This window comes from Peromyscus maniculatus, chromosome 8 (genome assembly GCF_049852395.1).
Source record: "Peromyscus maniculatus bairdii isolate BWxNUB_F1_BW_parent chromosome 8, HU_Pman_BW_mat_3.1, whole genome shotgun sequence".
NCBI classification, from domain to species: Eukaryota; Metazoa; Chordata; class Mammalia; order Rodentia; family Cricetidae; genus Peromyscus; species Peromyscus maniculatus.
The window spans coordinates 91260368-91330671 of record NC_134859.1 but is presented as its reverse complement, the minus strand read 5'-3'; the positions used below and the strand labels follow the sequence as shown (position 1 = coordinate 91330671).

The 70304-nt window shown below is 52.6% G+C and overlaps 2 protein-coding genes across 2 annotated transcripts; both read right to left on the bottom strand.

The window, feature by feature from the left end:
• Nucleotides 1-4915: 4915 nt before the first annotated feature.
• Nucleotides 4916-7157, bottom strand: Sppl2c (signal peptide peptidase like 2C). Its single transcript, XM_006970546.3, has one exon. The coding sequence runs from the start codon at nucleotides 7091-7093 to the stop codon at nucleotides 5018-5020; it is 2076 nt and encodes a 691-aa protein (XP_006970608.1). The 5' UTR covers nucleotides 7094-7157; the 3' UTR covers nucleotides 4916-5017.
• A 10281-nt stretch (nucleotides 7158-17438) lies between these two features.
• On the bottom strand, nucleotides 17439-65118 carry Crhr1 (corticotropin releasing hormone receptor 1). Its single transcript, XM_006970547.3, has 13 exons — nucleotides 64893-65118; nucleotides 44753-44840; nucleotides 36985-37104; nucleotides 32630-32715; nucleotides 24145-24251; nucleotides 23321-23441; nucleotides 22991-23144; nucleotides 22711-22771; nucleotides 20051-20123; nucleotides 19637-19722; nucleotides 19299-19434; nucleotides 19079-19120; nucleotides 17439-18601 (listed from the first exon to the last, which is right to left on the bottom strand). The coding sequence occupies exons 1-13, from the start codon at nucleotides 64923-64925 to the stop codon at nucleotides 18461-18463; spliced, it is 1248 nt and encodes a 415-aa protein (XP_006970609.1). The 5' UTR covers nucleotides 64926-65118; the 3' UTR covers nucleotides 17439-18460.
• Nucleotides 65119-70304: the final 5186 nt, after the last annotated feature.

Below are 70304 nucleotides of genomic sequence, written 5' to 3'. Positions count from 1 at the left end.
GGCTATGTCTTGAACACACAGACTCTGCCTGCCATGTGATTGGACTAAAGGTGTGCGCCACCACCACCTGGCTTCTGCTATGGCTTGCTATTAGCTCTGACCCCCAGGCAACTTTATTTATTAACATACAAATAAAATCACATTTCAGCACAAATAAAATCACATTTCAGCACAAATGAAATATCACCATAGGAAGTTGAGGACAGGAGTTGATTCCACATGTTGGACTGGGAGGCATGAGCCTGGAGCTGAGCCCTTTTTCTGCTGTGACTATGGGTAAGCACTGACTCTTTCTGCTGTGACTATGGGTAAGCACTGACTCTTTCTGCTGTGACTATGGGTAAGCACTGACTCTTTCTGCTGTGACTATGGGTAGGCACTGGCTCTTTCTGCTGTGACTATGGGTAGGCACTGACTCTGCTGTGACTATGGGTAGGCACTGGCTCTTTCTGCTGTGACTATGGGTAGGCACTGACTCTGCTGTGACTATGGGTAGGCACTGGCTCTTTCTGCTGTGACTATGGGTAGGCACTGACTCTGCTGTGACTATGGGTAGGCACTGGCTCTTTCTGCTGTGACTATGGGTAGGCACTGGCTCTTTCTGCTGTGACTATGGGTAGGCACTGGCTCTTTCTGCTGTGACTATGGGTAAGCACTGGCTCTTTCTGCTGTGACTATGGGTAAGCACTGACTCTTTCTGAGCTTTCCTTTCCTCATGTGAACCAGATCTTTCCATAGGTCCTTGCTTGCTCTCTGCTGGGGAATCCAGGAATCTATCACCAAACTCATTAAGAGGCTCAAGTCCACGACCTATGGAGTGCTGACTGGGATTAAATGAGGCCCCAGGGAGAAGCAGGTGCAGCCTCCATACAGAAATGGGCCACCTGGAGTCTTAGTCTTGCCCTGGACCCTCCAGTTCTCCAGGCTGGACTCTCAAGGAAGCAGAGGTCAAGTGGGGCTGGGGCCCACATCCAAGCAAGTGGGAGGGGCTTCATCTGGGGAGTCCATCACCTAGGCCTGCCCCCAAGCCGAGCAAGCGTCTGAGTCAAGGCCACTGTTGGAGGCCACGGAAAGTACAAGTGGCTAAGCCCCTGTGCCACTCTTGCCTGGCCGTCAGCTTGATTGCCATGTGCCAGGGATTGGTGTCTCCTATGTGCTCAGACAAACATCTTCAGAGTCTCCAACTGTGCGTGAGCTGGGAAAAGCCTGGTGGGGAAGGATTGACTCTGAGGGGAACAGGTTAGAGCCTATGTGTGTGGTAAAGTGTACACTAGGGAATGTGTGCTTGCTACAGGTGTGTGTGTGTGTGTGTGTGTGTGTGTGTGTGTGTGTGTGTGTGTGTATTTATGTCTCTGTGTATGTGTGTATCTGTACAAGTACCTATAATGTAGCATGAATGGATGCTGTGTATCTGTACAAGCCCATAGTGTAGTACACATGTGCTCCTGTGTGGGTGCACATGTGCAGCATCCTGTGTCTTTGTCTTTCCAGGTGGACTCGGTCAGCTCTCGGCTGCTCTGGAAGGGTATGGCTTGGTCCAGCTACTGAGGACAAGCCCTAGAAAGTAGACTTGCAAAGTGAGGTGGGGCAGGCACATAGGAGGCCGCCTCTGGGTAGGAGGAACAGCCACTCAAGAGTGGTAACCGCAACACTGAGATTTCTGACTGTGCCAAGCACAGGGGTTCCGATCACTCCCAGATGGTAATGCTGAACGCAAATGCCAGGCCAGGTAGTGTTACTTTGTCCTGTCAGTGGGTTAAAATATTTTATGTCCCCATAGTCCCAGCTAGCCAAGGGGAGCATTCCTCTACCCCACAACTGATTTGACAACTGCTTTCTTGAGCACCTGTGATGTATCAGGCCCAATACATGATGAACAGATAAAATTAGCCTTTGCCTTGATTTCAGAATGTTCTAGAGTATAGGGCATGGAGAAAGCTGTTTGGTGGGTTGGTGAATCTGACTCAATTCCTCCTGCCCAAGGACTGGCCAGTAAAGCCGAATGGAGCCTGAGCCTCTGGGGATGGACTTCTGTGTCTAGGGCCCTGGCAGGGGCATGAATCTATGAGGAGCTGGCTGGAAATATATGCCAAGGCTGGTTGGGGGGCTGCCCTGGGTTCTGTACCTTGAGCTTTTGTCTATGTCCTCCCACCTGCTAGCCCAGATGCACAGAGGGACCAGGGCCCAACTCCGAAGAAGCTCAGCCTTAGGCAGAGGTGGAACCCTTCAAATCCATAGATACCTGGTTCCACTCAAGTACACTTGGTCAGAATCTGGGGCCCAGGAACTCTTCAAATGTGTCCCCAACTGAGTACCTGATATGCAGCTGAGCTTATGTGTCTGTGTTTAAACACCCCAGGCTGCATCATCTACTTGGAACTGTTGCCCAGACCTGGTTACAGTAGGCAGAACTGCTGTGGTATATTCTTGAGGGGGGGGGGAGGCCCTGGACCTCTCCTGCCCCTTCCTAGCCCTCTGGGACACAGCATCTCAGCAGATGCAGGCTGGGAATCTAGATCATTCTGCAGGTCACATTCAGGCTGTGGTTCCTTTGCCTTAGCTTGGAATCCCAGGAATGGGGCTCAGGAGAGTCCTAGGAGGAGAGGCCTGGCCTTTGGGGAGACACCTGGGAGTGAGGGCAGGGAGCAGTGTTGGGGGTGGGGGGAGAGCCAGTCCATAGTGAGTTCTGGAGCTTGGGTTATTCACACAAACGCTTCCCCAAGGCATCCTGGGGGTGGGGTGGGGAGAGAGGTCTGCGCCCAGGGGAGCTGGGTTTTCCTAGACAGGAATGATTTTCCAGTGAGGAGCTGAGATCTGGCTGCACTGGGGTGTCCGGGATACTGGGTCAACTCCAGCACAGGCCTGTTCTCTGAATCTCTGTGGCTGTTTCAATGTCCCAACAGCACATACTAAGCAAATTCGGATCTATGAACTGTTCCTGCTCACCTGGACTCTGGTGAACAAGGGCGGTTAGTTGCCCTGTCCTGACCCACCCCGAGGCTCTGCTCCTTGAAGGCCTGTGTCTGCCTCATCACTGTCACACCTGTTGTGGCTGGCATCCTCAGAGCTTCCCGCTGCACATGCCCGGGAGAGGAAACTTCCTGCCTGCCTCCCACTCAGGACTGAGGGGGCTGAGGTCTGAACTCTGTCCAGCCCTTCCCTTCAGGCCTGGCAGGGGTGCAGCCTGCCCCATGGGTCCAGTGACGCAGGCCAGCAGTGGGGAGGCTGCCCGGGCTGGGGATGAGCCAGGACCTATGGCGGCCCCTCTGGCCAGGCCAGATGGCCACTGGCCGCAGTGGGAGGGTCTGCCAATGCCTCAGGTCAGAGTCCTGGCTTGAGGGTTTCACCCGATCCTTCCAGCTGGGTCTGAAGCCACTGTTTGCTGTGAAGTATTTGTTCCCTGAAAGTGGGCTCTGAGATGCCTGTCCACTCTGACCAAGCTCCAAGAAAGAGGCCTAGACAATGGGGTCTTTCTTCAGAAACACTCTGTTCTCTACAGTTTAAATGAGATCAATGCCTAATCCTTCCTTCTTCCCTCCTTCCTCCCTCCCTCCCCCCCCTCCCTCCCTCCCTCCCCCCTCCCTTCCCTCATCTAGCAAACAGAAACTAAATACCTACGACATGTCAGGCTCTGTCCTTGGCTCAGAAATATACCTATGAACCAAGAGGACAAAAGTCCTCGCCCTCACAAAGCTGAACTCTACTCCAAAGGACAAGAAAACCAGAGTGATGGGTACACTTGGTATGAACAAGGTCAGAGCACTTCATGAAAGGAGGATGGAAGGAAGCCTGCAGCTCTTCCTCCCGGCGGGGTGCTGGCCACCAGACGGACACCGTTTCAAACCTATTGACAGTCCCGCAGTAGAGTGGATTGCTCATCCTGTGCTACAGATAAGCAAGCTGAGCATGGAGAGGGTCAGTCTCCCCTAAGTGACACACTCTAAGTCAGTGTGGAGCTGAGATCTCCAGCTCTGCCACTAACAGCCTTGCAGCACTGCCCCTTGGGACGTGACCACCTCCCCCCACCCCCCCACAGGGCCTCTTTCAGAAGGCCTTCTCTCACTCGACGGTCTAGCTGCGCTGATCAAGCAGCTTTTAAATGCACCACATGGTCTAAAACCTGGTGGAGTCCTAAGGAGATCATCTTGTCAATGCCCCTGCTTCAGAGGATACAGTCCCATAAGCCACATTTTGCAGACGGGACCTCTGAGTTCTGCAGGACCCTGTCATTACTCAGAGCCAGTGGCAACTGGCCCGTGGTCTGTAAAGCTTCTCATCTCAGGCCCAGCTCCCTGCACTCCTGGCTTTAAGTTGTTACCCGCCCTATCCTCCCGTTCTTCTTCTGGATATCAGGGTCCTCCTCCTATGCCCACTACCTCAGGAGACACACAGCAGGGGCATAGTCAATGTCTCAGGGATGGGGCTGAGTGTTGGTGTCTGGGCCTTGAGCTGAGGGGTTCAGCAAGCCCATGTGAGCTGAGTTTGGAAGGAAGCCTTACGATTTCCTAGGGTTGGGGTCTTTCTGTGACAGGAAAGGCATCCAGTTAGTGGGAACAGCAAGTGCAAATAGAGATGAAGAGAATGTGAAGGGATCAAGAAGCCATAATAGGGTGCTGACATTAGAGGTGGAGGAAATGGGATGGGTAGCTATGTGCCAGATGAAGGGGTTGGGGGTTTTGGTTCAAGGAGCCAGGCAGGCAAAGAAAGGGCAAGGAGCTGCCCAGGGAACTCTGGGGGTGGGGGTGGGGCAAATCTTGAGTGGACCTGTGCAAGTCACATGACCTCCCTGATCCCCAGTTTCCCCCTCTGCACAATTTGGAGGTGCCACCAGCCCACAGGGACCTTCCCAACTTTGCATAGACTTATTCTGTGTTACTGTTATCTTATGGTCCTAACAAGCAAAGAGACTCCAGAGGAAGATAGGGAGTTTCTCTAATGCCCGATCTCTTATCCTGTCTGGCTTTGCTGTTCAGTGTTCTGGAAGTCCTTTGAGAGGTCCAGGTCCCGGGAGCTCTGTTCATAGGGGAGCTTGGGTTGACGGGCACTTCTTCACTTTCAAGCCCTTTCTCCTATGCAGACCCATCCAGGGCAGGCTGGCATCGTGGACCTGAGCCTGGGTGTGGATGCGACCCAGCTCTGAGGGGGGTGGCATTGGTGGGATCAGTGGTATCAACATGGCCAGAGGCATCAGCTCCTCCAGGGCCATGGGGGAACCAGGGGATAGTTCACCAGGATCCAAGTTGGCATCACTCCAGCCTTCGGAGCTCTCACTGTGGCCCTCTGGACTTGTGGCTTCGTCCTCAGAGAGGGTGACCATCTCTGACATGTCATCCCCAAGGTTGCTGTCTAAGTCCCTTGCCTCTTGGTCGGCGGCCTCCTCAAACCCGTTGGTTCTATGGGAATCTGTCGCACCCTCCAGCTTCCGCTTGGAGCTTACCGCAGAAGCCATGGAGGGCTCTGCCACGGGCCCAGCAGGGATCTTGGCTCTGCCCTGGCCAGTCCAGAAAAGGGTAAGCTCTTGGCGGCAGGCGGCCACGGCAAGACTGGTAAGCAGGGTGCTAGACACTAAGTACAGCAGAGCAGGCTGGCCCATCTCCATGATGACCATGGCAACGAAGGTGACCAGCAGGCCTATGGCATAGGCCATTGTACAGGCCACATAGTATACCTGGCGAGAGCGGATTTGCACATCAAAGCGATGACAGTAGGCCACCAGGAAGCCGGGGACGACGATGTCACCAAAGCCAAGGATGGAGAAAGGCTGGTCACACAACGTCAAGGCTGAGAAGCTCAGTCGGGGCACTTTGAGCACCATGGGCAGCCTCTCATGGCTCAAAGAGTCTGCTGGGCCTGAGGCCACTTCCACCATGATGCTCTCGCCAGTCTTGGTGAAGAGGGGTGTGACGAAGACAAAGAAGACATCGAAGGCCAGCAGGGCCAGCAGGAAGGAGGTGCAGTTCTTGAGCGTGGGCAGCCGCACCCGCCTCAGCACAAAAAGGCAGTAGGCAACCCCCAAGGTGTCCTGCAGGAGCCATGCCCAACGGTCCTCGTTGCGGTAGATGACCCAGAGAAGAGTCACCGTGGCACACAGGCCTGCCAGCAGTAGTAATGGCAACTTCATGTAAGCCCGGCGGTCAGGCAGTGCCCATTGGTTTTGCCACGGGGGCAGGTGGTGCACTATGGGTGCCAGGCAGCTGTAGAGGCCAGTACTGGCACCCAGACCAAAGATCCCGATCATGACGTAGACAAAGCAGTCGTAGAAGAAGTAGAGCAGAATCATGATGGAGCAGGACATGGTGACCACAGCGCCCGTCATGGCTGGTGTAAAATCCACAGACGTATCATCATCATCTTCGTCTTCCTGGGCCCTCTGGAACCTCTCAGCTCCCCCCGCTTGTGGCTGATGGCGACCACCAAACCCCCCTCCTCTTCGGGCCTGGTGCCTCTGCAGCTGGTCCGACTCCATCAGGCCAGCCCAGTAGCCACCTGCAGCAACAGTGCCCACAGCCAGTATGAAGATAACTGCCATGTTATAGTCGATGATGGGCTCCAGGGGGGCGTACAAGGCTACGCGGATATTGGTGTCACCGTGAGTGTGTCTGAGGATGTCCAACAGGTCGGTATAGCGGAGCACAGCCACCGGGATGGTGAGGGCAGGCCGGGGTTTGCTGGGGTCCTGGGACTTGGAGATGGTGTCTGAACACTGTTGATCGCTGGCCCGGCTCACAATGAGCAGCCCGTGGGCACCTTGGCCCTGAGCCAGCCAGCCCTTGGTGTAGAAGCTGCAGTTACCACGCATCACCATGGTAGTAGTCTGGTGGAGGGGTCGCTGTCTAGGGGAGCCATCGTGGGCCTGGTGGAAGGAGTCCTCATCCGGACACCATGGTGTCTTGGTGCCGTCATGCAGAGGCAGGAATGGGGCATGGTGCAGGTCCCGGGGTAGAGTGACGTAGTCGGAGCTGTACAAGACACAATAGTCCTTGCTCCAATTCTTTGACACAATGCGGACCACGCCGTATTCCCCCCGGGCCTCAGGGCTGAGGAGGAGGAGGAGGAGTGAGCCCACGGGGAGGAGGGAACCCAGGCACAACATCCTCCTCAGCCACCTACTGTGTCCTCCCAAGGAGACAGCTGCCCACAGCTCTATTCCCCTCCCAGGGGAAGGGTGTGGCTCTTTGTCACAGAGTAGCTTGGCCACTTGTCTTGGAAACCAGAGCCACACCTACCTTGTCATAAAGTGATGAAGGGCACTGCTATGGGACACAGGCTCCTCTCAGGGCCATGTTCCCAACCCTGGATCCAATAGGGAGGTCATCTGAGATCTCCTCCCTGCCCAGGCGCCCGGTAGGACTAAACCATGTAAGATGAAGTAAGTGTCGGGTGTCGGGGCTGGAGATCCCAGGCAGGATTCTGGAAACAGTTTCTTATCTTTCCTCCTGGATAACCTAGTCCAGGCCAGCTCTCCTCTTTGGACTGGTTTCTCTCTCTCTCTCTCTCTCTCTCTCTCTCTCTCTCTCTCTCTCTCTCTCTCTCTCTCTCTCTCTCTCTCGGCTTGTTTTTGTTGTTGTTTTGTCAGCTTAAAACAAGCTAGAGTTATCTGGAAAGAAGAACCTATGTTGAGAAAAGACCTCCAATATATTGTCTTGTAGGTAAGTCTGTAGGGACATTTTCTCTCTTTTTCCTCTTTTTATTTATTTTGTTTTGAGACAGGGTTTCTCTGTGTAACAGCTCTGGCTGTTCTGGAACTCACTCTGTAGACCAGGCTGACCTTGAACTCACAGAGATCCACCTGCCTCTGCTGCCGAGTGCTGGGATTAAAGGTGTGCGCCACCACCCCCTGGCTCAGTCATGGTGTTTTATTACAGCAGTATAAAGTAAACCAGGACAGTGTGTATAGTGTATATTATGTGTGTACGGGTGTGCGTGTAGGTCCTTATACCTATGCACACCCAGAGGCCAGAGGAGAACTCTGGGTGCCGATTCCTCATCATCCCATCACTCTTCCTCATAGTCCCTTAAGATGGGTTTCCTCCCCGAACTTGGAGCTAAGCTGGCAGCTAGCAAGCCCCAGTGATTCTATTTCTCTGTCCCACAGGGCTGAGGTGACAGGTATGCATGGCCACATCCCAGTTTTTAAAAATCTGGGCATTGGAAATACAAACTCAGGTCCTCATGATTTCTCAGCTAGCGCTCTTCCTCACTGAGTCCTCTCTCCAGTCCCTGGACTCATTTCATTGACTGTGAAGTAATGAGGACGTTACACCAGGTTCTAGGTTCCAGTGCACGGCGCTCCATGGCGAGCACATGTTAAGGGCAAGGTGTTTTTATGTATCCATTGCACATATACAATACCCCCGCTAGCTGGAGGCTGTACACTGTCCTTCTAAATTAATCCCTCTGTCCAGAGCTCATCACCAGCCTCCCTCACAGAACCTAGGAGGAAATAGAGTGGAGCTTTTTGCTCACTCTTTTACTTTTTTGCAACTCAGGACAAGGACAGGACTGTGATGAGGACAATGCCTGAAGGAAGGGGGGCAAAGCGAAGAGAGTGGGGGTCCCTGGGCAACGGCACGGAACAGTTATCTGGGGTGCTCACTGCTGCTAGGGAGATAGGTGATCTTCCACAATAAGCTATCTGCTTGTTGTGGGCGTCTTTGTTATAGTAACTTAGCCTTACCCGATACTCGCATATCATAGAGTAGAATAGGCTCAGAGTAGTCCAAGTGGACCAGTCTACAAGGTTCTTGTACTAGTTAAATCTTTGGACTTTGATGTCGCATAAACCTTTTGAGGTGAATTCTAGGCTGGTCTCCCTGCTTATCTTCTGAGGCTGAGCTGGGAGCTGAGTTTGGAATCAAGAACCCACCCTTGGTGCTAGCAAGTTTCTACCCCGGCTCTGATGTCCTCTCATACTCGCCCACATTATCCTGTCCAGTCTCCCTCAAGCCACCCACAAGTGGGGTACCCAGGGGCTCCTGAGACCAAAAGCGAGGATATGGGGAGTGGCCATCCTCCTATGTTTCCATGATTTTTCCGCTGGCCTGTAGCCATCCTCTGCTCCTTATTGTCAGGCACTCAAACCTTTTTGCCTGTGACACTGTGACACTTCACTGTTGGAGATGAGGCCTGCCATCAGTCACCAGCATAGCCTCTTGGTACAGGAGCAGAGACTCCGTTTCAGGATGAGGTCCTCACGGTGGGGACTGGTCCAGGTCTCCAGGGCTTGTGGAGGTGGTGCAGGTACAGCAGGGAATCTCAGTATGGGTTTATGCCCTAACTCTGAGCTCTCTCTGGGTCAACCCTGAGCACAGCCCACCTGCTCCAACTGGAAGCCCCTTAGCTCTGCTAACTAGTTTATCCAACCCCCTTCTTTCTTTGTGCTGGGGATTGAACCTAGGACCATGTGCATACTAGGCCAGCTCTCTGTCACTGAGCCGTATATCCTCAGCCCCACCGACCTGCCCTCTGCCCTGAGTCTCCTGGCAGTATGAGCTATGGCACTTGCTGCTTGACCATGGCATCTTGGCCTTGGCTCCAATATCATCTCTATCACCATCCCCAGGAAAACAAAAACAAAAACAACAACCCAGCCCCCTTCTCAGGATGCCACCATCCCAATGCAGGTTTTAGCTACTACATTGCACTTAATGCATATGCACCTGTCTGGTATGTTCTAGCTCCTGCTGAAGACACACGAGGTCTGTGAAGGCAGAGACCATCTACCCTGCTTAGTATTCTAAGATCCATGAACAGAAAGCAATGCTCAGGAAATGTGTGCGGGGTGGGCGAGTGAGTGACTGGATTCACAGCCACAGGATTGATGTTCAGGGCAGTCAGGGAACCTTTCCAAGGTCCTACTTGAGTTTAGGAACCAGATTTAGGCTGCTAAGTGGTAGAGTCCCTGGTTGACCCATTATCACCGCATAGAGCATCTGTAATCACTGCACATAGCATGTCACCATTGCATCTAGCATTTGCTCGGGGACTGTGGAGACGGTGATGCTGAGGACTGGGTGGGAGACAGATTCATTGACAAAGTCAATTGAAGTGGGAAGTCCTTAAAAAACATCCTGTACCCTAGGACTGGGGAGGTGGCTGAGTGGATAAGAGTGCTTGCTCTGTAAGCTCGAGGACCTGAGTTTGGATCCCAGCACCCACATAAAGAACCAGGTGTGGCTGCATGTGCCCGTAACCGCAGCATTAGAGGTGGAGATAAGCCAGAAGCTCCCTAGGCAGCTTCAGGTCCAGTGAGAGACTCTCTCAAGAGACCTGGTTAGGGTGTGATAGAGACAAATAACTGCTGTGTCCTGCTCTGGTCTCCACGTGTGCCTCCATGGGCACACATCTCCACCATTGCTATAGTGGTGGTTTGGGTGAGAATGGTCCCTCATAGGCTCATTTATTTGAACATTTGGTCCCCAGTTGGTGGAACTGTTTGGGAAGGATTAGGAGGTGTGGACTTGTTGGAAAATGTGTGTCACTGTGGGCAGGATTTGAGGTTTCAAAAGACTAGTGCCATGCCCAGTGTGCCCACTGCCCAGTGGTTGTGGACCAACTTGTGACTCAGCTGTTCCTTCTCCCTGCTGTCAGGGACTCTCTCCCTGACACCACAGACCAAATGAAATTCTTCCTTCTGTAAGTATCTTTGGTCATGGTGTTTGGTCACAGGAATAGAAAAGTAAGACAACTACATACATACATCCATACAACACACACACACACACACACACACACACACACACACAGGAGGGACAGTGTTCCCTATTGCCCCTATTCATTGCATTAATTGCTTAGACTTCCCTAAATAATGATATGAACCGTGTGACTTAAAATAACAGAAATGGGGCCAGCGAGTTGGCTCAGCAGGTAAGAGTGCTCACTGCCAAGCCTGACTACCTGAATTCAATCCAGAACCCACATAGTGTCAGGAAAAGAACCAGCTCTTGAAAGTTGTCCTCTGACCTCCACACACACACACGCCATGGCGCATGTACACCCTTCCACTTAGTAAATAAATAAAGTGTAATTTAAAAAAGAAAATGCTGGAAATGGAGCCAGGTGTAGTGAGGCATACCTAATCGCAGTACTAGGGAAGCAGCAGCAGGAAGATGGTGAGTTTGAGGCCAGTTTGGGCTACAAAGATCCCGCCTCAATCATAACCTCACCCATCTCCCCGTCTCTCTTTCTCCCTCTCTCCCTGCCCCCGCCCCTGCCCCATGCGCATGTGCTCATGTGTGCTACAACAACAGCAACAACCAGAAATGCGTTCCCTCCTAATTCTGGAAGGTGTAAGTAGGCTATAGATTGAAGGTTTGTGTCCCCCCTTCATCTGCACACTGAGGCCTAGCCCACAGTGTGAGGGAAGGTGGTTAGATCGTAGGATAGGAGCCTTCCCATCAGGTTCTTAGAAGCTATTGAAGAGACGCCAGAGAGATAATCTCTGTGTTGGCCTTGTGAAGACACAATGAGAGAGGGGCCCTTCCACATAGGTGGAGAGCCATCTTCAGGCCCTGAATCAGTGGGCGCCTTGGTTTTGGATGCTGCATTCTCCAGAACCACAAGGAATCAATGCCTGTTGCTTGAACATCTTGTCTGCTGTACTTACTGTAGCAGCCTGGGCCGCGGAGAGTCTAGGTAGCATTTTTGCTTACCTCTTCCTAGGCGGTGGCCAGTGAGCCTTGGGGCCATCCTGGCTTAGAGTGAGTCATTCCACTCTGTAACTATTGTCACACAGCACTGTCCCTGTCTGCGTCTGTGTCACCATGACTTACAGCCCACACATTCTTAATTCAATTATACTGCAAAGGCCTAGTTTACTCCACGTCAATAAGAGGGGATGAAAGATATTCCCAGAACCCAGCTCGGATTCTCTGACGTGGAGGCCATTTTTTAAGGAGCACTGTAAAGTGGTCAGCAGGCCACATTTAGATTCTGACTTTTTCTTGCCCCTGATTATTTACATTGGTCTTGCCAACACCTAATTGGACAGCTTAGTTTTTGGTGACTCATTTGTAACTGTGTCTTTCAGAGCAGCCAAATGAATTGTCATCAAAACTGTGTTCCCTTGTTTGTGCGCTTCTGATCTATCCATTAACATAACATTTAATTACATTGCCAACAGTAATTACGACGCCAAGCAAGTTGTCAGAAGCACATTAGGGAGTCAGCACAACGGACTGGCGACCTGCCACCCACTGGGGCAGTGTGCAGGGCCCAGGGAGGGGCTGCCATGGGCTCCTCTGGTCCCTTCTCCAGAATCTTTATTTCCGAGGGGCCCAGATGCATTGCTAAGGGGCCTGGGTCTGGGCGGAGGCTCAGCATGTACAACTGTTGTCAGGGCACGTGGTAATGTCACTTCTTTTTTTGTTTTCTGTTTTTCGAGACAGGGTTTCGTTGTGTAGCCCTGGCTGTCCTGGAACTCACTCTGTAGACCAGGCTGGCCTCGAACTCACAGAGATCCTCCTACCTCTGCCTCCTGAGTGCTGGGATTAAAGGCATGCACCACCACTGCCCGGCAGCAATGTCTCTTCTGAGTGCATCCCTCTACATCAGTGGCTCTCAACCTTCCTAATGCTGTGACCCTTTAATACAGTTCCTCATGATGTGGTGACCCCTAACAATACAATTATTTTCATTGTTACTTCACAACTGTAATTTTGCTACTGTTATGAATTGTAATGGAAATATCTGTATTTTCCGATCATCTTAGGCAACCCCCTGTGAAAGGGTCATTCGGATCATAATCCATAGGTTGAGAATCACTGCTCTAGATCCAAGCACTCAGATGCTGGCCAGACAGGCAGCCTTCACCAAAGGCTACGATCCTTACTAAAGCCCTGCTCCCAATAGGGAGTCTTAGAAATCAAGACCAACACATCCATGGAGCCAGCTATTATTAAAAAACCAACAGCTGAGGATGTAGCTCAGTTGGTAGAGTGCCTGCCTAGTGTGTGTGAAGCCCTGCATTCAATCCCCAGCGCTGCATGCTCCCAAGTGTGGTGCTGCATGCCCGTAATCCCAGCACTCAGGAGGTGGAGGCAGGCGGTTCAGAAGTTCAAAGTTATCCTTGACTTCATTGCAAGCTTGAGGCCAACTGGACTACATGAGACCTTGTCTCAGAACCAACCAACCAATCAACTCAGCCACAAGGGAAGATACAGACAAGCTAGAGCCTTCTGCGCAGCTGCTGAGAACGCAGAGTGGCATGGCCATATGGGAAGCAGGCTGGCAGATTCCTCTTCAGTTATACCGAGAGTTGTAGAAGCTGGCATCCTAGGGAGATCCACCCACAAGAACTGAAATCAGATTCACCGTGGCCAGGGCTGGAGGGGGAGGGATGGGGTTCCCATTCAGGATGATGAAACATTCTGGAAATAGTGTTGTGGTGTATTTTATTGACATATAATAACTAAACACATTTGTAGGCTACGATGATATTAACACCTCAGAATTGTATGCTTTCACATGTTGGAATCTGAGTTTTTATGTTCATGTGTACTTTACCATAAAAAAACTAAAACCAAGAAACCAAGACTTCACTTTGGTCCACTGCAGTAGCACTGTCCCCAGAACTGGTTCATCAGGACTCTGGCGGCCGGTGGGTGCCCTAATGAAGTTGAGACTATGTGAGCACACCGTATTGCTGGTTCTACCATCCCCCATGCAAGATCCTCAGGCTGGGGGTGCCCTAGGTTCACAGAATCCTCTGAACCCTTCACTCCATGTGCCTTTTGTGTCTGGTTCACTGGGGGTTTGGGGAGACCTAGTCAGTCCCCGGTGGCCCAGAACCCCCAGTCCACCAGTTCTGGAACTGTCCTCCTGTCTGTGTGGCTACTCGGTGCCTTTGTTAGTGCCTTCACAGGAGCAGCTGGGACTCTTGCCACCTCCGCTACTCTCCAGGCTCTATTTCTGCAGAATCCTCTAAAGACCTCCAGTTACAACCTTCTGGGTGAGTTCCTGCATTGGCAATGTTGCCTGAAAACCCCACTGCCACCCTCACCTAGGATCTGGGATCTCAGGGGCTCCCCAGGTAGTTTGGGACAAAGTGTCTGCCTTCCAGGGGGACCCAGGTCTAGGTGGCAGCTGGAATATTTATCTTCATCCAATCAAGGCAGCAAGGACTGCAGATGGGGGCAGCGGGTCTTAGCCTAGGGCAGGGACTCTAGGAGGTGGGGAAGGGACCGGGTGCCATAGACCCTCTCCTGGCCTGGCTCAATGGCCCACACCTTTCCAGCTGGAGCAGATCTGGGCCTGGACACTATTTGTGTCCTCCCCATCACCCTGGGAATGAAGGCTAAAGAAGGGACACTTCCATGTTGTCCACCCTAGCTGGGTGTCTGTGGTATTCCTCAGCCTCTCTGGGTCTCTAAAAGGCCCTGCCCCTGCCCTGTGCCTTTGTCCAATGGGTAATGAGGTTGGGCTTCGGGGGTCTGTCTAGAACCCCACAGAGAGACAGGAGGAGTGGCTAGTGGTCTGGAACTCATCTCACGACTGTTCCCTGAATGCGAAGAGCTTTGCAAAACTCACGCAGTCCAGGTCTTCCTCCACCCTGAGCTCCAGGGTCTACAGGGTTGGTGTGTTAGCAGGAGACTGGGAGGCCATGCTGGAATGTGCAGCCAGGGCAGACTGGGACACTGGGAGGTGGGCAGTCTGAGGCTTGTATTTTGCAGGCTCTTTCCACTAGCTCATCTCTGAGTACTACTCGTCAACTGACTGGGAAGCCGAAGAATGTCCCCAAAGGGAGGAGATAGAGAGCCACCTTGCAATGGGGTCTTGCGGGTAAGTGGTGGAATACTGGAACACCTGAGGCTGCCTGGGTTCTCATCCAGCCATGTCACTGCTGAGTACCCTCAGGAAGGCCTCTTATCCTCTCTGGGCTCCATTTTTCTCACCCATTAAATGGGAGAGCAGCAGCTGCTTTATAGGGTTGAATGACGAGCAGTGAGTGTGACCCCCAACTGAGGCCTGGTGTCCACTGACAGGGCTGGGATCAGGGTGGCTGCAGAGGCTCCCTCCTCGTGTTGGGCCCAGCGTGGTCAAATCGGTGAGTTTGAAATCATGGGTGGACCTGGAGGAGATGGATTTGAGGCTAGTGGAATCCTCTGCAGGGGCTGAGTGGATCCTGGATGGGGAACACAAGGCTGACAGTGGCTTCTGGTGACCTGGGCTGTACGGTTTGACATGAAGCATCACTTGAAGGAGGGGATGAGTGGAGTGGAGAAGAGGAGAGACCCTGAGCACACAGCCTCAATTTCTTCTTCCCCAGCTGACCTGGCACTGATGGTACCACTGATGACGCCAATGTGACACACTGTTGGGGTCAGCCTGAGACCCTATGTCAACCTCACTGTCCCTTGGCTCCAGTGCTGCTGTGTGGGTCTTGGCTTTCCAAGCCAAGGCTGGAGCACTCCAGAAAGGGAAGATCCCCGATGTGCAGCCAAGCCTTCCATCCCCAGTCTTGGTTTCCTCTGCTGCAGAATGGGCTGATTCCCCACTGAGTTAAGGATTGGAGAACATGTTAGAATAGATTTGGTAGATGATAAAGCAACCTACAGCGGACCCGGTTAAGGTAAGGTTGACTATCTGAATCCTAAACCCTTTCCCCTCCCTCTTCAGAAGGCAGTTTACCTTGATCTGGCTGTTCCTATCTTAGTCCTAAGGCAAATGCCTCTTCAGCACAGAGGCTTGGGGAACCAGAATCCCTGAGTGGGGACTGTTTTGCCCTCAGGAAGAGAGCGCTTCTCCCCCTGCTGCTCTGTGTCCACCAAGAGAACCGCAGGAGAAGTGAGATCTTTTGCAAGAGGGTGGCTCTCAGGAGACTGTGTTCCCTGGGTGTGATATGGAAAAGCGTTCTTTCGGACATGAGGGACAGATCCATCCTGGGGCCGAAGAGGGCCCTGTGACTCCAGTTGGCAACTGTTCGGCCCTTCCACATAGTGGCGTGGGTCAATCCACTCACAGCCAGAGGAAGATCCCCCCCCCCAACCTCGGAGCAGAATGGCCCCTGATGTCCACTGAGGGGCCTGCCCAGACACTGCCTGAAGCTACTCACTGCTTAGTGTTCCTACTTATCCCCAGGCAGCCTCCTCTTACAGCCTCTGGACAGGAGGCCCGTCCCTCATCTCAACCCGCCCCTGCTCGCTCAGGCACACCAGCTTCTCCGAGACAGCAGGCCCCGGTTTCCTTAGGACACAGGCCCATGCTGCCACATTGAATGACACCTTGCTCTCTCCCTCTTCTGCTCAGGTTGAAAGACAAGAGTGGAGAACCATCTCAGTGTGACTATTTGACTTTCAGCCACTTTAGGTCCCTGCGGTCATCTGGCAGGGCTGTCCTTTGCCCTCCCTAGGCCACCCCATACTCCCAAATTGATGTAGAAGCCTTCAGCTCATGGCTGTCTGGGTGTTCTCTGGGCCTCCCATGCCCACCTCCACTTGAGGGCACACTTCTGTTTGGGTAATCGGCAGGGAGGGCACTCACTCCATGTGTCCTTGAAGAATACACCCCCTCCTCTATCAATCCCCTTGGCACAGCAGGAGGTATGGATCTCTCCAGCCACAGCCATCTCAGTCTGCTCCTGGCATTTCATGCCACGTACCCTCGAATGCAATTGTGTGCATGTGTGTGCATGCATAGGTGACCTTCCTCCCTGGCCAGAGACACAGAGGCATGTCCCAGGTGGCACTGGGACCCTCATGGGAATTCCACCAGTCTCTGTGCTTACAAGGTACAACATGCTGGCTTCTAGAGGCCTGCAGCGTGCTGCCCCGGACAACTCTGCGATCACATGGAGGTAGCCAGTGCAGGGAAACGCATGTCCCTTGGGAGCAGCTCAAATCAGTGAACAATGAGTGGCAGGAGTTGGTGGATAAATATCCCAACTCAGCTCCCTTGCCTCGTGCTCCAGGCTCCTCAGCAAGCCAAAGCTCCAGCCACCTGCCACGGTGCATGTATGCCGCCCGACCTTTCCCTTTCTCTCCGTGCTTGGCCTTCCCCACCTCCGGTCCTGCCTTGGGATTGCCCTGGCAACCACATCTCCATGTCTGCTTTTGGGAAGCCTCCTCACCAAGAACTGTTTTGTTTTGTTTTCCGAGACAAGGTTTCTCTGTGTAGTTTTGGTGCCTGTCCTGGATCTTGCTCTGTAGACCAGGCTGGCCTCGAGCTCACAGAGATCCACCTGGCTCTGCCTCCCGAGTGCTGGGATTAAAGGTGTGCGCCACCACCACCCGGCAAGAGCTGTTTCTTACTAGGTAAGCATTCTTGATCACACCCATATCTTCATGTCTGGAGTCCATACCCTGCCTCCAGCCCTCGGGCTCATCCTGGATGGTGTGAGTGGGATCAGGCTTCATGCTACGCAGTAGTCCCTGATGTCTACTTCTCAGAGGACCCCTATGGCTCACTCCCAGCCCCAGCAGAGTGCAAACCTTCACAAAGGTAGTTGAAAAGATAAATATTATTTATATCACAACCCCCCACCTCGGTCCTGCTGCAGCGCCTCAGCCCTGTGACACAGTGACAGCTGGGCCATTCCATGCCTGGGAGTAAGGGGTCTGCCAGTTAGTTGTCCCAGGAGCCACCTGTCCTGGCTCAGGGCACTTGAGCACAGGGCCCTTCTTGCTTCACTCAGCCTGTGAGCGTGTTCCAGAGGCCAGCCAACAAAACTAGTGGCCTGGGCACCCAGGGGACACTACTGCCTTAAAGGCTGGGGCCACTTGATTGTCCCTCACGGGCAACTCAGTCCCCTTCCCAACCCCCACCTTCTCACAAATCAGAAGACACCCAGAGGCAAGAGGTGGTAGGATTTCAGGGCGAGGGGACTGTTGTTGTCAGTGGGTAAGTGGCAGAAAGCTGGATTGGCCCACAGAATAGTAAACGTCTAAGGGTGCAAGGCAGCAAAGCAGGGCTTTCCGGTGGCAGTGCCATGGTGCTGATGACATTCTGGTGGCTCAGGAGTGGCTTCTAGGGTAGTGGAGTGCTATCTGATGACGCCGCCAGATTTCTACCGCTATCTCCAGGTCCCCTGACTGGACCGTGTGACATTGGTTCTCGGTAGCATCCAAAGGCATCGCCAAGATTCAGAGGCTTCACAATCACAGGAGAGAGTTTCCCATGATGCCCTGGGGTAGCAAGTGGCCTCCCCACAGCTGCTGAAGACTAAAGATCTTCGGTGAGCTGCTTTGGGGAAAGACAGCTTTCACAGGGCCCATTAACCTGCTTCAGGGTTTCTAGCCCCCGGTCTGGTCTCCATTTCCGCTCTCCGAGAAGAATGGGCAGCAGGGAGCCAGATGCTGTGGGCCCAGCCCAATGCTATGAGCCATCGTCTACAGCTGGGCAGGCGTTCAGGTCTGCAGCCCAGGGGTAGGAGTGGGAAGGCCGGCTGCCTCTGCAGACAGGCTCGCCAGGGAGCTTGCATTATTCCCCCAGCCTCAGGACTGGGGGCTGCTCTGTGGCCTGCGGCTCACACTGCTGTGGACTGCTTGATGCTGTGGAAGCTGACTCTGGTGGGGGAGGTGGGGATGGACATGGCGCGGGCCACTCGGGCTCTGATCGAGTGCCTGTCCTGCCACCGATGCCACCTCTTCCGGATAGCAGAGCGGACCTGTGGGCACAGGATGACAGGTGACATCAGAGCTCAGGCTCAGGACACCCCCGCCCCCAGCCCAGCATCCTCTCGGTTGCTACAAGCAGCTACCAGGTGTCACGACAGGATCTGTATAATTCACGTAATTACTACTGTTAGTTTGCTGTTTGTCGAGTCAGTTTTCTCAAGTGAGGAAGGGACACCTTTTTCTAGTCTAACAAAGGTGCCATCTGGCCTTGCCAATACAGAACCCCTACCCTTCCCAACTCCTCCAAAGACAGAGACCCTATCTTCTAGCCACCTCCCATGCCATGCCTAAAGTCAGAAGGGGGGCTGTCCTCACAGATGCAGATCAACAGGGACAGGGACTTCTCAAAGTTCCCTGCAGCAACCCATGGGACCTGGGAAGAGGGAGGGAAGGGAGCCCAGGGCAGAAGAGACATGAGGGGACAGTTTCCGGTCTTGGTAGTCTCAGCCCTGGCCTTAGGTTCTTACCTCACTGTTCAGAAAACAGTAAAACACAGACACGAAGAAGCCCTGAGGGGAAGAGGGGAGTCAGAGGTGAGTGGGGTCTGACCAGCCCAGGTTGCTCCAGCCCCCCGATCCTCCAGGCCTCTGCCAGAAGAATCCTCACTCTTATAGGTGCAAATAGGTTCTCCCAGAGCCAGAGGAGAGAGCTCAGGGAGCTCAGGGAGCTCAGGGAGAATGCAGGTACCTGAAAGGACTCCAGAAAAGAGTTGAAGTAGATGAAGACGACCCTGGAGACCTCATCCTCCCCAGGGTTGACAAAGAACAACATGTAGGTGATGCCCAGGAGGGGCAGCAGCACCAGAGTGGCCTTCACTGCTTTCCTAGGGTGGAACAGAGGCAAGAGTCACAGGCTACCCAGGAGGGGTGAGCCCGCTAGCTCTGGGGAGAGTGATGGGTTTGGGAGATGGTCTCTGGGGTGTCTAAGAAGGTGGAGCTGCAGTTTCTGGGTTGACTGACTGGCTTGGAAGAGAGCTGGTTCAGAGGAGGCTGGTACCTCGGAAGTACCCCTGGGGAGCCAGGTACCTGTACTGAATAGTCTCAGACGTGGTGGATGCCCGGAGTTTGGTCATGAGGATGCGGACAATGTTGAAGAGAAAGATAAAGTTGATCTGTAATTGGAGCATACCAGCAGGAGTGAGGATGGGTGGCAGGGATGGGGACATGTGGCAGGGACACATGCAGGAAATGGAGGTGGGTGGGGGTCGGCGGGCCAGGCCCTCAGTCCTCTCAGCTCTGCTCTTGGTGTTTCTCTGCAGTCACTCACCCTGCCCCTCTTCTCGCTCCCTCTCCCACTTCCTCTTCTTCGGTCCTTCTCTCCCTAACACTTAAAATTCCTGGCCCAGGTTCCCCTCGGTGGCCACCTAGTAGAGGGTCCTTTCTATCCAGATTGTCCCTCCCCATGGTGGCTTGTCTCCTGCTACCTCCCCAGGCTCTTACCAGCAGGACCAGGATCATGGGGCCCTGGTAGATGTAATCAGTGTACACTCCAGGACGTTTGCCAAACCAGCACCTAGAAGACCACAGAAGGAAAGGGAAGGGAGGGGTCAGCAGGGCCCTTCCAGTGGCATAGTGCTTGGGCAGTGCCACAGGGCAGTGCTTGACCAGAGCAGGATCAATGCCACTAGCCAGGAAAGGGCACCCCAATTTCTAAGAAATCCAAGCCAGCGGACTCTGCTTCAGTGCCTCAGTGATCCTATCTGCAAAGTGGATGATACCCTCTGCTGTGGGATGTGATCTTATCTGCAAAGTGGATGGTACCCTCTGCTGTGGGATGTGGTCCTATCTGTAAAGTGGATGGTACCCTCTGCTGTGGGATGTGGTCCTATCTATCTGCAAAGTGGATGGTACCCTCTGCTGTGGGATGTGAAGTTGGAACAAGCTCTGTGGAGGGAGGGCCTGTGAAAAAGGCCCCTGAACAGCCATCACCCTCATCCATGTCGTTGTGACTATTCGTAAAGGACCCTCAAGATGGGACCAACTGTTGCCATTCCCTCATAGGGAGGGGAAGTAGGGAGGGAGGGTCAATGGACCCTTGCCTGAGATTCCAGCCATTTCTTCCTGTACGTTTAGGCCCATTGTCGATAATTTTTGCCCTAACTGCATATAGCCTTATGTCTTAGGAGGTGCTAGAGTTTATAGAGTTAACTGGAGGTGAGACTCCATTTATGTGGCTATAGGAAGTCATTACCCATGCTGTGGGGAAACTTTTTAGTGGCGTGGCTACTTTGAGGTCACCAATGCTCTTAAAAATAACCCTTCACCTATGCCCTGTAAGTGATCCCAGTAAATTCACTGGTTTTCCCAGCTGGACTTCTGTGAATTGCATTTGAGTTTGTCGTTGGACCCCTACAGGGAAGGGGTAGCTGTTTGTATTTCTCAGGGAAAGAACTCTCAAAACATCAAGCCAGAAACAGCCTGGAGCTTGGCCTTAGCCCTGCCATCTCCGGCGCCCACCGAGGGACTCTGGGAGTGGGTGTGGCTAACATGCTCACTGCCCTTCCACCCAAGTGGTTACTAACAGCTAGAAATTTCTGTCGGACTCCATTGGAGAGCAGCCTGTGCAGGAGAGATGCCACAGCCAACATCTATGGCAAGAGGCAGGGCTGCTTTGTAGTCTCCTGAGCTGCCCGTTAGCAAGCTGGGGGAGTAGGTGGGGACGGCAAATCGGAAGTCCTGTGTCCTTATGGATGCAATGGATGCTTCTGCAAACTAGAATGTGAAGTTTGTATATGCGACCCTCTGGCTGTAACAAGTTTGTTTAACACTACTCAGGTCATACACCACTGTTTGTGGGCTCCAAACTGAGGCCTCTGCTCAACCTCCCCCTGCTCCCATGTTCACACGCCCAGAATCCTTCCGTGGCACTGCCTGCATCTGTCCACCAGATGGGGCTTCAGGGCTGCTCAGACCTAACTTTCTTGTTAGCTGGCACCCTTTCTGCTCCAGGGTGGGAAGGGAAGTAATTGGGCTTTCCCTGCCTCTCTCTTCCTTTCTTCTCTTCCCCCTCCCTCACCCCCATCTCTTGCACTCACATTTTCGCATCCTACAAAGCACAGGCACCCCCATCCAGGAATTCCCAAGAGGATCCCCGGGAACACCCCACCCCCACTTCGGTGAACTGGCTTCCTGCAGCCTGCCGCCTACCCTGCCGCTGCGCAAACGCTCCAGCCTGAGGCAGAAGGAACCCTTTCACAAATGTGGATGACACTCTTCCAGACTTCTGGTGCAGCCCAGTGCGGGGAGAGGAGGGCCTGCCACTGTGAACCCCGAGTCAATCAGTCAGCCAGCTGGGATCCGGACATGCTTATGGGCCACAGGGGCTGGCTTCTGCTTTGCCCGGCTCCTCTCACCTTCTCCGTCATTCTATGAAGTTCTCAATCTTAGCTTCACACTGGAACCACCCTGTTACCCAGACCACACCTCAGGCCCACAGCATGGAGCTCTAAGGTGCAGAACTTTCTAGGTCTTCCCATATGATTCTTGTGAGGGGCAGCTGGGAATTCCCACACGTGCAAGCTGTGACTTCAGGGTGGACTGGGAATGCACGAGTCTGCTTTACTAACAACCCAAGGCTTCAGAGAGGAGCTGGAAGAGTCTTTGAAATCACCTGGACCAGTTTCCATTAAACGCACACAATCTTGTTGTAAAACACGCCTTGATAGTAACAAGCATCTGTGTGGCATTTCCTGGGTACCAGGCACGATTCTATGTGCTTGAGTGTGCACGGATGCACTTCTTCCTCACTACAGCTTTGGGATAGTAGCTAGAATGAAGATGCCCATTTCACAGATGAGGAAACGGAGGCCTGCTGTGACAGCCCCAAGGTCACATAGCTACTCAGTGATGGCACAGTTCAGACCCTGGGCTGCCTGACTTTTGGTCTTGCTCTCCTTCAAACTCCAGACAGGTGACAGGCTGAGACCCTGGCTGTCTGGCTGCACCTTTGGCAGAGCACTGGAAAGGACCCTTGAATTGAGGCCAGTGCTCAGCTCTGCCTTTGTTGACGCAGAAGCCACTGTCTTTATAGGACAGACAACAGCCAAAGTTCCCTGGGGGGCACGCTGAAGAGCTAGGCTCTGATCTCGCAAGTGACTTACTTTTCATTGTCGTAGTACAGCTTCCCGATGGCCCATGCCACGATGATGGGGAAAGGTACACCTGAGGGAGAGAGGGGCTGTGGTTGAAACTTGGATGGAAGACCCCAGGACAGCCCAGGAACTATAGCCGAGCAGGGATTTCTGGGAGTTGAGTTCCGATGTTTCCTTCATGGGGATCCCACTACTCTCACGCCTAAGAAGGGTGCACACACCACCCTCCTGACCCGGACAGCCCATGTCCTTGGTGAGGAGACTCAGGGGCAGGGCTGGCCCAGCTCACCCCAGCCAATGCAGATGAACATCCACTTGCGCAGACGGTCGGTGGAGTACGTGAGTACAATGGCCGTGTGCAGGTAGCAGCCCTCGCCAAACATCCAGAAGAAGTTGGTGACGTGGAAGTAGTTGTAGGCAGCTGTCACCAACCTGCACCATCCCTGTCCCAACCAGAGATGACAATGAGCTTGGGGGTGGTCAGGGACAGCGCCCCACCCTCAGGCTCTTTGGGGTCCTTGTTCTGTGGGTACCCAGGCCTGGCCCTTCTACAGGGCAGCTCCACTCTAGCCCCTCTGACCCAGGCTTGGACTTTTCTGTCTCCCTAGCTGGGACGCACCACATTGCTCTGGTGGACCTCGGGGCTCATGGTGAGCTGGACCACAAACCACGTGGCGTTGCGCAGGATGAAAGCCGAGATGAGGTTCCAGTGGATGATGTTTCTCAGGCACCGGATGCTCCTGGGGCAGCGGGAGAGGGCAGGTGGTAACAGCAACAGGGAGGGCGGGGAGGATGAGGACGGGTGTCGGCATCCCTCCAGCCCAGACGCAAGACGGAGGGACTAAAGCCTGGAGTGAGTGGGGCTGACTGGTTGGCCTGAGCTCCACAGGGCCTTTCCTATCTGGGGCCACCAAGATATCCACTCCTGGCAGAGCCTGGTGTGGTCAGGGGTTCCCCTTTGTTCTCCACACTGCAGGATTGAGAGGCAGAGGGGCTAGCAAAAAGAAGAGATCTCCAACAGTAAGCCCCTCTTGACTTTCAGTTCCTGGTCCCACCCACGCCCAGCTTTTTCCTACCACTTGGGCCATGACACATTTGACCTTGAGACAGGGATATCACTCTGTGGAACTCTCACCGGCAAGGATCTACCTGCCCAGTAACCCCAAAAGGGATGAGGACCAGCTTTAGGAGTTGGTAACATGGGTGAGCCTGGGCTTTGTTCCTTACTCTGCATCCTCCAGCAGCAGGACAGATATGACTGCCAGAGTCCTAAGAGACCCAAGATTCCCGCAGATGCTCGCTATTCCCTTGTACTCAAGCGGGAGGCAGTTACCCCCTTTGTCAGCACCCTCATGCTGGAGCTACGCCTGTATCTTCTCTGCCTCAGCCGCACATGCTCAGGGGCCCAGGGACTAACAGGAAGCAGTGCCTGGGCCTTCTCACCTGAGACGCAGAAAGAGGACAAAGGCCACCAGGAGGGCCACCAGGGAGATGCAGTGGCCCAGGTAGTTGATGATGACGGCAATGTGGTAGTGCACTTTGCTCTTCTTCTGAGGCAGGAGAGAGAGTCAGAGTTGAGGCTCCTGCACACCCACACCTCTGCACCCCATTGAACAAAACAGCTCCGTGAGGACAGCACCAGGGAGGGGTGTTGGGGGGAAGAGTGGGAAATAGTCAGAGGGTTTGCCCTGCTCCAGAGTGACCCTGTGATCCATGTGCCGCCTTGGAGTAGCACCATCCACTTGGGCCAGTCTGTCTGCCATGCCATGCAGTTAGATAGACAGGAATCGAAGCTGCACCCATGCCACACAGGGTCAACTTAACAAACACTGTACCCACCCACCCACAGACGCCTGTGCTCGCAGATGCTCGTGCCTCATTCTGTCCTGACACCACGGCTGTGGTGGGTGCAGAGACTCCGAGGTTCCATCCCTCATTCACTTCTGAACTGAATCCCCATCTTCCTGGTCACACCTGAGTCTGGCTGCGCCAGGACCTGGGTTTGGATCCCTGGCACCCACATGAAAGCCAAGTGTGACTGTGGGGATCTGGAATCTCAACAGGGTATCAGAGAAGCTGGATCCCTGGGGTCCTGGCCTGCTATCCCAGTGACACTGTCAGCTTCAGGCTTAGTGAAGAGACCCCCGTCTCAAAAAAAAAAATAATAATAAGGTAGAAAACACCCTACATCCGCCTCTGACCTCCATAGGTACTCATGGATGTGTTTCCCCCATGTGTCTATATATGAACACATGCATGTACCGTACACATACCCCTGAAAGAAAGAACATACATTCTTCATTCCCAGAGCCTTTCCCTACTCCTTGCCTGGCCCAGGGGCTGCCCCAAGTCAACAATCTCTCTTCATTCTCTCCCTTCTTAGATTTCCTCCCCTCTTTCTGGATAGCAGAAATTGAACCCAGGGCCTTGAGCAGGCTAGGCAAATGCTCTGCCTACTATGAACTACATCCTCAGCCATTCATAATTTTTAAAAAACATTTTAATTACATTTATTTATTTATTTATTTATTTATTTATTTATTTATTTGAGACAGGGTTTCTCTGTGTAGCTTTGGAGTCTTTCTTGGAACTCACTCTGTAGTGTAGGCTGACCTCGAACTCATGGAGATGTGCCTGCCTCTGCCTCCCAAGTGCTGGGACTAAAGGTGTGCGCCACCACTGTCCAGCTCAATTACATTTATTTATTCAATGTGTGTGTGTGTGTGTGTGTGTGTGTGTGTGTGTGTGTGTGTGTGTGTGAGCATGAGGATGGCCATTTGTGTCATGGCTGGTGTGTGGAAGTTAGGGACAACTTGCACAAGCCAGGCCTCTCATTTTACCAGGCGATCCTGGAGATTAAACTCAGTTTGTCACACTCAGTGGCACCTTTACCCACCGAGCCATCTCTCTGGCCCCTGGCTTTCTTAATTATTCAATTATGAGTACACAACCGAAGCTACTGGCACACGTGTGAAAGCCTCACACCCAGAGTTTTCCTCACCCTAAAGCTTCAAAGTGACTGTGGAAAAAGCTGCAAATGCATCCGTAGCTTCCTTTGTGGAAAAAGAAACTCAGAGGTATAATGGCTTGTTCAGGATTACCAACTGCAGCTTAAAAACCATCTCTATCTACACGAGCAGCTTGGCAAGACACTGATGTTACAAATCAAGTCCTTACTTCATAGCAGCCCAGCTCTCTGCAGATTCCCAAGGCAAAACTCCCAGGCACCCATTCCTAGGCTCCAGGAAGGCGGGACATCACATGAGCAGCTCACGCCTCGGGAGCCCTAGGACCCCAGGATCATGAGTGGAGATGGCAGGAAGCAAGGGGAGGGGTCCATTCTGCCCTTCAAATGCCAAGGGTCTCTAAGGGCCTTTGGCAGATGCCAGGATCCGACCAGAGGCTCCAGACAGGCATGCACATGGCAAAGCCTGTCTGGAATCAGCACTTGATTCTCTTTTATTAAATTTTCCACACATCCATGCTGAGAAGCCCCTGGGTAATAACAACATCTGTGGTGCTGAGCTGCTGCCATGCCCCAGCCTTCTCTCTGGACCAGGAGGGAGAGGGAAGAAGGGCTTGCTGGCCTCTTCTGTCAGAGCCCCGCCCCTGGCTGCTCCACTTGCTCATCGGGGTGCAGCTGGGTAGTTTTGAGAGAAGTCATTACTAAGCACCTACTGTATGCTGGGTCCCAGACCATAATCCTCAGTGATGTCACTGAGACTGGCCTCTGCCCTCTCGTTTTTTGGTTGGAAAGGCCACACAATTGATCCAAGCTGTACAGTTAGCAATCAGACCCTGGGCCAGCCTGGCTTGTAGGGTCCTCTTCTCCTTCTACTCTTAGGGTTATGAGGAGAACAAGCAGGGATTAGGGGAAAGGCACTCTCGGGGGGGGGGGGGGGGGCTCTCATCTCTGCTGGGTCCAAGATCTTGGTGGAGGGGCTTCAGCAGAGAGAGTGCAGCTCAAGAGGGTTTTTCTTCATGAAAGTCTGGAATGGAAAAAACAAAGCCCAATGCCTCAGGGGCCAGAGATCCAGCTGGGTCAAGCTCTGGGTTCCACCTGCCTCACACCTCAAGGGCCTGATGCAATCCAAGGACCAGAACACCAAGACAGCTTCAGGGATGGCAATGTCATGGAGAGAGTGCCAGAGACACCCGAGACATGGCAGCTGCTCTGATATGAATATGAAAGGTTAAGTGCTGGAAACATGGTGCCCAGTACAGAGCTGCTGGAGGCGGGGCCTCCCAGCAGAGTGGGTACCTCGCTGCAGGATCTGGTTCCTTCTAAGAGGATGTGAGGCCCATCTGCTTTCTCTTTCTTTGCCCTCTGTCATGAGACGACACAGGAGGAAGGCCTTTGCAAGATGCTAGCCCTCAACCTTGGATGTCTCAGCTTGCAGAACCAAAAGCCAATCCATTTCTAGTCATTATAAATGACCCACAAGCTAGGGGTGCAGCCCAGCTGATAGAATGCTTGCCTAGCATGCATGAAGCCTTGGGTTCGAGTCTTGGCAATCCATAACACCAGGAATGGTGGCCTATGCCCGTAAGCCCAGAACTCAGGGCTTGGGCTTATAGGAACGGGAGTTCAAGTTTAAAAAGTTTGTTTAGATTTGTTTATCTTTATGTCTGAGAGTGTTTTGTTTGCATGTATACATGTGCACCAAGGATGTGCCTGGTGCCTGCAGAGATCAGAAGAGGGCATTGGATCTCCTGGAACTGAAGTTACAGATGGCTGTGAGTTATCGTGTGAATGCCTGGGATGGAACCTGGGTGGGTGCAAAGAGCAAGTGCTTTTGACAGCTGAGCCACCTCTCCAGCCCCTCATTTAGATACGAAGTCTGAGGTCAGCTTGGACCACATGTGACCTTGTCTCAAAAATTAAAAGACTCAATCTTGAGTATTCTGTTCCAATGACAAAACCAGATCAAGACAGTTGCCAGTACTCTGAGAGATGAAGGCATCCAGTGGCACCCAGGCCGAACAGTGACACTGAGAAAGTTCCATTAACAACCAGAGCTCCAGCCAGCACTGTCCAGAAAGACACCTAGCAACACCCAGAGAGGGAGCCAGCATCACCCCAAGGAAAAGCTAGTAACACCCCACGAGGTTGTCAAGGACACCTGGAGAGACCAGTCAATAAATGTCTCAAGAGACAGCCAATGATCTCCCCCAACTCCCTGCAAAAGATGTCAGTGACATCCTGAGTCCTGGGGACAAACCATCAAGAACTGCAGACTAAAGCTGGGCAGTGGTGGTGCACACCTTTAATCCCAGCACTCAGGAGGTAGAGCCAGGCGGATCCCTGTGAGTTCGAGGCCAGCCTGGTCCACAGGCACCAAAACTACACAGAGAAACCCTGTCTCGAAAAAACTAAACACACACACACACACACACACACACACACACACACACACACACACACACACACACACACGAGAACTGCAGAAGTCACTGTATTCCCAAAGCACAAACTGGACAGAACCAACCCCAGGAAGCCTGAGCAGTACTCTTTCCTTGTCTGGTCTGGAGACCTGAGATCCACTGGCTCCCTGAGGAGGGTGGCACAGTGGGGTGTTGGAGAGGGACCTCTGTGCTGTGCCCTCGAGACCAGACTCTAACAAGCAGTTTCTGCTGAGCTGATTCTGACCAGGCTGGAAGAAATCCTCTTGCCCCAGAGGCCAGCACCATCAGAACTGTTCGGATGCCCTGCCAGGATGAAAGCAATGAGCTCTCCACAGCTCCTTCCGGGTGGCTTGCCTCTCTCACTCCCCATCCCTGCTCATCATACTCGGGGCATTTCCTGTCCATCTGGCTTCCTGAGCTGCCTCTCTTACTCCTCTGTGGGTGGCCCATACCTCTAGTTCTTAAAGTGTGGCCCTTAAACCAGCAGCAACAGCAGCCAGGAGTTTGCAGACATCTCAAGAAAGGCAGAGTGGAGCCCCACCCCAGATGCACAGAATTAGAACCTTCCCTTTAGCAAGAAGCCCAGGAAGTTGCTGAGTATCTGAACATCTTAGCAGCCCATTCCAATCACTGCCCCACCTCCAGCCCTGACCCCTGACTCAAGCTCTCAGAGTCCCTTTCATGTCCCCACTGGAACCTCCCAGGAAGAGCTTGAAGCCTTGTGCTCAGTGGGGTGTGGGGGAAGAGATAGTATTTGTTTCAGGGGAACAGATAATAATTGAGGACAGTGTAAAAGGGCACTTTGTGGGTGAAGCTCCAGGAAGCAGAAGTTAGTGTAGGCAGGGTGGTGGTGGTGGGGGGCTCTGTGCCATCCCTGGCTTAGATGAATCAAGTTTCCCAGCTGAGGATCTGTCTTCAGGAGGTGCCCACTGTGGACAGATCTCTATACCCGACGTCTCCATGCCCTCACAAGTTTCATTTCTCAGGCAGCTTTCTGAGGACCCTGTGTTGATTTGAATGAGAATGACTCCTAAGGGTTCTTATGTTTGAATATTTGGTCCCCAGTTGGTGGAACTGTTTGGGAAGGATTAGGAGGCGTGGCCTTTATTGGAGAAGGTGTGTCACCGGGGGCAGGCTTTAAGGTTTCAAACGCCCACACCATTCTGAGCTCTCTGTCTGCTTCATGGCTGTGCTCAACAAGCTCTCCGTTATTGCTCCCGTGCCATGGCTGCCTCCCTGCTGTCAATCTCCCAGCTGTGACGGTCATGGACTCTAACCCTCTGGAACTGTGAGCCCCAAGTGAAAGGCTTTCTTTTGTAAGTTGCCTTGGGGCTGGTGCCACTGAAAAGAAACTAAGACAGAGCCTTTATTTGCACCCCCCCACCCCCCCAATGCTTGGGCTTGATCTGGGCTTATCCCAGGCTCCGACCTGAGCAAGCCGCTGCTCATTCGGCTAGACGCTTGCCTCTTTGTAAATCTGAGAGGACAGAGAAGCTTGGAAGCTAGGGGCTGGCAGCGGAGATTGTATGCTCCCTAAAGGAACTGGTCACTTAGAGCAGCCATGCAGCCAGGCCAGCAGGGGCGGCCAGGGAAGAGCAGCAGAGCCAGACAGAGCTGGGCCAGGTAGGGCTGAGTCTCTGCATGGTATGTGTGGGTCTCAGTCCCACTAAGTCAGGACCCATGCAACCTGGAGCCTCCCCATCCATGTCACCTGCTCTCGGTTACCCTGCCACCTATCCTGACTTCCTGGGGGAAGACTGAGGCATGGTGGGAGGATAAATCTCCTTTCTTCACCAAGGTTCAAGCTGATACCCCCTCCCTCCCGCCTGGAGCCAAGAGCTGAGTTATTCTTAGCCTTGCTAGGGGATTTCAACAAAGTTCCCTGCTCAAGGTCACAGAACCTGGGAGTACCTTCAGCCCTCTCTAGACCCCAAACTGGCTACCCCCAGGCCAATTCTGCTCAATCACGCTGCCAAAGAGGGGTGCTCCTAGTCTCCTTACCTAACCTTGCTGGTGGAAGGAAGGGAGACTCCCATCCTGACAGGTGACCTAGAGGGAAGGCTTCTGTGAGCCCCCACATCAGCCAATCAGAAGAAAGGAGATTAAGTTAGGGCAAGAGAGGCGGGTCGGGAACTTGAACTGTGGAGACTCCAGCTTTGCCGAAATCCAAGGGCCAGATACCTGTTGTTGCAGGTGGCAGTGGGGGTGTCAGTCTCCTCGCGGGACGGCTGGAGAGGCATCAGACGCCTCCATTAACCTTGCAGCTAGGTAGCCGCAGTAGGAGGGCCAGAAGACTTCTGCTTTGCCAACATGCTCCCATGTGCACCACCCCTCTCTGGGCAGGAACTGTGCCTTTGAGAGGCTGCCTGACCTGCCTTTCAGAGCGTAAGCCCCATCTCCTTCCCACTGCCTTCTCTGCTGTAGGCTGGAGAAGGAGTCTCCTGCCCTACCATTTTCTGGCACACCTGCTTCCTAGTTGGGCTCTGACCCTCGCCCAGCCTAGGCTTGCTCAAGTTGGCTCATAGAGGGGTCAGGGTCAGACAACCAAGCTGGCGAGGCCTCGTTGGATGTCAGATAACCTTCATGCTGCATCCCGAGGAGCTTTCCCACCTAATAGACAGCAGCAAGACATCCTTTCAGCTGAAATTGACCTGGCTTCTAGAAGAAGACATCAATGGCTTGGTGGCTTAAAGCCAAGTAGTCTGGGGTGGGTAAGCCACTGCCCCATCCACCTTGCTTCATTACTGGTTCTGAACTACGACTCCAGGGCACATTCACGCTCTGGCTATGCGACACTGTATGTTACTTCCCACTTTCCAGGCTCCGGTTTCTCACTTTCGCTCCATGTGCAGTCTCCCTGGGTCATCTGTTAAAAATGCCAGTTCCTGGGATTGGGGATACAGTTCTGTGGGGAAAGTGGTTACTATGCGACCATGAGGACTGGAGCTTAAATCTCCACATAAGAGCCGAGGACGGGGAGGAAGCAATGGCTCAGTGGTTAAAAGCACCGTGTTGCTCTTCCAGAGGACCCGGTTCCAGGGGTTCTGATGCCCTCTTGCCTTTTCAGGCACCAGGCACACATATGGTACACAGGCACACATATGGTACACAGGCACACATGTAGGCAAAACACTCATAAAAAATAAGAAAAATAATTTTGAAAGCTGAGTGGCTGTGGCAGCCCACCTGTAGCCTCAACACTTGGTGGGTGAGACAGGGGGTCTCCGAGGCAAGCTGCCTAGGTAGACCAGCTAAGTTGCTGAGCTTTGGGTTCAATGAGAGACTCTGCCTCAGTAAATAAAGTGGAGAGCGATCTGGGAAGATACCCTCTGCTGTCCACACAGATACATACATGTGCACATGTACCCACACACATGTGATCAGGAATATGCACATACATGCATACATACCACGTACACATGTAAAAATGCCCATCCCTAGGTTGTCCCTGGGAAGTTTGACCTTATAGGTTCTGGCGACTGTGTGTGAACAATTGCTCTGGGTGAGATTAAGCAGGTCTGGAAATCTCAGGTTGAGGTGGAGGGTCTGCAAGTTCCTTTCTAACTCAGACCTTCCAGATGATGGGATTCCCAGGATCCCCTGGACCAGTCTGCCTTCCTCACTCCTAAGGCACAGGGACCCGGCAGCCTGACCCCACCCTCCTCAGGAGGGGTAAGGGGACTGTATGTAGAGGCACAGAGGAACCCACACATTCACACACCTGCCAAGCTTAAAAACCAAGACTGAGAATAAAGACTGGCCCACTAAGTTACGGCACATCTGGAGAGCGGATATTATAGAATATATGTATCCAAATGTAAAGAGAATGAGGATGCCCACTCTAAACTGACATGAACAACCTCTGGGAACGATGGCTACATGAAGAAGCAAGCACCAAGTAGTCTGTTTAACAGGTGATGTGTTGGGCTAAAAACATTATGCACAGACACACTGACTCATACAGGCAGAACACATGAGAAACTGGCTAGGGACAGCAGTGGGAGGGGGCACTTCTTGCTGTGTTCCCATCTGTACCTTTTACATTTTGCATTCCATGTAAGCAACAGCTGCTCAAAACCATTGAAGTTTTGCAAAGCGTCTCTGGGGCTTTTTCAAACTGCATCATCGCCCCCCTTCCAGCCTTGGTTCTGACACAGGTCCCACGGCTGGGCCCTGATGTCACTGTTTGGTGTCAGTGTGGACCCAGCTACTGTCTGGCTTGACGGCACCCCAGCTCTGTCCCACACCCAGTGAAAGCAGCCAAAGATCAGAGAGAGAGGAAGCGGGGAGGGAGGGAGGGATGGACGGAGGGAGGGAGAGATAGGGGAGGGAAGGGAGGAAGGAAGGAAGAGGGACCAGGACTGAATTCACTATACTCGGCACATCCAGCAGCTCCCCACCAGCTTCCCTAGGGTAGAGCCTCAATACCAGCTTCTGAAAAGTTCCCAGGCCACAACTGGCCATGTGGCAGGCTTGTGCAGGTGGCCCTGGCCTGCCCCTCAGTATGGTGGCCTATCCTCACCTCTTCGTTGAGAATCTCCTGGCACTCAGAGTAATTCACACGGGCTGCCCAGCTGCCGTTGGCCAGGCACTCTCGGTAGCCATTGTCTGGGAAAAGAAGAAAATCATGACAGAAGAGACATCTGTCTGTCCACACATCCGAGCTAGTACAGGGCCTCCTGGCTGGGACCCCTGGAATAAAACTGGGGGAGGGGCTTCCTGATTGCTCCATGTCCTACCTCTTTCCACCTCCTGTACCACAAAGAGTCACATCTGTGCCCTACAAGCTGCCCACAGGGCGTTGGCTCTGTTAGCCCAAACTGACATTATCATGGACTTCCCCCTCCCCAGGGGCTGCGTCCCCACAAATCCTCTCCAGTGGTGCACTTCCTAGTTGCTCTTCTTCTAATAGCTCTCTAACAGCTCTCACCTGCCCGTGACCTCGAAGTACACGCCCCTGGGGCGTGGCCTCTCCGCTACCCTTAAGACCTGAGATGCACGTAGCGGTCCTCTTTGCTCCCTTGTGGGACTTGGATGCGGGACTGACTCAGATGGCCGGAACTGCATGAGACTGTGCCCCAGCATTCCAGAACCTGTGACAATTTTGTTCTGTACAGTGAGTTTTTCTCCCCTAATAAATTCCTTTGCCCTTTAAGCAGACTCCGCGGATTTCTCGCGTTACACATGGGTCAGACTTACAGAAGGTCCCAATAGTACCATTTCTCTATGGCATGCTGTATTGTCAGAGGCTCCACAGGGGAGGCCTTTGGGTAGGAAAGGGCAGATGGTAGGGGTATGCTGGGGATGACACCAAGTGGTTCTCATGTGGCAGGCAGCTCACTACTAGGCCTGTGACTGCTGCTCTTGGCCTGGCCTGCGACACTGGAAAAGAAGACAGGTGGGGGAGCCTGTGACTGTCAGGCCAAGAGGTGGGGGAGCCTGTGACTGTCAGACTGGACTGTAGCTAGAACTTCACCTCCTAAGGAGGTTGAGAGGGTGGCTCAGGGCTGCTCTACTTAGTTTTAGGGCCTTGGGAGGCAGGGTTGCCCCCAAAGCCCCTTTCATTCACTTCCTGCATAGCCCCTTAGGTAGCAGAGCTGGGAAATCCACCAGGGAGGGGGACCAAGCGGTCTGCACTCTCCTCATCTCCTGTGATGTCTCTCCCTACTTCATCTACATCCTCTCCCGAATCAGTACTGTCAACCACGCTTCCTTGTGTTTCTGGCTCTCACTCTAAGCATCACTGGTCATAACAAAAACCGAGCCCGCCCGAGTCATCTCCACTGGAGTCTCTCTTACCAGAGTCCACTCTGTGGCTCCAACTGACCCACAGGCTGGAAGAGGGCTGGGGACGCTGCCAGAGCCCCAGTCCCTGGGGTCAGAGCCCTTACAGGGGCCAAAGGCATAGCGCAGCTGTGGCTGAGCGGTTAGAGCCTCTTGGCCCCTCCATTAATTTCCAAAGGTGGAGATGCTCCAGTTGATCCCTAAGGACCATCATCAGCCTGGGAGCCGCCTCTGTTGGCAGCATCAGGACCAGAGGTAGATGAAGAATGAGGGGCCTGGGGAATTGATGCTGCCTCAAGAGAGGCAGCTGGTTTGACCTTCCAAGCTGAAAGGCTATGGCCTCCTCTCTAACCTGAGAAGCTGCTCTGGCGGCAGCTAGCTGATGGGGGAAATTATCTTTATGGATTTTCCTAGCTCTGTTTGGCCTCGCTGTGAGCAGATCTGTGTCCTAGGTAAAGCTACGATCTGGACAAAGTTGGCAATGAGGCCACAGGCTCTCCACTGGTGTTAAATAAGAGCTGATCCCCAAGGGGCTCACGGTGAGGATGTTCTGGGATGTCTGTGGGGACAGGAGGCAAGAACAAGGGGATTGATACAGCATCAACCAGAGGCTGCTTGTAATATCAGCAGAGAAAGGGGCTTAGGGCAGAGATGGATAGGGAGAGCATAAGGCAGAGAAAGGCAGCCCAAAGCAGGGTTCAGAACAGGGCCGCTGGAGTTAGAGTCTGGGTTCAAAAGCTGGCACCACCCTTACACAAGCTGTGTGACCTTGGGTGAGTCACTTGACCGCTCTGCTTCCCTGTCTTGAGACAGAGCCATCCTGAAGACACTCTGGCCTCTTTGGGTTAGTATTTTTAGTTAGCAGTTGGAAGCGTACCGGGCATATGGTGTCAGTCTTATGTTTATTATTGTTGTCTCTGGGTTGTATTTATATAACCTTACATAATAGAACATATTACTTGTCTCTATCCAAGGAGGTGCAGGTGGAGATTTTATGAGAGTCTTCTTTTTTCAACGGCTTCCCTCACCCACCCCCATCAAGCGTAGGGTGCCTGGATTCTGTCCCCAGGCTGGACCATCGGAAGCAGCAGGCTTTGACCCAGAGGGACGAACTGACCTGAAGCCTTGCACAGGGGCTTGTTGCCAGGGAGGAGCCAACCTCCTGTCTAATTGCTGAGCTGAGCAGTCCTCCTAGAGGATCATGGGAAAATGGGTATTTTTGGAAATGTTTCCCATCTCTTTGAAGACCTGATGCCGCAGGAGGGAGCAGCTTGGAAGTCCTAGCAACACCTCATCAGTAAATGAGTTAATTAGAAGCTAATGATTAGGAGCAGCTCTGCCCCCTCCTGATGCTACCGTGCGCACACTCCCATAGTCTGGCGCTAGGGGCACCTGCATGGGGAGGCTGGCAGCCCATGCCAGGAAACCAACATCTCAACTTTCTTTTTGGAACTACTGGGTGAGCAAGGGAATATCTTTGACCCAGGGCATATCTTACTCCACGCCCCCATCCATTCTGCAGGTAAAGAAACAAAGGCCAGAGAGGGCCCAAAGCCAAGGGCTCTTGAACTATGGACTGTCTGTGGATCTAGGGTGTAGGGGACCCATGTAAACTATAGCACTAATGCCCAACAGCACTTACTGGGATGTGCCTAGCAAACTTTGGTAATCCCAAATGAGGGTACCCATGGAGAATGGCTGAGGCTGGCTGCCAACGTGGGCAAGGTTATAACCACAGACCGCCTAGGAGCCTCCACTCAGGAATACAGGCAATGGTAGCCTTACGTGTCGGGTGACAGGGTGAGATTGGGCACTAGGCCTGAGACTGGAGTGTCCGAGACTGTGCAGCAGGCTGGTAGGGAGGATGCGTGTTTTGGAGGTAACCAGACAGGCTCTGGTGCTGCAGTGAAGGGAGAGACCTCCTGGGGAGCTTGGGTGTGCCAGCCCATGCTGCCACTGTCCTGGGACAAGGCGTGGGGTGTATGCAGAGCAGTGTGCAGGCCCTAGACTCTCGGGTTTGGACTCCACCTTCAGGTTCTGTGACTCTGATTAGGTTATCAACCAATCTATGCCTCAGTTTCCTCTACAAAACATGCCCTACTAAAGTTGGAAGCTAGCCGACTGCACATCACAGTCTTCTCTTTTCTCTACTCACTGGATCTCTCCTCCTAGAGCCCTTGCCCATTCTGTTCTTCTCCCCTTTCTCTCTTGACCTTCCCAGTCATCCTAGCAAACCCTTCTGGCTGTATTCCTAATCCTAACCCCTTCATCCACCTAGTAAAGGAGGGAGGGGCAGGGGGAGAGCTCTGGGATTTTGGAGCGGGAAGAGGTCTTCAGCCTGGTATCCAGTCACTTGCAGCACATGTTTGGAGCTTGGGGACCACCCACCACACCTTCAGGACTGACCCAGGGGCTTCTAACCCCAGGGACCTGGAACCCAACCTCCTCTGTGGGGGCCCCTGGCCTCCATCTGTTTTTCTCTTGATAGCAGGGACCTGAGTCATTGGTAGGAGGAAGCAAATTAATTCTGAGGGTGGCAGATGCTATGGCAAGGAGCTGCAAAGCCCAGCGTGAAGGCTGGGCCTCTGGGGAGCAAGGTGTTTACATGGGGATCCAGTATCTGCTTGGTCTGTGGGTCGGTCAGTCCTTCCCCACCCCCATCACACCTGTGGGCCCGGGAGACTGGAATACAAGTTCTCCATCATGGATTCGGCATATTCTAGGTGCCCTGTCTTCACAGAACTTCATGGCCCTGGGGTCCTGATTAGCAAAGTCGGGGCTCTTAGGACCATCAAGACCTCTCAGGAGTGGCTGCGGCTCAATGGGACTAACCGGAAGCTTGTCCACTACCGAAGAAGGCATCAGGCAGACCAGCACCTTCCAGCTTCACCCCCCTCCCCCCCACCAGCTGGTGACTCGAACAAGTTCCCCAGCTTCTCTGAGTCCTGGTGCCTCAGTTATACACTGGACACTATCTCTGCAGGAATCAGCAGGAGCAAGCCCAGAGCAGCGCTGGTCCTGGGGTGCCTTCCTCCCACCCCCAAACTGCCGCCACCCAGCCCCCGGCAGCCGACCCTCTTCTTCCCTCCTTACTTGTGGTGTTGTAGCGGACACCGTAGAAAAAGGCAGGGCAGGGCCGGACCACCAGCTGCCCCGCAGGGCTCCTGGGCCAGCAGGTGCCAATGAGGTCCACGGAGGCATTGCACTGCGGGCCTAGGGACAGAGACAACTGGTGAGGAAAAGTGAGGTCCAGCCAAGGCCCCAGGCAGACAGGAGTCCCTCCAGAGCCCCGCCCACCCTCAGCCCCGCTACAGACAGGAAAAGCAATGCCCCAGTGCAGAAATGAGCTCAGCCTACACGAGAATGTGGATTTGCCGCTATGGCCCTAGGGGGACTGTGGGTTCCAGAGCGGAACAAAGAGCTAAGGGGCTGGCTGGCTCCCTTGGTGAGGATGCCTTCCCCACAGAGTGCTCACACACTCACCCAGCACTGGGGAGGTTAAACGCACTGTCAGGAGTCCAGGGAAGGAAGTGCCTAGCACATCTTCGGCCAAAGTGCCTCTTTCCTTCCTTTAACAGTTCCCAGGCAGACTTCTGCAAGGACCAGAGGCGGGGAAGGACCTAGGGGTCCTGGCTGCAGCTAGCACCAGCTGATGTCAAGGCCCCATTAGAGCGGCGCAGTTCGGCCTGGAGGAGTCTCCAGCTGGGAACCCCATTCCCCAATGTTCCCCGTTATGAAGACCCTAATCGGAGCGCTAACTCTGCCCACAGCTCGTCAAAGGATTTGGAGACCCTCGCGATGGTGGGCGATGCAGAATGGCAAACGTCCGTAGGGTTTTCCTTTAGATAACCTAAAATCTACTCTGGTTATCTAAACACCCCCTGCCCATGTGGGAGCTAACTCCCTGCTTTACAGACAAGGGACACTGAAGGCCGGAGAATGCACAGGGGTCAAATCTCAAGAGGCTACCAAGGGGCAGAGTGGATTTGAAACGCTGGGCTTCTGAGGCCAGCCCAGGTGCTTTCACCGCCCCCACAGAGGCCCCTGGCTCGCAGCTGCCTTTCACAGCATCTGGCTGGATCCCCTCTCTGTGCCACGTTCCTGGTGCCTGTCCCCGACACTCCCAGAAGCTGCTGAAGTGATCTGGGGGAATACAGCCACCTTTATACTAAAAGCCCAGAACATCCTGGAGGATGAAAGTCTGTGAAAGATTTCAAGACTGGAGCAGTGAGGTGGAGTGAATGGGGTAGGCGACAAGAAAGGCACTGGCTTCTCTCAGAGCAGCTCGGGGTCCTATGGGTGGGGCGGATCGGAGAGGGCGGGGCCAAGGGTATGGGGGCGGGCAACCAGCAGCAGCGGCGGGCTCTACTGACTCACTTAGCCGCTGAACTAGCACTAGGGTTTCAGTTTTCAGTCCACCTCTGAGAGATCTAGGGTGGGGGTGGTGCCGAACAGATGAAGGGAAGAAGCACGGGGATGCAAGGATGGAGGGTCTGGAGCAAGCCGCACATCAGAGCCTCAGATGGTGCTGCCCAGAGCACCTTCCAGCCAGAGATCGCCTTCCCTGGGGCCCTCCGCTGTCCAGTAACGTGCTTACAGCCTGACTAACGTTTGCAGCTAGCTCATCCTGAGGAACCCACGCCTGGGAAAGAGAGCAGGGTCCCTGGGCATCTGGCAGACAGATAAGACCAATAAGATGCAGTGGTGGCACACGCCTTTAATCCCAGCATGTGTGTGGGAGGCAGAGGCAGGAGGATCTCTGAGTTCGAGGCCAGCCTGGTCTACAAAGCGAGTTCCAGGACAGCTAGAGCTGTTACACAGAGAAACCCTGGAGAGGGGACCAGCATGAATATTACCAGTCACCGTGAAGGGTGCTTTGCCATCCACCCAACTACTCTGAGTAGAGGAGAAAACAAAGCTGGCAAAAAAGCAGGCCAAGTTTGGAGTGTGTGAGGGTGGCCGGGACAAAGAGATAAGAAGGATAAAGCCAGGAAGGGCAGAGGAAATGCCTTGAGAAACAGGTGCAGAGACTGATTTCAGAGCACAGGAATCTTCATGTCCTGGCCAGATGTACCCAAGGATCTCAAAGTCTGGGTTGCTGAAGGTCAGATTATTTTGCTATGGTATATATGGAGGTCAGAGGACAACTTGGGAGAATCGATTTTTTTCCTTCCACCATGTGGACCTGGTGGATGGAACTCAGGTCCCCGGGTTTGGCCCACCGAGCCATCTCAGCCAACCTGAAGCTTGGCGTTTTAGATCAACACCCCCTACAGACACTACCGCCCCAAACAGCTTCCTCTCCTCCCCTCTTGGGTGGGGGTGGTATTTCCCCACTTTGTTATCAAGAGTTTTGGGATAAGGAACAGTTTGGATCAGGCCAAGCCAGCCTGCTAGCCAAGCAGACTCAGCAGCCCGCAGCAGCGAAGGTGAGCTGCGGTCAGAGAGCTAACTCTCCTATGGCCAGCTGGCCACCTATGAACTGCTTCCTAGTGAGTTACCGTATGGACAGGGAATTTATTATTTTTTTGTATATCTTTTTTTTTCAAATTGTATTTTATTTATTTATTCTTCTCTCATACAATACATCCCAACGGTAGCCTCCTCTTCCTTCCCCACCTCCCCTCTGTATTATATCTTAACACACAGCTTGGAGCAATCAAAAGATTCCTCCCAAGGATACACCCGATTTGAAGATAAAAATTTACCTTTAAGACCATGCTAATTATATTTCATTTCTTTATTATGCTTTTGTAAGAAAAATCCTGATGTCACTAATAAGCACAATGGAAAATGTTCATAGAGAAGAACAAAGAAAAAGTTTGCTCACTAGAACTCAGTTCTGCCTGTTGCTCCTCTTAAAGTGTTAAAGCTTTTAGGAATAACCATTTGGTGGTGGATAACCAATTCCTGAACTCTTCCCTGGGGAAGACTCTCTCTCCAGCCCTCAGCATTCCTTAGTTGCCTGTAGCGCTTTGTGTAGGATTGAGGCCCCTGGGCAGGCCCCTGGGCTTTCCTCCATCCACTTTAGCGTGTCGATTGTTACTATCCTTGTTCAGCTCATGTTCAGTTATGCAGTTGTGTTGGTGAGACTTTATGGGGATAGTATACACATATGCATATACATATAGATGTACATGTGCAAACACATATGTATGAATGTGTAGCATGAATCAAAAACCTGGAGTCAGATATCAGGGTAAATGCTGAAAAAATCAGAGAAGCAGAGCAGCCAGACACTAATTCTTTTTTTTTTTTTTTTTTTTTTTTTTTTTTTTTTTTTTTTTTTTGGTTTTTCGAGACAGGGTTTCTCTGTGTAGCTTTGCGCCTTTCCTGGAGCTCACTTGGTAGCCCAGGCTGGCCTCGAACTCACAGAGATCCGCCTGGCTCTGCCTCCCGAGTGCTGGGATTAAAGGCGTGCGCCACCAACGCCCGGCCCAGACACTAATTCTTACCTCTATGAAATCCTCAGCCAAAAGGGACCTGAGCTCCTATCTCTCTACACCCAGCCATATCACTTACTCTCTCCACCTCCCTAGTGCTGGGATGGACAGGGAATTTAAAATCATTCTTATTTTCATATAATCTATTTTGATCATATTCTTTTCCCTATCCCAACTCTTCCCAGGTCCTCCTTGCCCTCTCCCTACCAACCCAACTTCATGTTCTTTCCCTCTCTTAACAAAAACAAAGCAAAAAATTCAAATACTCAACTCATCTAAGCAATGGTATGAACTAGAGAAATACAAATGAATAAAATAGGCCGGGCGGTGGTGGTACATGTCTTTAATCCCAGCACTCGGAAGGCAGAGGCAGGCAGATCTCTGTGAGTTCCAGGCCAGCCTGGTCTATAGAGTTAGTTTCAGGACAGCCCCTACACAGAGAAACCATGTCTCGAAAAACAAAACAAAACAAAGAATAAAATAGGCGTCCTGCCTCAAGATGATTGTATCCCAGTGGGAGACAGGGTGATCGAGCAAGCATGCGCTGTCCACTGAGAAATACCACAAAAAATGAACGGAGATAAAGATGGGCTGGGCACTATTTTAATCTGGCATTCCTCTAAAACACTGAGTTTAATCACAAACTTGGAAGGAGGGAGGGAAGTCCTGGGCATACATGGCAAAGAGGGAGCAGCCACTACAGAGGTCCTGAGGCAGGTGTTTGCCAAGGTCTCTGGGGTTGACGTTCTTGTCACTGTGCCACTCAGATAACAGATAAGGATCCTTTGAAGGGTGGCCCAGTTTCTGCTTGTGTACAGTTGGACACTGGTTTCTTCTGTCAAGTTGGCCACATAGTTCCCTCCCCGTCAAGCTTAGTGCCCATATGTGCTCAGAGGACCCTTCCACCGTAGGTAATGCCAGAGGGCAGCTAGAACCATGCTCCTGCTCCAATTAGGAGGGAGTCTCCTATCACGGGCTTCTGGGTGAACCACAAAGGGTGTGAATAACTGGCAGCCCCCTTTCAGGTAGGAAGGCCATCTGCCTATCAGGTTTGAGGCTCTGGGAGCAACTCCTCTGAGGCCACCTGGGGAGCAGCCAGGTACGTTGTGGGATGTCTTCCTGTATGCTGTGAATATGTGTTGCTCCCATTGGCTAATAAATAAGCTGCTTTGGCCTATGGCAAGGCAACTTAGAGGCAGGTAGGAAATCCAAGCAGAGATACATGGAAGAGAAAGGTGGAGTCAGGGAGATGCCAGCCTGCTGCCCAAGGAGCAAAGAGATGCCAGCAGACTGGTAATGTCACAGCCACGTGGCAACATACAGATTAATCTAAATGGGTTACGTTATAAGAGCTAGCTAACAAGAAGCCTGACCCATAGGCCATACAGTTTGTAAATAGTATAAGCCTCTGTGTGTTTACTTGGGACCGAGTGGCTGCGGGATGCAGGTGGGAGTGATTAGTTCCAATAGGGGGGCCAGGCAGGACCAGAGAAACTTACGTCTACACCAGGGCAACCTCAGAGATGGGCACTCCTCTGAGTAGGAGGCTAGTGCTCTAGGATGAAGGGACAGTTGCTCTGTTTGGATAACACAGCACTGAAAGAGGGAAGGGGGTGGGCAGACAGGCTTGGCAGCTCAAGTTCAGCTGCCTCTTTAGCAGGACAAAGAAAGGTGTCTCTGTAGAGTGTGGGCCACATTTCCTGTCTTGTGGCTCTGAACACTCTTGAGTTTCACACTCAATACCTAGTAGAAGTCCAGGCACATGGTAGGGGCTGAAGAAACTGTAGGGCAATATACAAGCTTGGGGAAAACTTCAGTGGTGACATTGTGCCTCCAAGTGACACTTTGTCTCCAAGGAACCAAGGACACTGGGCCTTGAGTATGATAGATCTCTGTGTATTAAATCTGAAATCAGGCCCAGTTGGCTCAACTCCTGTGGCCAGTGCTGGGTGATTGTGTATGCTCAGTCAAGTTACTCAGTCTCTCTGAGTCCGAGGCTCCTTTTCTTTAAAGCAGGGACAAAAATTCTTGATGAATCTCTTGTGATGACTGAATGAGGCTGAACACTTAGAACGGTGCCGATACAAAGTGGACGTTCACATGTATTAGCTATTATTATTACTGTTTGTTGCCAATGATTACCACCTTAAGAACAGGGATGGGAACTGGTCACCCCAGGTCCTCCTGAACTCTGATTCCACTTGTCTAGGGTGCTATCAGTCAGTAATTCTATTACTTTCTGGCACAGTCATACTCATGCCATGATTTTATAGGTCGCCAAGTCTGTAATCTGTCACATGTTGGGAGCCTTGGCCATGGGAACCTAGCCCTTCCTTACTCCTGGCATGAGGCATGTGCAAGGCCCCCAAAGGTTCCAGCACAGTGCCAGCCACTCTGGCCAGACGCCCATCCATCTGTCCTGGGCCCTCCACCCCACCCTCACCATCTGTCTCTGCCAATGCCCATCAGATGACAAATGGTGATAGCGGAGGCCATTGTGGAAGGTGATGGATTGCATCCGATGAAGCCAGGCAGGCTGGGGTGGGGGTGGGGCATCCAGTACAAATCACGGAGGAATGAGCATCATTCATCACAGCCTGCTGCCTCCAAGGACAGGTGACACCTGTGTGGCTCCAGGGTGTCACTTCTCTTGAACACAAGCAAGTTAATGGAGCCTGACCTGGCCTGGGGTGGAGAGAAGGGATGGAGACCTCTCCTCCAGGCATCCCTCCCTCCCTGCCCTTCTTGGCTACGACTGCTGACAGGTGAGCACAATGCACTCCCCGCTCAGTTCAGTCAGTGGGTAGTCCAGTGCTCGGACGGCCAGTGCCTCCTTCCCCCTGGTCAGTCCTTCTGCCAAACTTAACCACTGGTGTTCAGTCACTGCTTGTTCTATCTCTAGGCTCACTTAAAAGCCCCCTCCTTCAGGAAGGCTTCTTGGATTTGCTTTACCCCTTTCCTAGCCTCACTGACCCCTCCATTGTAGTAAGTAAGGTAGGGCGTACTTTCTATTCCTGCTAGGTATATACTCAGTACTTTTAAAATGTCATGATTAGGCTGGGTGGGCGGTGGTGGCGCATGCCTTTAATCCCAGCACTTGGGAGGCAGAGCCAGGCGGATCTCTGTGAGTTCAAGTCCAGCCTGGCCTACAGGGTGAGTTCCAGGACAGGCTCCAAAACTATACAGAGAAACCCTGTCTTGAAAAACAAAAAACAAAAAAAAAAGCCAAGATTATACCCAGTAGCTATCTGTGCTCTACAGTTTGTGAAACAGATCCACAAAACTCAGTGCATTTGACCTCATGATGCCCCCTCCCTCCATTTGGGCAAAGAAGTCCAGGGCATAGTCTTCCTGTGGATACCAGTCCTTAGCTCCACGGTTAGGGTGTGGGTGGAACCAGCTGGGAGTCGGCACAGGACCCCGTTGGTTACTGCGGGCCCAGCACTCCCTGTGAGGCGCAGAGGGTCACGTGACCACCGTCCCAGTTGCGGAAGCCTCCCCTCTGACCAGGATCAGCTTTAGAAATAAATTCCTCCTGCCTCCTGTCCATTCTTGAGTCCATCTCTCCACTGGCTGCTCTCACCCTCTGATTCTCAGCCCTGGGGACCTGGACGAGACTGGGAGACCCTCTCAGCTCCTCTGGTGACTTTCGTGGGATCTGCTGCGTGAGGGGTGTTCGACGGCTGATTCAAGACGGCAAAAATGCATCTCTACTTATCCTGCCTGGCAACTGCCATCCCTGGGGCCATGGCCAGAGTGAGAGGAGGCTTGGCCTTGGGATCCAGCAGGCCTAGATTTGGGACCAGACCCTGATGGCACTGACTGTGACATCCTGGGAATTTTATGAAACTCTTTCATGCCTCAGTTTCCCCATGTGGAGAGAGATCAGGTTTTTAGTTCCTGGGGGATAAAATAATGATGCAGAAGCCCTTTGTCAATGGATAAGCTATAGGCCTTGGTGAATTTGCATCCATCTAGCATTTTCTATTGGGGAGGTATTGGGCATCGCAACTCAGGCTCCAGCACATAGTGTTCCTCTGCGTCTCAGTTATCTCAGGTGTCAGATGGGTGACAGTATCACGCATCCCTTGTGCTAGCTGCATGCAGCCTTATGCACCAGCACGTTTAGCAACAGCAGCAACCTTTGTCCTTTTTCCAACATCCCCAACTCACAGCCCAGCACTGAGGCCTGGAGGGCCTTCCTTCCCCTGTCGCCCATGGGATGGTGACCATGTGGTACATTTGCTGAGTGTGTCTCCTGTGCCCACAGCCGAGGCTGCTGGCTAATCACAGGCCCCTTTCCACTCACAAACTCCAGTTCCAGATCTGTGCCCATAGAGACCACTGCTCAGAGCTCCAGGGAAGGAGATCCTGTGGGAAGCTGGCATCCTGGGAGGGAAGGGGCAGGGATGACTCACCAGAGACGTTGCTGGCCAGAGACAGGCTCTCACAGCGCTGATCTTGTAGGGAGGTGGAGACGGGGTTCAGCCCCAGGAGGAGAAGGGCCTGTGAGCATAAGGGGGAACAGGATACAGTTAGGGGGTGCTCAGCAGTCTGACCTGATGATTCTTGTCCCCTCCTCCTCTGCCTAGCATCCTACCCTTGCCCTGTCTCCTGGTACCCTCGTGAATGTTTAAAATTGCCTGGTTCATAGAGGGCCAGGAATGGAGGCTGGTCAGTGGGGACGCCTGAGCTACTTGAACAGAGAGGATGTTTGTCTCTGGCTGCTGGGGAGGGCCACCTCCACTGCATGGGCCCCCAAACATGTCTAAGCAGGTCCTTACAAATGCATGCACACACGTTTGCACACAACCCTCCACCTTCTTTCCCTCCTCCCTCCTTCCCTTCCTGTGCGGAATTTCAGGCCTGTGGTTTAATGAGCTCCTCCTGAGCCCTCATCCTCGCCTGGCCTACCAGTCACTGCAAATTGTGCTTCATGTGTCAGGCTCTTCCAATGTGCTGTGATAGTTATGACAGCTTGATTCTCCCTGGGGCCAGCATGGATACGGCTACTGCAGATGGGCAAGTTGAGGCATTGAAGAAATGATTGTGTCTGGGAAGATGGGTCCCTATTCCAGGGAAGGTCTTTGTCCTCTAACCCCATCGAGGGCCCCATGTTACTCTGACTCCAGAATTTCAGCCCTGCTGGGATGGGAGAGGTGTGGGCCCTATGACTGGAAGGCTATCTCTTCTCGAATGGATGCCCCCTGCCCCCAACAGCGATGGTCCCTTTCTTAGGTTACTACCCTCTCTACAGGTTAGAGACCGGGTGGGTGGGCTGTGTGACCTCTCTTGGCCTCAGTGTCCTTGCTCTAAAGCAAGGCCAGCCTTCCCCTGTGTCTGTGACCATATACCGTACTGACGTGTGGCAACTAGGCTAATGAACGATGCTGTGTTTTGGGTACACAACGGGAGCTCAATGAGGACATGCAGACTGACTTGAACTCAGTGGTTGTTATCTGGTCCAAGTAGTGAGGTGGAGATGGGCTGGAGCTGTGTCTGTCGGGACTCCTTCTGCAAGGGGGTCTGGAAGCATGTGGGGGTGGGGGAGGGGCACTGCTACATGCATTCTTTCCTCCGCGGGGCCCTAGCCACAGTGAGAGAAGAATCCCTAGGTAGGATGGCAGCCGAGGGAGTGTTCTCCACATAGCCACCCCACTCTGTTCTCCTGTTCCCTCTTTGGGGGTCCTAGGATCAAGAGGATTATCAACAAGGACCACCACATCCAGCTCGAGAAGCAAATGGAACACTAGTGTATTTAATTTGACTGTGGCTGGGCTAAGCTTCAGTGTGTGTGTGTGTGTGTGTGTGTGTGTGTGTGTGTGTCCATCTGTCGGTCTCCCTTCAGAGGTCAGTTTTCTATGTTCACCTGCAAGGAATGTCCCCTGTCTATGCCCATCCCAGCAATCCTCCAGCCCCACCATTACTGACTCCTTTCCTCTTCTGTCATATGTTAATGACAAAGGCGAGCTCTGCTGTCTTCTTTCACACCATGCATTTGCACTCCTGACCAGAGCCTGGACCCACCCCCTTAAGAACCACCCCTAATCCTAGTGACTTACAGAGCCACATCGTACCCTTGATATCTGCCCGAGTCCTTACTGGGCTTTAATTCATTCCCACACCTCAAGCACCCTCTCTCTATCTCACTCCAGGGCTCTCTTCGCTCTGACTGACACGAGCTTCAGACTCAACAGTCCCCAGTCCTGCCATCCTGTACAGGTACAGGTGTCACTTTGCCATCAGCTCTGGGGACAGGGAACTCACTCCTGGGCCTTGGCAACAATTAGGATAAACCCTTTCTTGCTCTGGCCCAGAGCAGTTTCCCATACTTTATTCATCAGTAATTAAGCTTCCCAGGCTCCAGAGGACGAAGAAATATCATTAGCCCCGTTTTCCAAATGCAAAGGCAGAAGTAGAGAGAAGAGGGAGCCACGAGCTAGCTGGTGGCTCTTGACAGCTAAGCGCACAGCGGTGTCCTCGGTGTCCTCGTGACAAAGCTGCACAGCTCACTCACAGTCACTAGGAACCCTGAGCTATCCCCGGAGATGGGTGATGGCTGCTGGAGCTAGAGGCTCCTTCTAGAAAATCCTACTCCCCTTCATCTCCTAACACACACACAAATCAATCAACCAACCAACCAACCAATCAATCAATCAATCTCATTTCAGCCACAGGCAAATTAAAGAAATGGCAAACCCTGTTGGAAAATATCAGCCCACCACTCGACATCTACCCTTATCAATCTAATACTTAAAAGAAGCTTCGGTCTTTCAGCTCCCCCTTGAAGACACATCACGCCCCGTTCCCATCTACTTCACCGTGGGTCACCTCTCACCACACAGTCCCTCCTGTTTGGGGACACCTTTGTCCACACAGTCTGTGTCTCTTCTACGCCTGGCCAGCACCTGGTGACTCAGCTGTCCTTAGGGTAACCTCTCCAAAGCAAAGTGACTCAGTATACCCTTCCAGTGTGCCCCTAGTACTCCCCCGTGCCCTGCACATGTCACGGATGCTCCCAATGGAGGCCTTGGGGGTAGTCCAGAGTGTGTGAAAACCAGCTCATTACTGCACACACTCGACCCAGCTCTAATCAGATGACGAATGCAAAGGCCAGAAGCTCTTATTCACACATCTTAATGTCCTGGGGTTCATTAGAGCAGAAATCCAGATTTGTTGAAAAAAAAAAAAATCAAATGCCACAGGGCAAAGGGCTCAGCTGAGCTTGAACCCTGTTGCTAGTCTGACTGTCTTGGATGTGCTAGGTCATAACGCCATTTCCTACCCACAGAGGTCTTGGGCTTCATTTACGCAAAGACAAATGCTTCTTAAAATTTCTAAGCTGGTCTTTCCTCCCCGAAAAGGTCAGGTCCGTGGCAGAGTCTTTGCCTGCGCCCCCTCCTGCTCTGTAGAGGTTTATAAAAGCTTCCAGTTAATTTCAGAATCATACTTCCACAAAACGTCCAGCATTTCCCCATGAATTTCCTCTTACAGGCTGCGAATCTCTTCCTCAGTCACCTCCATTTTCTCAAAACATCAGCAGGACACTTCTCTGCTGGTAGCTAAAAGGTTCCCAAACTTTCCAGGCTAATGTCTTCCTCTTAATGGAGACTTGTTTGAAGACAGGCTCTCAACGCAATCAATCCAGGCTCACACAAACTCAAAATGCTCCTACCTCAGTTTCCCAAGCACAAGGAAAGATGTGAGCCACCACACCCAGCTAAAACTGGGAAATCTGCCCCCTCTTCCTCAGACAGGGTCTCTCTGTGTAGCCCTGGCTGTCCTGGAACTCACTTTGTAGACCAGACTACTCAGAGATCCATCTGCCCCTGCCTCCCAAGTGCTGGGACTAACTGGGAATTCTTAATCTTCGACCCACAAACACACTGAGGGTGGTGTGCATTGTGAATACCCTGAAATTAAGTGTGGAATGGTACCTGAAAATTTTAAAAACCTACTTTTCTCAGGACAGTTCATCACTTCTTCTACTTCTCAGCAAGTAAAATCCAGACCTCTATAAAATCAGATTGGGATCTTCTTAAATTAGGCCAAAGTACGTTTAGCCTGAGAACGAGCACTTCCTTGGCCTCTTCTCCATTCCTTCCTCCTGCTACATGCCCATGAGTGTGCAGCACACAAATGTGGAGTTCAGAGGAAGATATCAGACGTCGTCCTCTATTTCTCTCTGCCTTATTTCTTTGACATAGGGTCTTTCAGTGACTGAGAAGCTCACTCATTTAGTTAGGCTGGCTCCCACTGAGTTTCCAGAATTCCTGCTGCTGGGGTTACAAGCATGTGCAGTGATGTGCAGCATTTTATGGTGGTACTTGGGATTTGAACTCAGGTCCTTATACTGTGCAACAAGCTCCCTTACCCACTTAGCCATCTCCTAGGCCTCCTTTTGGAAAAAAAGAAAGTTTTCAGTATTAGACCAGGCTTTTTCTTTTGGGCTACCAACCAGCTCCCAAATCACACTCTGCCTTAGCTCATGCTCCTCTCTGGCTAGCTTTTTTTTTCTTTAACTTAAATTAACCCGTTTCCCTTCATCCACATTTTTGCCTTGGGCCTTTTTACCTTTCCTTTCTGTATGTCCTGCTTTGTCTAGCTGGCTGGTGGCTGCCTGGCTGCCTGGCCCCAGGTATCTCCCTCTTTTTCTCTCTAATTCTCTCTTCTCTTTCTCTTGTGCCTAGATTTCTCCTCCTACTTATTCTCTCTGCCTGCCAGCCCTGCCCATCCCTCTCCTGCCTAGCTATTGGCCATTCAGCTTTTTATTAGACCAATCAAGTGCCTTAGGCAGGCAAGGTGGAGACAGCAACACATCTTTACATCGTTAAACAAATGCAGCATAAACAAATGTAACACACCTTTACACAGTTAAAGTAATATTCCCCAGCATAAACAAATGTAATATGTCTTCACACAGTTAAATATCCCGCAATGCGGTATCTCACGCAAACTTGCCATTTTCTAGCTAGTAGAGAAATTAAAACACTGTCAGCGAGGCGAAGTTGGCAGTATGCTCCTGGTGAATGTGCTGGTTCTGTACCCCAGCCTGGCAGGCCCCAAACGAAACCTCTAACTGCTAATCTTCACAAGCCTTGGAGGTCAAGCCTGAGAAAGACAAGGGCATCCTGTCCCTCAAGTAAGTGCACAAAGGGACACAGGCCCTGGTGAGCACGGAGCACTCACAGTGGGAGAGGGAACAGTCACAGAGAAGCAAGGAAGGTGGCCCAGAAGTCTCTGGAGGGCGAGTGGGAGGGCTGAACCTGACAGCTGCCTGCGCCAGTTCCAGCACCCCCACCCGGGGCCAGCGCAATCTGAGCTGCCATCCGAGTTCCCTGGGTGACTTTGGCATAAAGGTTAATCACACCCAGAAAATGCTTATTAGAGACCGTAAATAACCACTTTACGGAGGCTCCATTTGGTCTTTGAGGCACAAAGTACAATTTTCTTTGATGGGACAATTCCATGATTAACCTCTTGGGGAGGGACCTGAGGAGCCACAAGAGGGAGGGAGATAGGGCCCAGAGGCTGCTAGGGCCACCCCCACTTCTTCAAAGTTCCTGAGGAATCAGGAGAGGGACCTGCCTTCCTTTCCAAGCTCATCCTGGGAGATGCGCCCTGGGGCAGGCATGGCCTCCTCCTCCCAGAGCTGGGCCTGTGTCCCCAGCCTTTTCTTCGGCCTCCTGTTGAGCTCAGACTGCAGTAGCTCTGACTGGGTAACTGTGTGAGTCACCTGGCCCTTGATACCTAACTTCCTTTTCTGGGAAGAAGGGGCAACGAAGTTGGGAGACAGACCTCCTGGGAACGAGGAAAGGGGTGCTTCTGAAATGTGAAGCCACCAGAGTCACTCCCACTACCTGGTCCCTCTGGGCCCCAGAATCCTCCTTGGCTCTTGGTACAACACCCATGAGGGTGCTCCCGTGGCCAACTGCCCTATGCCCTGTCTACCTCAGTCACATTCTGTTCTCTCTGTAAGCAAAAACCCTGGGAAGGGGTTTTCAGTCTAAAAGAATGGTATTTTGTCATTTACTGACTTTGTTTCGCAAGCCCTTGCTAGGCTGAGAGTCTACATTCACGGAGCCCAAAGCTAAGAACTCGATTTGAAGAAAAACAAAGGAATTCAGAGGCAGAGAGGACCAGGACAACGTCACACACACACACACACACACACACACACACACACACACACACCACAAAAACAAAGCGTAACTGAGTACAGAGAGGAGGAAGCTGTATAGCATGACCATGGGTGGGCTTCTGGAGGGAGGTGACCTGTTGAGGGGGGATACAATCAGGAGGAGAAGCACTTGGCCTGGGGAGACCCAGGCTGCCAGAATCGGGGGACTCGGGACACGAAACTGAGATGGATCCAGGAGGCCAGACGAGCCAACACAGATTTCTGGGCAGCAGACAACTGGATCTTATCAGCGCCATCCTTTGCAGGTGTGGAAACTGAAGCCTGACGGGAAATTGAAAGCCAGAGCCTCCTGATCCATGAGGCAGTTCCGCAGGACTTCGACAGTGGCTTATGGACCAGAAAAGCCCCTGACTGCCCAGGGAGGTCAAGATTACAGTTCTGCCCTTGCTAGCTTTTGACAGTTCTCCCCGGCCCCAGCCCGTGTGTGTGTGTGTGTGTGTGTGTGTGTGTGTGTGTGTGTGTGTGTGTGTGTGTGTGTGTGCATGTGGGTGCATGTGTCTGTGTATGCTCATGTGGATGTCAGAGGTCAACGTTAGTGTCTTCCTCTATCACTTCCACACTATTTTTTGAGGTAGGGTCTCCCACTGAATCTGGAGCTCACTGATTAGCTAGACTGGCTGGCCAGTGAGCCCTGAGGATCTGCTTGTCCCCACCTCCCAGCGCTGGGATTATGAGGGCACGTGGCCACTCCAGGCTTTTTTTTTTTTTTTTTCTGGAGATCTGAACTCACAGCCTCACATTTATGCAGCAAATACTTTAACCACTGAGCCATCTCTCCAGCCCTCTGCTGACTATTCTGACTGTTTTGATCTGTACTCTGTCTGGAAGAGCCTGACTTAGGCAAGGCCAAGGGGAACGAGCCGAGATGTGAGAGAGCACAGGGCTCATAAACCACAATTTCCTTACCCAAGCCGACTCCCCCATCAAACTGAAATGCTAGGATCTGGCTTGTAGAAACAAGACGCATGCAATCAACTCTTCAGACCCCATTTCTGCTGCCCCAGGTACGAGTACAGTTATGGGCTGACTGAACCTGGACAGGGGGTTCTGGGGAGGGTGGAGGACCCCGCAGGCAATGCCACAGACATGTCTCGAGCAGAGGGGTCAGTGGTGGTTCGGACTGCAAGCTGTGCACAGCCCAGCTGAGACCTGAACGTGATGCCTTTGCTTTCAATCCACAGAGATGCTCAAAAGCTGAGTCCGGGCGACATCAGACTGAGGACAGAGGGCAGCAATGTCACATGTCCTTTCCCAGCCTTCCTGATGTGCCCCAAGCAGCCCTCTCTCCCCTCACCCTGTCCCAGGCCAGGTCCCTCCCAACAATTGCTCTCTGTTGACAGTCACAACCTGTCCCCATCTCAAGGTAAAGAGCCTGTTTCCCCCCCAAGTGGGCGAGCAGTGGAAGATTATTCCAGGTAGACAAGAAATAATGTATTGTTGCATTTAATTAGCTTAAATTGCTGTTGTACAGAGAAAAAAAAAATGGAAGGGAAAATCTCCTGCCTACACTCAGGGGGGTGCATGCCTGGGTGTTCCCCACCTCCAGACTGTCTCCCTGGGTCCCGAGCTCCCATGTGGGTCCCCTTATCCTTGTTCCTGCTCCTTTCATGGAGGCCTCATGGCAGGGCTGGACCTCCCCCGTGCCAGCTTCTCACTGGGCAGTGGAGTTTATACACGGTCTTTGAGGACACAGGAGTCTGTCTGCTTGGGCTATAAGCTTCTGGGATAGGGTCTGTAACTATTAGGATATCCTTGATGAATTGCAAGACATGTGGAATGAATGAATGAATGAATGAATGAACAAAACAGATTGACTTTCTTTTTCTGACCCCTTGGTCCAAAGGATCCTGTGATAACTCCCATGACTTTCAGCACTTCCCCCTCCCTCCCCCACTTCCTTCCGTCCTTTTCTTCTTTTTCTCCCTTAGGTTTTCTGGAACAAGCTCTCACTCTAGCCTAGGAACTCACTATGTACCCTAGACTGGCCTTGAACTCATGGCAATCCTCTTACCTCAGCTTCCTCATGCTGGGATTACAGGCACGTGCCACTGTGGCCCAACTCCACCACGACCCTTGAATACCTGCTTCCTCCTCCTTTCCTCTTCTCCACCTGATGGAGTGCCTGCCCTCTCTCCTCTGCCTTCCTTCCTAGCGTCCCTGCCTTGGACTCCAGAGAGCTGAGCTCAAGAAGGCGCACTCTGGTGCAGGGAAGTGTGGCTCTGGCAGACTTGTTCTGGGGCAGTGGACAAGTTCTCCTCCCAGCCTCAGTTTCCACGAGTGGGAAACGAGAAGAACCTTTGTTCCCAAAATTCTTCTCCAGGGATGAATGTGCTCTGGCTCCAAGACTTGCAGGGAAACCCAAATCCAGACCTCTAACTCTGGGTTCAGAGAACTCCAGAGTGGGGTAACTTCCTGCCCAGATCCACCTGTGTAACCCTGGGAAAACCAGTGGACTTCTCCCGGCCTCGTTCTCCCGTCTGTAAATGGGACGAGTTGGAATGAAACATCTACACCCGGAAGCTCTTGGAAAGATTTGGTGATTGAGCTCATACAGGGTAACAAGGGGTCAAGGGCCCAGCCAGTTCTACAGCAATGGGCTTCTTTCCTGACTCAGTCTCTCCTACCAAGACTGTTCCTATCTGGTCTCCTGACCATCACATCTCCAGTCTGTTCCCAGAAGCTGTGGCCACCTACAGAAGTGGGATGTGTTTCGCCCTTGGTGTGGACTAGCTGGGCTTGGAAAGGGGGACATAGAGTGGTACCTATCTCCAATGCTCATCGTGATGGATAATTTCCATCGCAGGCTTGATTGGATTAAGACACACAATGACGTCTGGTCTACAGAGCGAGTTCCAGGAGAGCCAGGGCTGTTGTGCAGAGAAACCCTGTCTCAAAAAAAGCCAAGGCCTTCACCCACCCCCCAAAAGAAACACAATGAGGCACACCCTTAGGTGTCTCTGTGGGAGAGTTTCCAGAGAGATGTTAAATCTCCAAGAATGAGGAGGAAAATCCCACCCTGAATATGGATGGCATCATCCCACGGCCTGAAGTCTGACTGAATAAAACTGGAAGGAGGAGAAAGTGAGTGGGCAGACTGTGGGCAAGACCTTCTCTGCTTCCTGGCCAAGGGCACTGTGGTAGTTTGATGTAACTGGCCCCCATAAGCTCATAGTGAGTGGCACTATTGGGAGGTGTGGCCTTGTTGGAGTAGGTGTGGCCTTGTTGGAGGAAGTGTGTCACTGTGGAGGGCAGGGGCAGAGCTTTGAGGTTTCCTATGCTTAAACTTGGCTCAGTGTCTGAATCCATTTTCCTGTTGCCTTCTGATCAAGATGTAGCCAGCACCATGTCTGCCTGGCCTCTGCCATGATGATAGTGAACTGAACCTCTGAAACTGTAAGGAAGCCACCTCAATGAAATGTTTCCTTTATAAGAGTTGCTGTAGTCATGGTGTCTCTTCACAGCAATAGAAGCCCTAAGACAGCCATAGACTGAGAGGCTTTTGCCACTGAACCTTCTCCTGTGATGACTGTGTCCCTCTGAGCTGTGAGTCCAGACAAGCCCTTCCTCCTCCAGTGGCTTTTGTCCATCATCTGGTCTCATGGAGAAGAAAAGCAACTAATACTCCCATCCCACATCTGGCAGTCACTCATTCATTCCCCTAACTATCTGTCTTAGCTGGGGTTTCTAGTGTGTTTCTACACCATGACCCAAAGCAACTCAGGGAGGAAAGTTTGGGGTCTATTTCATCTTATAGCTGTGCATCATCCAGGGAAGTCAGGGCAGGAACTCAAGCAGAGGCCATGGAGCAATGATGCTTACTGGCCTGCTCCTCACGGCTTGCTCAGCCTGCTTCCTTATACAACTCAGGTGCCAGAGGTGACCACCCAACATAGCTGGGCCCTTTCATATCAGTCTGTAAAGACAATATCAAGACAACTTGCCTTCAGGCCAGTCTTATGGAGGCATTTTTCTCAGTTAAGATTCCCTCTTCCAGGTAACTCTTAAAACTTGTGTCTAGTTGACAGTAAGCTAGCTAAAACAGTATGACTTGTTCTCTGATACTCTCAGTGACATGTTTGTCCAGTGTGGGCCTCTGGCCTCCCTCTCTCCTGCTTTCACTCAAGACTTGCCCATTAATAGACTCGGAAGTTTCTCATTGTGGTGGTTTGAATAGGAATGGCCTCCATAGTCTCATAGATTTGAATGCTTGCTCATTAGGGAGTGGCACTACTTGACAGGGATTAGGAGGCGTGGCCTTGTTGGAGTAGGTGTGGCCTTGTTGGAAGAAGTGTGTCACTGAGGTGGGGTGGGTTTTGGGTTTCAAATGCTCAAGCCAGGACCAGTGTCTCTCTGTCAGCCTGCTGCCTGTGGATCTGGATGCAGAATTCTAAGCTACTCTCTAGCATCATGTCTGCCTCCATGCTGCCATGCTTCCCACCATGATGACAAAGAATTAAACTTCTGTAAGTGAGCCCCAATTAAATGCTTTCTTTTATAAGAGTTGCCTTGGTCATGGTGTCTCTTCACAGCAATAGAGCATTGACTAAGACATTCGCGTAATCTCAACCCATCAAGTTGGAGCCCTTTAGATGATAAACTAATGTGAACAGAGAATCTTGCTCATGGCTGTTACCCTAGCAACTGAAGGCACTGGGGTGGAAGCTCCTCTCCTGCCCTAACAGGGCACTCTGTTCCCCAGCCCCTTCTATAAGCCTGAGGCATCCAAGTGGGTACAGTTTTGTTTTTGTTTTTGTTTTTTTGCCTCTACATCTCTAGGTCATAACTAGAGCTGCAGCTCACTGCAGTAAAAATGGGGAAGTGGAGTCCCTTATGGGACCATGGCGGGAGGCATGAGTCAGGTAGAACTTGGTTAGAACTCACAGGTGCAGGGAACCTGGACTGGGCTCTAAGCCTGCTCCCAGGTTGGGGGACTGGGATCTATGAGCTGTGGGTGATCCCTGCATTCTGAGAGAGGTCTCTGAGGAGGCAGAAGCCAGATCTCAGGTGCGGGAACAGCTGTGAAGGGCATCAACCCTGCAGGTGACATGCCTGGGGACTCTTGATCAGCTGCACAGGGGTAGGTGCCAAGTGGGGGGTCTCCAGGTGGTAGCAGAAGCATGTCCTTGGAGGAGAAGCATTTCAGAAGCGATTTGAGGAGGCTGGGAAGGAAGCAGGAGACTGTATGGCAGCTGGCAGGTGGGTCTATTTTAGAAAGCCTAGAGCTCTGTAACTGGATGTTTTGGGTGAGCAGCTGCCCACCAAAGCCGCTCGGGAACGTAAGCTGCTGCTGGGCCGAGGCCCACTGAGAAGAAGTTAGGGATGAATCATGGGGGGGGGGCAGCGATGTGAATGTGAATCAGGCAGACCCAGAAGTTCCCAGGTAAAGCCTGGCAGCAACAGGAGGGAAGATTGACTGGCAGGGAGTAGAGGCCAGGGGTGCTTGGACATCCCAGTGTCCGAGGCAGCCCCACAGCAAAGAACTACTGTTCCAGGCTGGGGGCTTACTTGATAGGCAAAGTGCTTGTCTTGCAGGATGATGTCCTGAGTCTGGTCTCCAGAATCCACATACCAATGCTGGATGCAGTACACACTTTCAAGCTCAGTGTTGGGGAGTGGGAACATGCAGATCCCTGAGGATGAACAGCCAGCCAATTTAGCATAATTGGTGAGCTCCAGACCCTGTCTCAAAGGAGATGGATGGTGCTCCCCAAGGTAACACCTACAGTTGTCTTCTGACCTCCATACACACATGAACACGTATGTACACACACCGGCACACACACAACACACAAACAAAACTGCTGTCACCAAAGGCCCACAACAGTGGCCTTGGCAGGCCCTATTATGAGGACACTCACCTGCCCGTTCATTAGGAGGAAAAAGGGAGACCATGGAGGTGCTTGGGAAAAAGGAAAACACACAAGGAAAGAGCCGTGTACATCCAGGGAGACGCTCCGGGTGCTCTCTGTCCATGGCCCTTTGCAACCATGGACCAATCATCCCTGTTTCTGGCCTCAAGTTGAGATCAGGGGGCTGGTGGCAAGGTTCCCACGTGGCCAACTGGCTCCATCCAGCTCCTCCCGGGTGGGAATGTGGCAGAAGACCAGGAAGACGAGGAAGGATCGACGGCTAGCATGGCTGAAGCTCAGGGGCAGCCAGAACAGGACCCTGACAGAATAGGGTCCTGGATGTGGGAACTGGTCTGTTTTATACAGACTGAGCTGCAGCCAAATGACAGAACTAGTGCAGGTCTGGGCCCCCGTAGCTTTGGAGGAGCCCACCACGCAAGGAACAACTTCTTTGGACTCTCTGGGGCACGAGGACCCACGGACTATGCTCAGACCTTCTCTTACCCCAGTGACAAGGGACAGGTTGATGAGTGCCTTAGTTAGGGTTTCCACCGCTGTAGAATAAGGAAGAAGAAGCCAGCACAGAGTGCGACACCAGCCCTCCCCTGCCAGGATAATTCGCAAGGTTTCCTCCCAGGCTCCACTCCACAGCCTCAGCTACCAGAGATGCTCTCTCACTCAGGTCTACAGCAGAACTGATCAGGTACGAAATGGCATGGCCACACAGGGCATTCGCAGTGATCCTGGTACTGAGGGTGGGAATTGTGGCCCCCAGGTGCATCCCAGAGCAGCGCTACTCCAAGAGTGCTCAGGACCAGTTTGGGCAGGTTTGCCAAGGGCAAAGAGTTCAATACCAGTGCCCAGTGTGATAGGTCCAAAAATTGAGAGAGACTATTTAGAAACTTGGATGGGAATTTGCCCTTGCTGCGACACCCAAGCAAGTTGTCAATAAACTCATCTCCTTGAACTGGGTCTAGACCAATTCCAATGTTGTCAGACTGGCAAGGTGACTCACGGGGTGCAGCCAGGACCACAGGCTAGTCTGCAGAGGACTGGAAAATCTCCGTGGTCTTTCTCCCGGCTGGCGAGCTGGAGGACAGAGCGCATTACAGAAGGCCTCGTGGAGGAGACAGTTTGACTGCTGAGCTCAGCATGAGGGGAGGGACAGGGAAGAGATGGCTGACACCCATGAAAGCAGCAGGTCCCCCTCTTTGAACTTTGGTGGGAGCAGGCTGCTCACTGCACAAGCATTTCCTGCTTTAATCCCCATCACTGTCCAGGTAAAGAAGGTACAGACGCCCAGAGAGATGGTGTGACTTCCCGAAGGTCACCCAACCAGGAAGTGACAGAGTTGACGCTAACCCCAGGACTCCTACACTTTCAGTATTAGGGACGTGCCCTTTCCTTAGGACATTCTGCTTCTTAGGGTACACATGAGCCCTGCCACTCCTGGCCTGAGTCTCACAGCCTGGCAGCAGCATTTGCATCAGACCATGGGGTCAGCCATGTGCAGAGAAGGACCCAAAGTTGTCTCACTGCCACCCACAGGGAGCTGGGGGTTGTGACATGCACTCAGGCCAAGACCATTTAGAGGAGGCAGGAATGCCACCGTTCTGAGCCCCCTCTGCCTTGCCTGGCTACTCCTGCCTCGGCACCAGGAGGATCAGAACACCTCTAATCCCATTTTGGGAAACAGAAGTACTCCACGCCTGCTCCATGACACCCCAGCTTCTAAGAAGACTCTTGTTCTCTTATGTCCCCAGCCCAGACCCTGATCTCCCCTTAGTGATGTCTCCCTAGAAGCCCCCAAGATGCAGATGCCTCTGCCTGCATGTGGACCACCTCAGCACATGTCAGGGAACACAGGGCAGGGCAGGAACCTGTGAGTGTTACTGAGCACTCAGAAGCAGGGACACATGACATCTTGGGCACTGGAGAAAAAGGAAAGGCCAGAACGGCCAAGGCAGACATGCAAGTCATCCTCCTTCCCAAGCCTGCTCAGATCTCATGTTCATGTTCAATGCCTCCTTCCCCTTCACTTTCGCCAGGGAAGTTTCTGTCTACCAGACTGTCTGTCCTGAAGACCTCCTCCTCCATCATAACAAAACTGTCCACCCTGAGCAGGCTGTGGACAAGGCTGGTCCCTTGGTACAGTAGAGTCTGGTCCTGGAAGGATCATGTCCTACTTGTATTCTTTCTCGGTCCTTTCTCATCAGCCAAGACCTTCCTGTCTCTGCTGCCATCTTTCATCTTTGCTCACAGGCTACCCACCAGCAAGGTCCTCATAGCGGAAGGGGGGCCGCTGAGCCAGAAAAGGTCTTCCGGAAACCACTGAACCCTTTCTAAGAGGCTGGGAAAGCAAAGGGCGCCAAAGGGAAAGACAACCCCCGCCCTGTCAGGTGACAATCTTGTCCTTGCCCAGTTCCGGTCCTAGCACTTTACCCGGGCAGGCTGCCTTTCAGTGCTCACTCTGTGTACTTGCCAGGGACCCGGACCACTACGCTGTTCTCATTCTCCTGAATGTCCTGACCTCCCAGTACCTACTCAACCAGGATTCCTACTATGCCTTATGGCAGCCTTATATCTCTACCAGGGGTACCCCACTCACAGCCTTGGGCCACATTACACCTTTGGGTGCTAGGACGGACAACTCCAGCACTTACTGTATGCCCCAGACAATTCTTTATCCAGTGTGGCCCAAAGAAACCAAAAGGTTGGGTCCCCCTGTGCAGTCTAACACAGGAGACTTCAAAGTGAGCTCCGACAGTCCCCTCCCAGGCCGCAGCAGTGAAGCAGCTGGACCTGCCCAGCCAGTTTCTCTTCAGGTCTCTGACCTAGGTGCCCTGGCTCCTCACCAGATCAGAGATCAGGGTGACAGTGGAGGAGGGTGGGTGCCACTCAGACCATCTCGGGGCTCCGGCAGTTGCTGTTTCCTGGGCCCAGCAGACCAGTGGCAGGATTGTCTGTTTCCATAGCATCTTCACGTGACCCAGGAGCAGTTTCCGGGCGGATGACTGCCAAAGAGCAGGCTGGGCTGAGGCATCTCAAGAGGTGTCTCTGGGCACAGGTCCTGAATCCTGACATGTCCGCTTCACACAGAAAGAAGGACCTGTCCTGATTCTGAGATGAAATTCTGCGAGGATAGGTCTCCCTCTCTCCGAGCCGTCCTGCCTTTTACTTCCACTGAAAATCAGTGGTTAATACTCTGTTGCCTGACAGGCTCCAAGGAGTTGTTTTCAAACCAATTGCTTGCACCCGAAAGCTAATCGCATTGTATTATCCTCCTTGCAAGTGTCTACTTTTTCTGACAGACGTTCCCACAGGTCCGTGTGGCCCCTGACCTTGAGCTCGGCTGCAGGCTGGTGGCTCTGGCCTTTCCCCCAGGGATGTTTCATCCTCCCCACTCCTCCTGCCCCTCCCTCCTCTCCCTCCTTCTCCTCCTCTTCTAGTTTCTATTTATTTATTTCTGTTTGGTTGATTTTTTTTTTTAAGACAGGTTCTCATGTAGCCCAGGCTGGCCTTGAATTCACTATGTAGCCCAGTATGATCAAGAACTTCTAATTCTTATTATTAGCTGAGTGCTGGAATGACAGATTCATGAGCCACCATGCCTGGTGTATGCAGTCAGTGCTGGGGGCCAAACCTAGGACTTCCTGCGTGCTAGGCAAACACTACCAAATAAGCCAAATCCCCAGCCCCGCCCCCTCCCCACTTTTAATGGCCTTTCTTAGACTGGAGTCATTGCTGGGATATTTTATAGGACCGCTCTAGCTCATACTTATTAAGGGTAGACTGTATGCCAGACACGTTAGGAATGTTTCCACATCCAGCAGTGCAGGAAATCATGGTTAGCCCATTTTCCCAATTTTGGGGAGAGTGTGTATGGGTGTTGTGTTGTGTGTGTGATATATGTGCTTGTTAGTGTGGGTAATGCATGCTCATGTGTGCACGTATGTGGGGAGGACACAGATGGATATCAGGTATCTTTATGACTCTTCATCATTATTTTTCTCAGACAGGGTCTTTCACGGAAGCGGAAGCTCATTGATTAGGCTAGGCTGGGCTGGTGGCAAATGAATGGGCTTCAGGAATCCACTTGTCTTACTATGCCCCCTCCACTCACCAAAACACTGAAGTTACAAACATAAACTGCCATGCCAAGACTCCAAGTGTATGTGGATTCTGGGGACCCGAACTCAGGTCCTCGCACATTCATGCAGGCACTATACTGACTGAGCAGTCTCTCCAGCTTCATTTCTCCCATCCTTTAAACCATGAAGAAACAGATCAGGGTGCTAACCCTACTTCTTAGAGCCTCATAGCAGAGCCAGGATTCAAGCCCACATCTGCTTCACCCACGTTCCCAAGTCCCACAAGCAAACGCCTGGCCAAGAGCAAGATGTCTGGTGAAGAGCATTTTTAAAGGAATTGCTCTATGGCTCGCAAGCGTCTCTTGCTGACTGGGACTTCTCACAGAACAGGGGTCATTTCTAATTAACAATTCATTATGTGACCAGAAAACTGCAGTCAAAAACCTCCGCTTGTCCTTCTGTCCCCAATGGGCTCTCATTTCCAGAGAGTCCAGAAGTGGCCAGGGTGGAATCTGAGATGAAAGACAGCACCCACCCCCCCCCCCAGCTCTCCTGTCCCCCAGAAGGAGGCAAGAAGGGGAGGAGCCTGCAGGGCTTACTCAACCTTTCCAGACTCCCTACATGGCTGCATCTCCAGCCTCCTCAGGCTGCAGGTCACCGGTGTGATCTGTCCTGCTGCCTGCGGCTTTCTTTTCTCCTCTGCGATAACCACAGTGGCTTACGGTAGGGTTCTAGTGTTTTCCATATCTGAGGTGGCATCGCTTTTTTTATTTTATTTTATTTTATTTTTTTTTTTTGCTTTTTCATTTAAGCCCACATGTCTCTCTGGCTCCTCTGTTCTGAGGTGACATCCATGTCCCATGGGGGCAACAAGGATTCCTTCGTCAACTGTATCAACTAAAAGGAGAAGGTGGTACGTAACCCTCACCTTAGGTATCTGGTAAACACGTTCTGTATTCACTGGCTTTTCAGGTCCAGTGCTATGAAGAGGCAACGGGAGCACTGAGGCTCAGAGCAGAGTACTTGGTCCCCACACAGTGAGCTCCCCAGATGAAGAGGAGCAGAGCTAGGCCTCAGTTTGCTGGACCTGCTCTTCCCAAGTAAGGCCACAGCCCCGAAGAGCTCTTGGGATCCTTCTAGCAGGTCAACTGTGTAAAGGGAGTCAGTTCACTCTCAGGCACAGAGCAGCTGTGGCCCAGAGAGGGAAGGGGACCTACTTGAAATCACACAGTCCCTTGGATGCGGAGCTAACGGCAAAGTCAGGCTTGCTGACCACAGTGCGGATGCCCTACCCCTCCCACTGCTGAAATTCTCAGCCCTGCACCTTGCTGCCTCTATGGCGGTCTTTCTTCCCCACCATTCCCGCTCCCTGGGACCAGAGCTCAGGCTCTCGGCAGGAATCTGGATGCGGAGAGTGGAGCTGAAGGGCACATTTGACCCCTAAAGATGTAAGGCCGATCTTTGCTGGCTGCTGAGGCCCCCACAGGAGTCAACTGTCAGCAAGGGCAAGAAATGGATTTTCCACTTGAGCTCCAGGCCAGTGGGTTGCTTTTTCCTGTCTGCATGCTTTGAGAAGGGGCTGAGCCTCCAAGTTTCTCCCTAGGCTGGGTCGCAAATCCCATGGCTTCCCTTTCCTACCCTGCTTCAGGTCTGTGACCAGGCCACTGCATACCCCACAGCCTACAGTCCCACCATGGCTCACTTCCCCGCCCCCCCCCCCTTCTATTCTTCCCAGCACCTCTAGAAAACCCAACTCCATTATTATGTAAGCAAAGAAACAATGGAAGAGAGGACCACTCATAGCCAACTATGGCCATTCCACAGCAGTGGGCAGTCTCCCTCGAAGGCTCAGAAATGGCATGGGACAAGACGAGAGTGGTGACATTACAGGAGAGGGCTGTCCATAGTCACAGCCCAGATCTGATCTTTAAAAACAGGACCAGCAAGGATCATTGTTAAAATGGTCACAGCAGCATGGAAGGAATGATATCACAGGCATTTCCTCCTCTGGTTTGTAGACTGTGCCAAACGCTTCTAAATCACTTTAAGCAATAACAAGAGCAATGGAACTGGCCTCCCTAGAAGCCACTGGACACTCGTTGGCCTCCCTGGACACTCGTTGTCCTTTAAGAACCCACTGAGGCCTGGTTCACCCCACAGTCACTGTCAGGAATCACTTGTCACCAGAACATAGACCTGTCTCAGGAAGAGCAGCTAGTGGGGTGATAGGGAGAGGAACCATGTCTCACCTGTATTCATAGCCACAGACACTCCATACGCATATCTCCCTTCATTTGGTGCACGCGCAGGCACACACACACACACACACACACACACACACACACACGTTCTTCATCTTTCTTACACTCTCCCACAATGCTCCATAACCAGTTCAATGTGAAACCGACACTATGGGCCTGAGTGACCCTTTTCCCAGCATGGCTTGTCTGGCAGTCATCAGTGACAGAGCTGGTTTTTGCATGATCTCCAAGTTCCCTGGACTCCTTTGTTCAAACTGATGAAACTCCCCGGCTCAAGGCTGGTAGGGATTGAGAGTGGTTTTAAGTGGCTAGAATTTTTACTGACAAAAGCTGACGAAACAAAGTCCTAGTTATGAGTGCCTGGGTTTGGATTCTGTGTGCAGACGCTGAGGGCAAAGTCAGGCTTGCTGACTGCCAAGCTATGGTGCCCCTTTCTGAACAAGCAGCTTAGATCCTCTATAGGATATAATTCCTACTCCTTGGACTGCTATGAAGACTAAATGACTTAATATTTATAAAGCAACCAGACTACCACCAGGAAATGTGCGCGTGGAATACAAATACCACACTAACTGCACCTCAGTCGGTGTTTCCTGAGAACTCACTGAATGTATCAGGTGAGACAAGTCTCCCAACGCCCACTAGTCAGTAGGAACAAGAGGAAAAAGAGCCTTTTTAGTTTAAGAAAATGTGAACATTCTAAACAGGTCATTACATGCAATTCTAAGAAGGGCTTGAGAAAGAACTTTCATCGATTTCCATGTAAACTTGAAAAAAAAAATATCCACAGCCCAAATCTTTTGAATTCGCTTACAAGATTGCATTCTAAGCCCTCTGTGAATTTAGATCAGGGCTCACTACACAGGGAAGCTTGGGAAAAGACTTCCACTAATGCTTACCTACGCCACCTCCCTGAATCTCCCTTCTTTCTTTGTGGGAGACTTCGGTCGCCCAGAAAATAACCTTAGGTTCACTGAGACTACCTCAGATTTGAAGACAACCTTTTGAGTATTTAGAGAGGGAGGACATGGGAACCTGAGTCACTGGTGAGGGGGGCAGTAAGTCACATTTTTAAAGCATGGTGATTTAACTCAAATGCTTTTTGAGCAAGCAGATGTACAGTTTAATAACTGATGGAAAAGTCAGTCAGTCAATCACTACTGCTCACCCCCATCCCACTCCTGTCCCCTAAATCCACTCAATCTTCTGAATGCAATGGCGTTTGAATGCCCTGGCCACAGTTAACCCGGTGTCTCTGCTTGGGGCCCAGGAGGTCCCTGTTGGCCCTGAGACCCAGGCATGGCAACTGGGACGGCGGGGCGGCGGCCGTCTTTCCCAGGCATCAGCACTGAGGTGCTGGTACCCAGCGAGCCTGTGCGCTCCAGGACGCGCTTGGCACAGGCAAAGTGACGCCTGTCCCTGAGCTGCAGGCCGGGTTGCGAAGCACTTAGCTCTTCCCTGGCTCTGTCCACCCCCGCAAATCCCTAGGTCGCCCCCGAACTTCATCCAGTAGGCGCTGTAAACGCCTACTGGAGACTTTAGGAAACTCCGGGCTGCGGTACCGCTTCCCCAGCCCGGTGGCAAGAGCGAGCGCGGCCGCCGGCTAGAGAGAAAGCGTTGCGCTCCGAGGCTGCGGCGCCCGGGCCGGCCGGACACTGGGGCGCGCGGCTCCGTCGCATCCCAGAGATGCTACGTGGATCGAGGGCCGCGAGGAGCCGGCCGCATCCACCTCCTCCGGAACCTGAGGCTTTCTACGGAGGGGAACCGGCAGGAAAGCGCGCCCAGGACCTAGAAAGGGGCGGCTCGGAGGGTGTCCGGAGGAGACGGGAACCCCCTCTAGAGCTTGAAGGGGACGTCGCTTCGGCCCCTAAGACTGCAGCGATTCTTCGCGTAGAGCCGGTTCCTCGAGTGGGCGGACCCCCTCCTCCTCCTCTAGCACCACAGCGGCTTCCCACCACCGGTTCTTTTTCCACCGGAGTTCTTCTGTCTCCGAAGTCAGGCTTCAGAGGTCCAGGTAGAGGGCACCTGGCTGTACCCAAGCCTCCCGGGACGCTCCGGGTTCCCTGCTCCCCTCCCCCAGCACCCCTGCCCACGCTTGTCCTGCGCCTGCCCGGCCCAGAGCGCCTCTGATCCCCGGCGGGCCGGTCCGCTCTTACCTTCACAAACCGGAGCTGCGGGCGCCGTCCCATCCTCGGGCTCGCACCGTCAGCGTCCCCGATGCCAGGATCCCTCCGACATCCCAGAGCCGAGAGCGGGCGGCTGCGGTCTCCGGTGGGCGGTGGGTCTCCCGGGCCTCTGCAAAGCTCCCAGGCACCGGGCTTCGCGCCCTCCCGCCCCGCCCCGCCGGTCTGCTCTGGCTCGCCCTTCGCGAGCAAGTCTGGTCGCCGTCTCCCTACTCAGCCCGGCCCGCCGCCACCTCTCTCCCGCCTGGAACCCGCGTCGCCCCGCCGCCTCCCCCACGGTCCGCCTGCCGCTCGCCTCGGCTCCCCGCCCCCTCGCCTCGCGTCCCCTCCTCTTTCTCCCTCCCCTCCCCTCTCCTCCGGTCCCTCCTCCGCGCCTCGCCCCTCCGCTGGGTGCCGGCTCCCGCCTCCTCTGTCCGCTGCCCAGCCGGGGGCCGGCTCCCTGCGCCCTGGCCGTGCTGAACCCCCCCTCTCCCCTGCACCCTGGCTTGCGGCAGTGCGCGGGGCGCGCAGGCAGCGGCGGTGGCCGCTGCAGCTCGGGGAGAAACAGGGATGGGGAGGCGGCGGCGGGAGAGCAGTCAGCTTCTCTCCTCTCGCCTTCTGTGCCGCTGGTGGTCGGGACCAAGGGAATCGAGGGTCTCGGGGGACTTGCGGGGCTCTGGGGAATTTAGGAGGCTAATAGGAGCTGGAGAATAGGGCCATCTCCACCAAGCTCAGCCTACGTGGAAACAAGAAGCCGGGAACTACATTTGGGTCGTTCCCGCCCTGTAGCCAGCCAGGAGGTCCACCAATACCCCCACTTCAGTAGGGAAGGGAGCCCGGGCCCGACCCCCACCCCCGCGCCTTTGGCCTAGACACACCCAGGATGTGCTGAGACACCAGAGCTCTGCAGCAGGAGCCTTTCCTTTTTCAATCTTTCGTTCCTTCATTCATTCATTTTTCAAACCAAGAGTCTGCCAGTTTGATCGAGGCCCTGCTTAGGATCCGCAAGATGAAGTGGAGACAGCGGTGCTGGGCACCTGGACTGTGCCGAGGGGAAAGCGGGCGCGCACTGTGCTGCGGCCCTATGCTCACAGCTGGGAATCCAGGGGGCAGGGCGTGCAGGAGGCCACAGCGCCCCCTCTTGGCCAAGCTCTCGGGGTTGGGGTGGGCTGTCCCGCTACACCTCGGGGTCTTCATCTGGGTTAGCTTTCTAACTCCACTCCAGCCTGAGAAGCAGCTCTCGCCACCTTCAGGCCCGTTAGAGGGACTGTTCTTTTGATTTCCTCCCCCTTTTCCTCCCTGAGCGGGAGCTGGAGAGGGAGAAAAGGAGTTTCTCAGAGGAAGAGACATCTTCACCCCGCAGAATCTGTGGTGGCTGCTCCTGAGTACACAGAAGCACCCGAGACAGGCAGGGTCCTAGTGCCGGGACCAGCTGACTTTGAGACCCAGCTGCGTCTGGCTGCTGCTCTGGACTCTGTGCTTTGTGCAACCCCTCTTCTGTATACTCTGTTCTCAGCACACTGAGCGAGATCCATCGCATCTAGGGGCCCCGTTGATAGCCATTTTGGAGCTGGAGTTGCTGTAGGTCGTGTGATAGTTTATTAGTGAAGAAACTGAGGCACTGTGGAGCATGACTTGTTCAAATCCCCCATAGACAGTATCCTCCTTCCTAATTCCCAGCTCAGTGGCCCTGGAGGTCTTGGCTCTGATGGGGTTGTGACTACTGAGATAAAAGGAGCACTGGCGAGACCCACTGGTCATATTGCTTAGCCACTGGTGTGTGTGTGTGTGTGTGTGTGTGTGTGTGTGTGTGTGTGTGTGTACAGTCCAGGTGAGGCAGAGCCCTGGTTCTTCAGGTTTGGGGTAGTGACTCAGTTCAGTCAGTCCCAGAGAGATGGATGCATGGACATACTAAACAGATTGCCAGCAAAAGGAAAGACAGAGTGACCCCGTAGCCTACTGGTCCTGGAGTCAGGCAGCCTGGACTGGAGTCTAGGCTCTTCTGAGTTCAAGCTGAACAACTCTGGATTTAGTGGGGCCTCAATATTTTCATTTACTAAATGGGCACAGGAATGTGCATCTCCTAGAACTGTTGGAGAGAGAGGACTTGGCACAGAGCCTGGCATATAGTCCCTCTCATGGTCATCATCGAGATAGAGTGGACTGGGTGGTCTTCCAGGAAATTCTTGGCAGGAAGTAGATTCTTGAGAAGGGCTCTGGAACCCTGGGCTGTGGAATGGAGGAGGGGAGGAGAGGTTAGCTTGTCTCCAGGGCCACATCCCAACCCTGGCCTTGGAGCACAGTTTCTGGGGGAAAGACAGCTTCAGGGCTGCTTCTCTGGATTCTGACTCCCCAGACTCAGTAAACAGCAGCAGCTTTCCTCTGAGCTCACCCTCCTCCCCTTGACATGATCTTTAAGTATGCTAATGCCATCGTTCACAGAAATCAGTTCTGGCTCTTCTGGCTTTAAGCTGGTGAATACCTTCTCCCTGAGGTGTCTCCAGCCAGTTCTGCTCACTCTGGCCGTGTTATTCCCTGATCCAACCTCCATCAGGCACCCCAGGCTGGAGTGGGGGCTTGGGGTGCATGCCTGGGTTTAACTTGTTCTGAGAGCCATAGTTCAACAGTCCTCAGCGTCCCCTTGTATTTATCTGGAAACTGCAGCCTTTTACCTTCAAAGGTTTGCCTTGCTGTTCTGCCAGGGAAGATTCTGTTGGCCGATCTCTGCCATCACCCTACACCCACAACCTGACGTTCTGGGTGATCTCCTGGTCAGCTTCTCCATGCTCTGCGCTGGACTTGCTCCACCCCATGGGAGCCTTCTTTCCCCAGCCTGAGCCTTCCCACACTCTCTTCGCATGGCTCCCTCTTTTGCCCTCTATTCAGTCTAGGTCCAAGCAGGAATCAGCTTTCACTCAGTAACACTTCCAAAAAAAGGAGCAGCATAAGAAACCCAAACAGAAATAAAAGACATTCAATTGACTGTCCAGATATCAGAGAGATGTAAGGACAGTGGCAGTGTGTGTGGGGGGGGGAAGGGGGGTGCGTGAGCACATGCATGTACCTGTGTGGTGAACAATAGGACCTCTCAGGTCACCTGTGACTAAGAACCAGGCCTATTTACAGATTGTAGCAGGGTCTTAGTAGCCCAGTCTGTCCTGGAACTCACTCTCCAACTCCTGGCAATCTCCTTGCCTCTGACTCCCAAGCGCTCCATCATTATAGGCATGCTCCATCAAACCTAGCTATTTTCACATTTCTAATTGGTCACAGCCGACACTATTGTAAATACAGTGGGAATAAATGACTAGGAAGTGAAAAAAATTTAAATGAAGGCACATAAAATAAAAGCATAATTAAAAACGTAGAAGATCCAGTAGGCTTCTGTGACTCTATCAGATTGCTCTGGCATGTCTGGACACTTATTCTCTGTTTTCCACTTACCTTGTCATACCCTGGAAACATAATTGGCAGGCCCATAACAGTCTGTAGATCACACTCACCGTAGCCCCAGTCCAAAGGATGGAGCCAGGAAAATGGCCTTGCGGAGAGAGCAGTCTTTAATATCCCAGGGACTCTGGGAAAGACAATGTTAGTAACTCCACTCATTCAAAAAACATTTAATGAGCAGTAGCTATGTGCCAGTCACTGCGGGATGCCAATGCTAATAATGATTAATGTGCCAGGGTCCTAGCCCTCAAGGGGTTCACAGCCTAGAATGGGATACAGCCACTTTGATAAATAATTAAAAGCTAGTAAAATTAGGTCAACAATAGACAGGGTACTGTGGCCAAGGTGGCAGGAATATTAACCCTGCATGTGCTGACTGGGATGATGCTATCCAGGAGTCTAGGCAGGATCTGGAGAGTGGAAGGTGTCTGTTCAGTAACATATGCCTCCTGCTCTCAATAAAGTGTGTAAAGTGCTTCACGTGCAGGGCCTTGTGCCATTTAAGTGCCCCCCTCCTTTGAAGACAGGGTTTCTTTGTGTAGCCCTGGCTATCCTGGAACTTACTCTCTAGACCAGACTGGCTTCAGACTCAGAGATCTGCCTGCCTCTGCCTCCTGAGTGCTGGGATTAAAGGCATGTGCCACCACCACCCAGCCATTTAAATTCTTTAAAAAAAATTTATCGTTACTCTGGGTGTGGCTGTGGGTGTGGGTTTCATGTGTGAGTGTGGGCACATATTCACGCCCCAGTATATGTGCGGAAGTCAGAGGATAACTTTCAGAAGTCAGTTCTCAATTTCCACAGGTAATAATAAAAATAATAAATTGTGTGTGATGTATATGCGAGCATACAAGCTATGGCATGTGGAGATCAGAGGACAGTTTTGTGGACTTCTCTCCTTCCACCTTTACACAGATTTCCAGGGATTTAATTCAGGCCACCATCTCAGGCTTGAATGGCAAGTGTCTCTATCTGCTGAGCCATGTCAACAGCCCTCCACCTTGATTTTGAGGCAGGGTCTCTCGAATTTCTGCTGTGCTTCCCACTCGTGGCTAACCGACCCTTGAGCTTCAAGACGATTCTCCCATTGCTATCTTCCATCTTGCTGTAGGATTTTGCACCACTGCATCTGGCTTTTATGTGGATTCCAGGGATGGAATTTGGGTCAAGATTTGTGTGGAAAGTGCACATTTACCAGCTGAGTCATTTCTTTCTTTCTTTCTTTCTTTCTTTCTTTCTTTCTTTCTTTCTTTCTTCCTTCCTTCCTTCCTCCCTCCCTCCCTCCCTCCCTCCCTCCCTCCCTTCCTTTCTTTCCTTCTTTCTTTCTTTTTCCTTTTTCTTTTCTTGAGAGAGAGATTATCATATAACCCCAGTTAGCCTTGAACTCACCAAATAGCAAAGAATGACGTGAACTTCTAATTCTCCTGCCTCCACCTCCCAAGTTCTGGGATTACACGCATGTGCCACCATGCCTGGTTTATGCTCCAGATGAACCCCAGGACTTCCAGCAACTGTCCTACCAACTAAGCCATGCTGCCAGCCCAGCTACCATTTTCATGATTAAATATTACAAATGGCTATCACTGACATTATCCCCCTAGGGATGTATCCAGCACTGCTCTTAGCTGGATGGGGTGGGGTTCTGGTGTCACACGAAGTGGAGAAGGACCACCTGACTTTGATCTTATTGCCTTTGTCAGAGGATAGAGTTGTCTGGAAGAGATGGATTGAGGGGAGAGAACTCGGACAGATGATGGCGACAAGAGAGGGAGACTTTCAAGGCAGGAGATTCCCTCAGAGGCCAAACATGAGCAACGGAGGCTGGCGGAGGAAGGCCGGGGAAGGGCTTGACATCTTTCATTCTCTCCTTTAGAATCACAGGCGATAGCAACAGGATTTGTGAGGCGGCTTTCAGGGCTCAGCTCTCTCGCATTTTCCTTTTCATCTTTGCACCAG

Excerpts from the sequence above, each read along its gene's own strand:
- Sppl2c (XM_006970546.3), bottom strand. The coding sequence starts at position 7,093 with ATGTTGTGCCTGGGTTCCCTCCTCCCCGTGGGCTCACTCCTCCTCCTC.
- Crhr1 (XM_006970547.3), bottom strand. The coding sequence starts at position 64,925 with ATGGGACGGCGCCCGCAGCTCCGGTTTGTGAAG. Across the intron at positions 23,442-24,144 it reads GTCCTCTTTCTGCGTCTCAG|GAGCATCCGGTGCCTGAGAA; the intron begins GTGAGAAGGCCC and ends CCGCTGCCCCAG. Across the intron at positions 18,602-19,078 it reads ACTGTTTTCTGAACAGTGAG|GTCCGCTCTGCTATCCGGAA; the intron begins GTAAGAACCTAA and ends CTGTGCCCACAG.